We start from the raw sequence: 72,089 nt of genomic DNA on the forward strand, positions 1-72,089 counted from the left end.
TATCTACACAAAAGTAATTGGCATTTTACTTCTTGGTTACTTCTTAACTACTTTATTCTTTTGATACTATTGTAAATTGAATTGTTTTCAGAGTTTTCTTCTCAGATTATTCATGTTACTACATAAAATGCAGTTTGTTTTTGTGTGTTGATTATGTATGCTACTACTCAGCTGAATTTATTAGTTGTAATATTTTTTGTGTGGAATCTTAAAGATTTTCCAAATATAAGAATATATTTTCTGTACACACTTTGATGCAGTTTATTTCATTGTCTTTTTTAATTTCTCTGAATGAAACTTCTAATACAGTGTTGAATAAAAGTGGCTGGCAAGAGCAGATATTCACTCTGTCTTCTGAGCTTAGAGGAAATACTTTTGATCTATTCCTCTGGAATATGTTGTTTGCTGTGGGTTTTTATATGTGAATTTTACAATGCTGGTTTCCTTTTATTCCTAATTTATTGTTTTTATTATAAAATATTTTGAATTTTGTAAATACGTTATCTGTATTAATGAGAGAATACTTTTTAAAAATTTTGACAATGTGGAATATGCATTGATTAATTTTCATATGCTTAAACTTTTGTTAAGAAAGGCTAGCTAAGTGAACCAGTGAGACTGGAAAAAGAATAAAGAAATCTATACTGGTTGTGATCAATTATTTGTAAACACCACTGCACTGAAACCACCCATATGCTGAAACTTCCTTTCATTCCAATAATAAACTCCCCTTGGTCATGGGTTGTAATCTTGCTAGTATGCTGCTGAATGTAGTTAGCTAGGATGTTGCTGACTAGTTTTGCATCCGTGTTCATAAGGGATATTAGTCTATGGGTTTTTGTAGTATCTTTGTCTGGCTTCAGTATGAGCTAATGGTGGCTTCATGGAATAAGTTTGGAACTGCTCTCTTCAGGCTTTTGGTAGACTTTGGAAAGGATTTTTGTTCTATAAATGCTTGATCTAAATCACTAGTGAAGCCAACAAAATAAGGGCTTTTCTTTATGAAGAGGCTTTTAATTACTGATTCCATTTCCTTAGTAGTTTTGTATCTATTCAGATTTTGTATTTCTTTGTAATCAAGTCTTGTATACCTAGGAATCTGCCCACTTTATCTACGTTTTCCAATTTATCATCCTATCATAGTTCACAGTACACTTTTTTAAACATTTTAATTCTTTGAATTAGTAGTAATGTCCCACTTTCATTTCTCATTTTGGTATGTGAATATGCTGTTAATTTTTTTTGTGTGTAGCTGAAAGTTTGCCAATTGTTAATTTTTTGAAGAAGTGAGAATGAACTTTTGGTTTTTTGGAATTCTGTGGTTTGTATAATCTCCATTGCATTTATCTCTGCTAAAAGCTTTAATATTTTCTTCTTTGTCTTTGCTTTGCATCTAATTTGGTGTTATTTTTCTAATTTACTAGGTGATAAAGTTATTATTTATTTGAAATCTTTGTTCTTTTTAAACGTATTTTAGCTGCAAACTTTACATCTTAGCACTCTTTTTGCTGTTTCCCTTAACTTTTGATGTGTTTTGTTTTCATTTTTCTTCCTCTGTAAGTATGTTCCAACTTCCTCTGTGATTTCTTCCTTTACTTATTTGTTGTTTAAGGGTATGTTGTTTAATTTATACAGTTTTGTAAACTTTCTAACGTTTCTTCTGTTATTGATTTAATTTGAGATCTACTATACAGGCCATCGTGGGGAATTCCCCATGTGCATTTGAGAAAAGTGTGTAGTCTCTTTTGTTGGATGGAGTATATTGTATATATCTGTTAGATCAATTTGGTTCATTGAGTTAGTCAAGAACTCTATTTCCTAATTTATCATCTATCTCATTTTTCTATTCATTACTCAGAGTGGAGTATTAACATCTTCAACTATTATTTTAGAACCGCCTTTTTGCCCCTTTAATTCTGTCAACTTATGCTTTCTATATCTAAATGTTTTATTATTAGGTATGGGTTTAAACTATTTCTATCTTCCTGCCAAATGGACAATCTATGACTATATAAGGTCTTATTGTCTCTTTTGAGTTTTTAAGTCTATTTTCTCTGCTATTAATATAGTCATTCCCAGTCTCTTTTTCATACTATTGGTATAAAATAATTATTTTCTTCCTTTTTTTTATAACACTCAAGTCCTGTGGAAGGCTAAGAGCAGCATTACTTAATTAGAAAACAGATAAATCTTAAATCAATAGTTTAATATTTGTAAAAGCATTTAAATGGAAATGAGCTACGCAGTCTACCAGGAACAAAGGATATCAGTTGGGTCTAAGAATAATCATGTCAAAAAGCTCTAGGAGGAAAAGCTGCTGGGAATTAGGACTGTGATAACGATCTTTGGGATCAAGAAGGAAATGGGGAATTGGGGATGCTCAGGGTCAGGTACATGCTTAGCAAAAGACCCAGAAAACCCTAAGCTCTCACCTCTGCATTTTAAACTCTGCACAAGTAGAAAGTAGAGGCACAAGGAGAGTTGTAACTTTATGCTGATTGGTAAAGGCATGCTCCAACACACATACATAGATCTCAGGTGAAAAAATCAGATATTTATGTTTAGTGAGAGTTAAAAAATCTGGAGTCTTACTTTCCAGTTAAGGTTTAGTGAAAGTATTTGGGGAGATTTGCATTGATCAATTCATCCTGAGGTCAAGAAAATCTTGATTTTGGCATTTGGAGCCTCCAGTAAAGGACTAGCCTCCTCCCAGAGGTGTTCTTTGGGCTTTTGGACTCAGTGACACACTACTGGTTACACTGATTTGAAAGTCAGCTAAGAGCTTGCTGCAGAACTCCCGCCAAACTCAGTTTCACCCTTAGAGGGCTAGAGCATCCCCAGCTGCTAGAAATTTTATGCCTCCTTCTATCCTCTGAAGCAAAGCTGCTGTCTCTGTGGGGCCCACAATTTTCTGAGCATTTCCTATATGACTGGTCCTGGTTCATAGATGAGTCAGGGAAGGTGAAACCTCACGATGTCCACTGGGCTGCTGTGGCTGTTTAATCTGTGCCAGCCATACAGAACCTGAAATGAGTGGTTGCTCCTCTCAAAGGTCAGAACTCAGGGTTTGTGGTAATTGCACATATTCTATCTGTTTGGTTATCTACAATGGAAAGTGTAGACTGTCTGAATGTCTTTTGGGCTGCAAACTGGAGACAATGTCAGATGCTGATCTAACTGGATCACTCATCTAGAAGTCCATGGTAAGGGTTTGTTTTCTAGAGAGTGACAACAATCAAGCTGCAGATTGAACCTAAATCTGTGTCTAACGCAGAGTCTAATACTGCAAGCCAGACTTGGGGTTGCTGGTGAAAGTTGACCTATTTGTCTCATGGTTGAAGAATTCCTAGACCATACCTAGCAGAATAACCAGAAGTGGACTTTTGGCCCACTTCTTGAGATATCAGTCACCACTCTTGACATCTTCAGCATAACAGTATGCCGACTCCATCCATACCATGTATCCCTTGAAGCTAATCTGTGCCATCTTTTAGGCTTTTGAGACCAATTGAGCTCTGACTTCGTGGCATTTTTCACCACACGTACTAAAAGGAGCCAACTCTATGATGTTCCCTCCTTTTCCACACATGTTGGTTAGATAATTTGTTGATTAGGTATGGTTTATTTTCTCTTCCTGATTGCCTCCAAGATAAGGATGAAATGTTTGGGGGATCTAGGAATCTACTTCACAAACTTGGAATTTCGTGCTAATAATTCCTGGGTGAAATGTGGCTTTCTTTCCCATAACTGCAATTCTAGGCAAGCCTGGCTTTTGTATCCTCTGAGTTGCATCTAAGCCTAGTAGCAGTTATGGGACTCCAACTTAGTTCCAGCTAAGTTTTATGTAAATATTCTTGTCTCTATTTTACCTGGCTCTGCTAGATAAAGTGTCTAGAAAAAAGTAGAGGGCGACTAGAATAAAGATGAGATTATAGGTATCGGAATGAGACACACTGATTCTGTGGAAGTACTGGGAGAACAACCTGGAACCTGGGGTATGAACAACACAGACCTCGGAAGCTACGGGAAACGGTGGGACATTAACAACTTTTTTTCTTTCTGAACAACCCCTGGTGCAGCCCACAGAAAGGTCTGGAAATACTATTAGTTAGATCAGACGGTAAGGCAGAGGCTGTGGATACATCTCCTTTTGGTCCCCACATTACTCTTAAGAATCCTTTGAGACTATTCTATCTCTCCGTGATGTAGGCATGGATCTCTAGTGGGCAGTGTGCACTCTCGGTGCCCATGGTTCCAGGCCACAGTTTTTCAGATGATGGACAACAATTGCTTTTTCCTGAAGAGACTTAGTACCCTGTGGCTGAGCTTAAGCGGGATTCTTGACAGCATTGATTGCATTTTCTTCTTCCTCTATGAAGTGGGATTTCTCCTTCTGTTTTTCTACTGCCTAGAGGTGAATCTGTATTTGTCAATATTTAGGTAAATCAGAGACATAAATCAGGTAAGGAACCCTAGACACTGCTTCTAGGCTAGCTGGACTCTTGCCTATTTCCCTTCTCACTTTATGAGATGAATTATATTGGCACAGGTTGATACCCTTAGATAGTGTCTCTCAGGAGCAATTAGAGAAGCATACTTCTAGAGAAGCTGGTAGGACAGGGCAGGACGGCCAATGAGGATCAAAGTTTCTGTCCAAATTTTTGAGCCTAGCTGTGTGTGGCCGACGAATCCAGGAAAGATCCCAGATCCCTGGAAGGGATTGTAAAGAGAGGATCCATTAGATTAGAATGCTAGGGTGGGTGTCCATCCGTCGCCTTCTGAGTGGGATTTTCAGGGTTAAGACTGTGGTAGGGCTGCAGAGAAATTCTATCCTGGGAAAGCCTCTGATCGAGTGCAACATAGGTGGCTCCAGCACAAGGAGAAGTCCTCTATTTGAGGAACATTATACGTGTGTGGATGTGTCTGTGTTCTTCCTCAGCAGAGCCCCACTGACTGAATGATTGTTTGAGAATTATGAGTAAAGAGCCCTATATTATTTTGAATTTAGTAAATATTGGAAGAGAAACAAACAATATTATCTACTTTCAAATTGAATAACATCATGAGCAACTTCCAGGAAAATGTCACAGGAGGAAACCCCAGGGCCTTGCTCATCCCTGGAAACCTTGAAAATCCTGATGCAACCTGTAGGGTTAAACTTATCAACACTTAATTTTTTGCCATATAGATTTATCTTTATAAAAAATATTTTCATTGGGCCTTTATTTTGATATATGCCATGAAGAATAAATCATTTATTTCCTTTGTGATAAGAACATCACATTTTTACACCTCATGTATAAATGATGCCATCACCCATGTAGTTTTTATTGCTATGGCCTGAATGTTTCTGTCCCCTTTCAAATTCATATGTGTATAATTTTAGGCATGAGGCCTTGGGGAAAGTGGTGAAGCCAAGAGTTCTTCATCTTCATGAATGGAATCAGTGCTCTTTCAAAGGAAGTTGAAGGGAATGCCCTTGTCCCGTGTGCGAGATTGTACCATTTATGGGGAATAGGGCTCTCACCATATACTAAATTTGCTGCTGCCTTGATCTTGCACTTTCCAGACTCCATAAATGTGAAAAATACGTTTCTCTTATTTATCCTTTACCCAGTCTAAGGTATTTTGTTATATCAGCCAAGATGCACTATGACACTTTCTTAGGCACTTTGGTTTATTTCTGAATTTTTAATTTTAGTGATCCATGAGTTTTTTAACCAATCAAGATTTTACACAGGGCTTGCCAGTGTTTTTTTTTTTTTTCCAGAGTTTTCTTGTCTATTCTTGTTTGCGTTTTCATCTATATAATATTTTATAGTAACATGTACTTGCAATATTTAATGGTACCTGTATAGGAACAAAATTGAATTTATAAATAACTTTAAGGACAATTGATGTTGATAATATTGAGTTTTTCTGCCTAAGAATATGATACAAATTGTCTATTTGCTTATGTCTACATTCATATATTTCATAAACTTTCTATGTTTTTTCCATATTCCGTAGACATTTTTGTAATATTTATTCCTAGTTTATCCTGCTAAAAAGTAATTTGAGACACAATGAAATTGCAAAGTGTTTATTTGAGTAAGAGCAGATGATAAATTATAAAATATCAGACGGAAAGATATTGAGTGCTTCATTGACAGTGTAAGAAGCAAGTATTTATTTGAAAAATGTAGAAACAAAGAAATCATTTGATTGGTGGTAGCACAACTTTTTTTTATTGTTTTTTGTTTGTCTGTTTACCTTGTTGGACAGTTTCTATTTATATAAGGTTGTTGGCTACTTCTGACTGGTTGAGCTTCATTTCTCTTTTTTAAATATGCAGCTACAAGAAATAATTTAAGTTTTGTTTGTATTTGCAAATCAAGCAAGGTTGAGATCACTTATGAGACCTAACTAATTTTGTCTGCTCAGAGATTATTGAGACATGATCTCCATTTTAATTTACTTTAACAAATTTTCTGTACTTTTACTTTCCATCCAAACTGTAACTTATAAATTATTATTGTTGTACATATGTAGGCCCATGTTGTGTATGCTTTGAAGACCTGTCCTGCATTCAAACTCATTTGTATTATGTTATTATTGAATTTGCCCCATTTATTGGAATTATAAACTGCAATCCCCCAACTACAAGAGGTACGAGCTCTGATGAGATAAGAGTAAAGATGAATCAGAAGTGAAAACAGTCCTCCAACCCACACATGCAGTAAAAACAAATTTCACATGAATACAATGAGTAATTATCTAAAATTTAAAGTACCCTGAAAACATTAATATTTATCTCATTATTATGTAATATGGAAATTACAAGACAAAAAAATCCAAAGACTTACTGTTTAAATATAATTGAAGCTTTTTATATGATGAAGTGGTCCATAATCTAAATGTAAAAAGCCAATAGGAAACATATGAAATAAAATAAAATTATATGTAAAAGTGACAATGCCTGTATTAGATTTAACAGTATCTTACAATAAAATAAGTTGAAACCTACAAAATAGAAGAAAGTTTAAAATTAGGCAGATATTATCAGCCCGGTGAAGAATAAATACATATGTCAATAAGCATTTAATGTATTTTGTCTTAGATTTTTATGAAATAATAAAAAGTAAGCAAACCAATAACATGGTAGTTTCACCCTGATTGATTCAAACTGAAAAAATATTAACATTTCTCCATGAGAAGTTGGATTCATGGATTGGCCTCATGCTGCATTCAAGGCACTTTAGCCAGGATCCAACACTCATTGCCAAGAGTCAGCAGGCTAGAAGTTTGCTTTTAAGATGTTCCTCGGCCTGTGACCAAGACACTTTTTCCTGACTACTTCTTCAACTCTGACATAGGTTTTGCTGATATAAATGCAAACCCGGCTCTATACCTACCAAGTATCTACTTGGCTAGAGCTGCAAATGGAGCATTTAGGCACTAGGCAAGAGCTCTTCCCAAGTTTCCAAGCAGACTTTCTAGAATTTCCCAAAAATACTGACATTGTCTTTCAGACCCCATCTCCCAAAGAGAATCAGAGAGGCGGTCTGGAAGCCATTTAGAATCTCCAGCCTCCAACCTAGTAACAACGGACTTGGATACAAAGACGCAACCTACTGACCTCAAGGACACCAGCCCAGATTCTGGGCATTGAATTCCTGCCTCCCCATGAAAGATCTCAACTGAGTCACATCAAAGCCCACACTCTTCTTCAACGTTCACCTTCCAGACACGCTCCAAAACAGCCCCTCAGAATTGTCTTGAGATGAAACAAAAGGTGATGAAGGTCCAGGTTTGGAATGCCTGCCTCATTCCTCACTCCTGAAAAGTCTACACCTGCTGGTTAGAACTCTCATACCTTAGGGAGCCCGGGCTCTGAGTGTATCCTCTAACAGGACCTCCTGGCCTTTTCCTCCTTGGAGGAGAGTGCCCAAGAATAATAGGGAACACAAGGCCTCCACTCTCACATGACTTGATTGAATGATGAACTGATGTCGGAGGAGGAAACATATGTAGGGAAGAGCCTGGGTCTTGTGAATCCCTGTTTCCCCAAGTGTGATGCCTGAGCAAATGGAGGGAGAATCCTCAAGTATTATTGGGTGGTAGACAGACACTGCCTAATAAAATTAAGTAAATGTAAGGTGACTTGAAGGGGAATTTATCATATGTCATATACAAAATTTTAGTTGGTCAACTTTATTTAAAAACAGTCACAATTTGTAAGGGCATTCAAATATAATTTTAATAGGGAGCTATGAAAATTATCTGCACTTGCTATGTAAGTGATTGAGGTAGGGGTAACTATCTGAAGGTCATGAGCTTGATATCTGCTACTTAATTTCATAAGACATTTACTTGCAAATGGTTGCCATTTTTGCTCTCACTATATGAAAATTTTTTCTTTCAAAGAGCATTCCTATGAAAGAAAAACTAGAAATTTTGCCAATTTCGGCTATTAAAACGATAAAACTGGTTTGTTTGTTATTCTTAACCAAATGCTCTTACAGATGACACATAGTACCCATGCTTTGATTGTTTTTTGTTTTTTTTTTTTCACCTTAGGTCAATTGCCTTTCATTTTATTCATCAAACTGTATTTACTGTAGATGGACATTGCAGTTGTCATGTGCCCTATGGATTTGTACTTTGTTAGAAATATGAATTCTCAGGCCGAGTATCTTGGCTTACTCCTGTAATCCCAGCAATTTGGGAAGCCGAAGCAGGTGGATCACCTGAGGACAGGAGTTCAAGACTAGCCTGGTCAACATGGTGAAACCCCATCTCTCTACTATTTGCAGTTCACATTGTACCTTGCAATGAATATACATTTTATCCAAAAAGCCTAAAAAATAATGAAATTGGGGTGGGAATGGCTGGAAGTATAGGTGAAACAAAAATGACACATGACTAGTAGCTGTTAAAGCTGGGTGACTGGTCTGTTATCCTTTTTTTGTATTGTGTATACGTTTTTAATGTTCTGTAATAAAACACTTGTAGAAAATGACAAAGTTTATCTACACTTAGCTCTTAAGGTCTTGGTTACCTTTGGGAAGGAGAAAGTGTCAAGGGCATGAGCAAATCTGATTCTTACATACACAAGTGTATTTATTTAGTAATAATTCATCAAGCATTCCATAAATATTTTGTTCCTATATTGCTGTATGCATGTTATTCATCAATAAATATTTAAATAGTACATATTTGCATAACAATCCTAAATTAATATTTTAGAATAATAGTAATCTTTTGTTTTGTTTTAAAGTGGGGCGTGTTCACTCATGACATCATCAGGTGTATATTAATGTTCCAAGATATTTATTTACGTTTTAACTTTTGGAAGAGTCCCCTAGGTCTCTTAATTTTTACCTCAGTACAGTAAGTAGCATGGTTTTAACTTTTTGGAATGCAGCTTTGTTTTCAGAAAGGTTCTCCCCGAAGAATGATGCTCACCCAGGCCAGCGCACACAGCACAGTGACCCGTGCACAGGATGCACTGAGCACACACGGCACTGGGTGAACCAGGAACAGAAGGAGAAGCCAGCCTGGGTCTGCAAAATATACTTTGCAGGAAAAGCAGGTAAAATTGAAAGGTCACAATTCAGCAGCAAACGTTTTTACATTCATTTGAGAAATCATTTCCAGCAAAGACTGCTCGTTAAAGCCATGGTTTTCTGGCTTGCCTACACATTGTAATCACCTGCACAACTTTCAACCGTATTTTTTTCAGATCCAGCTCCAAGGATTCCTATTTAGTTGTGCGGTTACAACTTGGGTTTAAGGGATTTTGAAAGTTTTCCTCCCCGCAGGTGATTCTCTTGCGCCAGGGGTAAGAAGCGCTGGATAAGGGTGAGGGATGCTTTAGCTGTGAGAGATATCCATGTACTCTTCAGGATTTGCCCCATCACATATGTGGAGTTCGGGGTCTTAGAAAATATTCTTGCCCTGTTAAAAATTAAAGGATGGCTTCAATACAAACTTAGCTAGTTGGCTACGTTGCAGAAAAAGAAAATGCCTTTCCAGAGATCAGTTTTTTGAGTCAGAGTTTTGTTCTGTCAGTGAGGCTGGAGTGCAGTGGTGTGATCATGGCTCACTGCAGCCTTGACCTCCCAGGCTCAGGTGATCCTCCAGCTCCAGCCTTCTGAGTAGCTGGGACTGAAGGCATACACCAGGCATGGCTAATTTTTCAATTTTTTTTTTTTTTTTTTTTGTGGAGATGGCTTTCTCTATGCTGCCTGGGCTAGTCTCAAACTCCTGGCCTCAAATGATCCTCCTACATCAGTCTCCCAAAGAGTTCAACCTACAGGCACAGGCAAGCATGCCTGGGTATTTATTAAAATGTAGCTACTAGAATATTTAAAATTCACATGTGCCTCACATATTATTTCTTAGAGAATTGCCTCATTTTTGAAATCTCAGGCTGCCTGCTCTAAAACCTGGTTGTGCCAGGAAAGTAAAAAATCTGAAATTTTAAAATAATTGTCATTATATTGCTTCCATGTATGAATAACACATATATATTTTTCATAAATACAAATAATCTTACACACAAATGAAAATGCAAGTATTTTACAGGCAGGGCCAGTGTCCAGTGCATGAAGGAAGCCCTGCCAGAAAAGGATCCAGGAAAAACCTATAATTCTTGCTTTATTCAATCCAGTGTCAAATCACATATGTCACTCATGGCCTGAGGTGGCGTGGTGGGGAATTGAACTATATCCAATCATGGGTGCTGGCGTGCAAATTATCTAATCAGGTGCACAGCTGGAGAAGAATGGGCAGCTTTTTGGATCTAGGGATGCCTTTGCCTGTCTCTCTACTCAGAGCTCAGGACACTAGAGCCACCTCAACCCAATAGCCTGTTTTTTAGTTGTTTTAACACTCCAAAAGAGAATTAGTTTTCTCATGCATTTTCCAAATGTGTGGCAAGAAGAGCCTCAAATCTACCACCCTGTTACCACAGCCTAACTCTGGCTTGCAGTCAGAGTTTAAATTTCCAGTTCTTTCCTGACACTTACCAACACTAACTAACCTTGTGTAACTCACAACATTATCAACTGTTCTTTATTGTACATTTTAGACACAGTATTTTAATTCTGCATTTTTTCAAAAAGCAGTGGATGACACTTAAAAAAATATTTTTCATTTGTAAACATTTTACAGGACATGAAAGCAGATAATAATCCCCTGACAATCCACAGTAAAAAAAAAAGAAAAGAAAAGAAAAGAAAATATTTGTGCCCATTTCTTTAATCTTCCCTTGGCACAGACACCCCATCAGAGTGTCTTTGGGTTGAGGTTTTATTTCGGAAACCTCACAGGGCAATACATCCTTAGCCATCCTGTGTTATTTTCTTTGTTTTGGGTTTCAAAACTGCTTGAGAATCCCCAAGATACCAACACTGGCCATGACTCTTGAAGTGTCTAGTAAATAGCATCCCTTGTGTCATCTCCTCTCAGGGAACAGCCCAAGGTATGGGAATGTAGCCTCTTTTTGGAGTGGTTGGATGCACTATACCTGGAAGGAATTTCCAGGTATACCTTTGTGTTAAAACCAAACCCCTTAGGACATTAAGTATTTCTTACCCCAACGCTTAGTTTCCATTCCTTAGAGACACATTGCAGGCCAGGCAACTGGATGCTGATATTGAGGAAAAAATGTCCTCAGATTGGTGAAGGGAGAGAAAATATTTCAAAGGACAAAGAAACCCAACCTAGTGAGGCAGTGCAAAAACCTGCAAAGTAAAATACACCTCACAGACACAGTGGAGCACAGCGTAGCAGCTCCTGGTAGGACGCTCATGACCCACTTCACTGAACCAGATGGGAGCAGGGAAAATATCCCAAGTAATAGAATGGCTTGACTTGACCCTTGGGTCAGATATGTCTGCGTTTCAATCAGCATTGTCACCTTCTAATTTTGTCACCTTGAAAATATGATTGTATTTATTTTAACTTCACTTTTTCATTAACTGTAAATTATGTTTTATCAGTAGAGCTTCAAAGGTATGAGAATATTTATAAAGCACATTAAGTTGGTGAATTTTGAATAAAATTAAGTAGTAATATATTTCATTTGTTAAAAATTGTTACTTACCTATTTCTTCAGCAGAATGAGTGTAGCATGTCTCCCAGGTCTGTTTTTTATTTGTTTGAGAGGTGATTTCAAGCAGAATCTCACAGCTTACTGTTGGAAATGCTATCAGTTGTAAAGATAGGGATAGTCTCTCTTCCACTACGGTGGTAGGAAATGAATACATATCTGCAAGCACATGAGGTAGATTAATTGTCAAATTACATAAATTTATCACATAAGTTATTCTTTTTTTCAAAACAGAGAACTTGTGAAAGTGAATAACTCTATTCCATGCGCTGCCATCTGGGTGTTTGAGGGTAATGTTAAGTTTTAGGAGCTGGGACTTTGCACCTCCTGAAGTGTTCACATATGATTAATTGTTTACTAAATGATTTGTTATGAACATAATTAAATTACATGTTTATTTTCTGAAAGGGATAGATACTTTGGCTTTTCTTGATGAATTATAAGATATAAGCCACTTATAATGTTTTTATTTTATTTTATTCTGTTATTTTTTATATGTAGTTTCACTCTTGTTGCCCAGGCTGGAGTGCAATGGCAAGACATCCGCTCACTGTAAACTCCACCTGCTGGGTTCAAGCGATTCTCCTGCCTCGGCCTCCTGAGTAGCTGGGATTACAGGCATACACCACCACACCTGGCTAATTTTGTATTTTTAGTAGAGACGGGGTTTCTTCATGTTGGTCAGGCTGTTCTCAAACTCCTGATCTCAGGTCATCTGCCCACCTAGGCCTCCCAAAATGCAGGGATTACAGGCATGAGTCACCATGCCCGGCTGTAATTTCCTCTCTTTTATACCTTAGATTTGAATAATTTTTGCTGGATTCTTCAAACATGAAGTATTTTTTGAATTGAAAACTAACTGAATGACTAACTGGTAAGTGGAAGGAGCCTTTGTCACTGCCAGAAGATATAGAGCCTTGGTAAGCTGGAAGCTCACAGGCAGATGCAGTTGAGGTTGAGATAGAAGAAATGTTGGGAGATTCTTTCTAGAATGGAATTGTTATTGTCCTCAGACTGTTTCTAGACTTGGTCTAAGAGGTTACCTAAGAAGTATTGGAACAAAGAAAAAGTACAAATGATTAGATCTTTGAGGATCTCAAAGGTTAGGTGGAAAATGGCCTTATTTCATAGGGAGGAGAAAACAAGTTTACAAAGAAGGTTGGAAAGGAAGCACAGGATGGAGGGTAGCAAAATCAGATCCCAGATAAGATAATGTTTCACCTTGAAGTCAGCCTGTTCTTAGGAGGGGTATGTATAAATAAGGGTTGTAGGTTTGCTGAAGCTGTGGGTGAGTCAAAGTTCAGGGGCTGGTTGGAAGAAGAGAAACAAGCAAAGTTTCTGTAAAGAGTATGTTATTTTGACCACTGAAGACTAAATTACTGAATGGTTGTTCATTTTTAAAAATGGGAATTTGCAATCTGTGTCCATTTTTGTGATAGGTTAAAAAAACAGCGGGGAGCATCCTCAAAGTCATCAGGGGAAGCACGTTTCTCTTCACTAAGCTGTTCTTTGAGAATGCAAAGAATGGGGGAATTTCTTTAAATATAGCTATTTCCAGGATTACCTTCACCTACAACTGTTCCTTGCCCTAGACATCTCTTCCATTTGGCTGTTTCTGAGTTACATTTTTATAATAAAGTAGTGAATATAATTACAGTTATTTGTTGAGGTTTTCTTTTTAGTAATTCTATCAAATTATTTAACTTGAAAAGGGGTTTATGCTAGTCTCAGATTTATAGGAGGTAGCTCAGAAGTGTAGATGGGCTGCAGGGATGTGTAACTCTCCTCTACAGTGAGAGAGGTGATGTGGGACTGAGCCCTGAATTTCTGGGGTCTATGCGAACTCTAAGTTGTGTCAGAATTAAATTTTGGGGCAACAAATGGGTGTTGGAGAATCAGTGGGTTTTCAGGGAACTTTCCACATTTAGGATCAAAAGCATTGTAAAAAGAAAGACAATGTGGGGGCCTCTGCTGGAGAGAGACTCCAGGTGTCTCGGGGAAGGTAGGCTCTGCTCTGCACACAGGCTGCTACACCATGCACTGCCCTGTGTTTCCACACATCCTCCCATGGTAAAAAGGACCGACGACTCTGAGGGAAGAAGTTCTGAGAACAGATGCCTTCTACCCTCCTGCCAACCTGAGGCCACCACAGGTTTTTCACCCACTGAACATATGCACCGCATGTTGATGTGGTCAAGCCCCTCCCAGCACAGGGCTTCAGCATCAAGATTGTTGCCCATGCTACCTATCCTCATAGACTTTCCCACCAAAAACCCACACATGTGCCTAAAAGACCCCTGGCATATGCTCTACCTCAGACACGGAATCTGCAGGGGCAACCTGGTTTTTTCACCATCCCAGATTTCTGTGCCACCTGATCATAATCTCGTCTTCCTGCATGGACATAGAAATAAGTCAGAGCAAAGTTTCACCTGGGTCAGTATCTGCAGCATGAACCAGTCCTTCCACCAACCCTGTACTGCCTCCCAATTGTGGGTTCTTAATAACACCTTCCCCTCTTTTACCTTTTAGTTCACCTCAAACCTTTTTTTTACGTGCACTCAGTGTGTCCAAGCCACCCCTCAGTTGCCTGAATCCAGCACCTACTAAAATCCAGATGTCCAGTAGTTCAAGACCATGGGCCTAGACCATGTTTTTGCAGAAGGAAATACAAATTAGAAATGAGAGGCTCTATTCTCCCATTTGAAAATTTAAAAAGATATTTTTTCTTTTCCCTTTTCTTAAACAATGTAATTTAGAAAACTTTTTTTATTAATTTTTTGAGACGGAATCTTACTCTTTTGCTTAGTCTGAAGTGAAATGGCATAATCATAGCTCACTATAACCTTAACTTCTTGGGTTTGAGCAGTCCTCCTACGTCAACCTCTTAATTACCTAGGACTATAGGCATGCACCTCCAGGCCTGGCTAACTTTATTTATTTATTTATTTTTTCAAGACAGTGTCTTGCTCTGTGGGCCAAGCTAGAGTGTAGTGGCATGATCTTAGCTCAATGCAACCTCCGCCTCCCAGGTTCAAGCAATTCTCTTGCTTCAACCTTTTGAGTAGCTGGCATTACAGGCGCACAGCACCATGCCTGGCTAATTTTTTATTGTTATTATTTTTAGGAGAGAAACGTTTCACCATTTTGGCCAGGCTGGTCTCGAACCCCTGACCTCATTATCCACCTGCCTCCGACTCCCAAAGTGCTGGTATTACAAGCTTGAACCACCATGCCCAGCCATATTTATTTTATTTGTTTTTTTATGGTGACAGAATTTCACCATGTTGCATGTACTGGACTCAAACATTTGGCTTCAAGAGATCCTCCTGCCTTGGCCTCCCCAAATGTTGGGATTACAGGCATGAACCACCGTGCCTGGCCTGGAAAACTTTTATATGTATCTTTTTTTCTCTGCTTCTTTGAAATATAAGCAAATCATTTTAACAGCTAAATAAGCCTTTCGCCACTCTTCATGATACAGAATTGTCTTTGTCTAAGACCTGGAAACTATTGTTTTGTTTTTTAATTTGGCAAAGATTTATTGATTTTTTATTTTCAGTCTTTTGAAGTAGGCACAGCTCAGTACAGTGGCTCATGTTTTTAATCCCAGTGCTTTGGGAGGCTGAGATGAGAGAATTGCTTGGGCCCAGGAGTTTGAGACCAGCCTGGGCAGCATAATGAGTCTCCTTCTTTATAAAAAATTAAAATCAACTAGCAGGGAGGGCATGGTGGCACAGGAGGCTGAGGTGAGAGAATCATTTGAGCCCAAGAGTTTGAAGCTGCAATGAGCCATGATCACAGCACTCTACCACTGTAATCCAGCTTGGGTAACAGACGGAGACCCTGTCTCTAAATAAATAAGTAAATAAAAAAAGTGTTTTTTCATACATAAAAATAAGTAAATAAACAGATAAATAAAATAGACATGGATTTGCTGAGAATAAAGCTAATTACAAGATAACAGAAAAGTGAGCACCAAGGATGGGGTTCACCCTAGCAAATGATTCCAGCCTATTAGGACACTCACAGAATTTTCCCTGCAGCATGACCGACTTGAAAGTAGAATGTCATCATGTCAGGCTGTACCAGCGTTGGAAGACTAAACACTGTGGGGAAGAACCTCCCTTATGGAATATTATCAACAGGTGAGAGCCCAGCTCCTGCCCTGATGGGCTACAGAAATGAGTTCTTGAGATAACACATTGCAGAAACATGCATAGAGTAGTTTAACCTTTTTTGTGTGTAACCCTTTCACCATTTTCCTGTGAAATCCTCCCTAGTAATAGTGTTAGCTTTTAACTTTTGAGGGTCCGATAGGACTGAAGCTGCATGCTGCAGGAGATACCTGGGGCAGGAAACTAACACAAACTGCAGCCACAGGCATAAATACTCATGGTCTAATGTAGAGTGAAAACAATACAAAAGTCTTTACTGTTATTCGCACAAGTGTGTAAAGAGAGACTTTCCACATAACCAACTTGCCACTGAGACTAATGAAGGCCAGATTCCACTGGAACAAGACTATGAGTTACTCATGGGAAGGCCGTAGGACAAAGCCCAGAGATTTTTCATCTTTGAGTCTGCGTCCTGGGTCTGTCCCGGTCTTCTCGGCTTTCTGTCTGTAGAGACCCCTATGTGGCTGCTCTCAGCACAGCCCAGTGCTGGCTGTGTTCGCTGGTTTAGTGCACCTGCTTTTTTTCCAAAAAGAGGGAGGAGTTGGCCACATCAAACTGAATGATGAAGCTCCTCATCAATCTGAATGCAGCTTTGTAAATGTGCCTAGAAACCACACAAAGAAAAGTCTGTGATCTGCCTTGCTTTGACCGTATGTGACACCTCCATTAGAAATTCTGCTTTTCTCTGCACTCCAGCCTGGGTAACAGAGTGAGACTTCATGATAAATAAAAAAGAAAGAGAGAGAGAAGGAAAGAAAGAGAGAGACAGAAAGAAAAAAAGAGAAAGAAAAAAAGAAAGAAAGAAAAAAGAAAGAAAGAAAGAGAAAGAAAGAAAAGAAAAGAGAAGAGAAGAAAGGAAAAAAGAAAAGAAAAAAGGAAAAAAGAAAAGAAAAGAAATTCTGCTCTTCAGATTAGGCACATAAGGAGAATCTGTACAAATCTCCATGAAAGAAGGAAACCAGAGAACAAGTTAAAGTCTTGGAATTCACATCTGAGTACACAGACTCGTTCTCCAACCCTCTTCTTTTTATTCTGCCAGCTATGGCCTAGGTATGAACATGACAGGTACACAAGAGTTCCAACACCTGACAATCTACTTCAGTCCAAGAAGAGTGCCCTCCCTCTTGCTCCCCATCCAACTCATGGTACTAAGAAGTGGTGTGGGACTGCCCAGATGAGTTGACAAGAGAGGCTGGCATGGAGGGGCCTGTCCTGGGCTGCCCTGTGTTATTTGTAGGTGCACCCGGCCAATAGCCAGGGACATCAGTGATGAGGGCTCAGTTGACATCTGTGTTATCAGATAAGACTTTTACATTGAGCCTTTGTAAGGCTGAAACTCAGAAATTTCAGGGCACAATGAAAGAGCATCTCACTCTCTTGAGCAACTCTCACCAACAGAGGTGGATACAGAGCTGTCTCAAGAATGTGGATTCCTGGTTTCTTAACTGCTGTTGGGTTCTGACACCAAGAAAGTGTGTTAAACTCTTCAAGGTTCCATCTACTGGGCCCCATGTTTCTGTAAGACATACTGAAAGACTCCACTATGCTACTGATTGCTCAGTCTCCTCTTCCATGTCAACTCTTTGTTTGTACACAATTATGCAAACACAACTTCCCCTTAATTCCCTGGAAAGAACTAAATGCAACCTGGGTTCCAGGATAGAAGAGACAGCTGGAACATAACCTTGTTTTTCTTACCATCTCTGGGACGCAGTAAAAGTCACTGTATTCAAGGCTTCCCCAGCCTCCTAGCATGCACAGTGGTGATGATGCTAACATCTACTTAATAGGTAATGTATTAGGTGTATATAAGATAAGACATAAAAACAATGATGTAGTGTCACCTGTAGATAATGCACACACTTAGAGATGGAAGCATTAGGAGAATAGGTGGGAGGTAGCATGGGCCACAACTCAAACAAGCCTGGTGTCTGGCAGGGTGATCTTGGGAATATCACTTCTCCACTGGGCCTCATTTTCATTCTGCTCCAGTATGAAGTTGAAATTAAATGTAGATACTGTCCTCTGGCATTCATATATTTTAGCTGTGCGTCCCCACCCAAAACTCATTGTGTATTATAACCCCTAGGTGTTAAGGGAGAAACCTGAGGGGAGATGATTGGATTATGGGGATGGGTTCTCCTCATGCTGTTCTTATGATAGTGAGTTCTCACGAGATTTGATAGTTTCATAAGCATCTGGTACATCCCCTGCTCTCACTCACTTCACTTGTCAGCCACTTGGAAGGTTTCTGAGGTGACCCCCAATTATATGGAACTGTGAGTCAATTAAACTTCTTTTCTTTATAAGTTACCCAGTCTCAGGTACTCCATCATTGCAGTATGAGAATGATCTAATACAGGAATTCAACTTTCTAGTGCTTTCTCTTTATATTTAGAATCATATCCATGTGCCTTATCACGTCTATGACAGAGGAAGTCTTCACAAAGTCTCCCAGTACTAGGTATTGAGTGACTCAGTTTTTTATTGAATAAAATGGAATACTTCCTGATGCCAGTAGTATGGCCCTTCGGTTTTGAGGAAAATATCATCTTGTAGGTTGGCTAACAAGGAGATAGGAGTTCAAATGAAATTTGTTTTGTCATACTGGCTTTAAGGCAGTGATTAGAAAAGGCCTAAGAGGTGGGTTCTGTAGGGGATTGCTGGAAGGAAAGTAGGAATATGGAAAGTCATGAGACATACACAGTCATCTCTTCTTGCTTCCTCACAGGTCACATACAAATTCAGGGAGAGTTAGTATGAAGCACACAATGGAAATTTGGGCTCCAACATCTGCAAACTGATGCTTTATGGACTTCAGTTGGCCATATTGGTTCCAACAATTTCAGCCAATGTTTAAAAAACTTATAGCAGTTAAAATTTTAGTGTTTCAACAAGCCATTTCCTATCTTTCATTGTGAAGATCCATTTTTTTAAGTCTTTTTTTTAACAGTATAGGGGGTACAAATTCAGCTTCTGTCCAATGAAATACAGAAGAGGATATCACTTTTGTTTTAGTTCTGGCTGCTATGCCAAAGAACCATAGATAGGGAGCATATAGACAACAGGACTTAATTTCTCATACCTCCAGAGGTTCAAATTTGAGATCAGGGTGTCAGCATGGTTGAGATCTGGTGATGACTCGCTTCTGAATTTCAGCCTGCACACTTCAGGTTTTACCCTCATTTTGCAGGAGGATGAGAGCCCTCTGCGGTTTCTTGTATAAAGCCAGTAATCTCTATTATGAGGGTCCCACCCTAAGGGGTTAATTACATTCTACCTCCTTATAGCATTACGCCGGGGTTTACAATTTTAACACAAATATAGAAGAAAAATTATAGTAACTCTCAAGTTTTTTTTTTCTTTTTTCTTTCTTTCTTTCTTTTTTTTTTTGAGACACAGTTTCACTCTTGTATCCCAGGCTGGAGTGCAGTGGTGTGATCTCGGCTTATTGGAACCTTCACCTCCCAGGTTCAATTGATTCTCCTGCCTCAGTCTCCCAAGTAGCTGGGATTACAGGCATGCACCACCACATCTGGCTCATTTTGTATTTTTAGAAGAGATGGTGGTTTCACCATGTTATCCAGGTTGGTTTCAAACCCTTGACCTCAGGCGATCCACACATCTCAGCATCCCAAAGTGCTGGGATTACAGGTGTGAGCCACCGCACCCTGACAAGATTTTTTTAAAGCTCTAATTTTTCTCCTACTGGGTTTTTCTTGTATGCGCCCTCGATCTTTCTCTCTGTCTCTTTTTGTGTAAACCTTTTTGTCTAATTCTCTCTGTCTATTGTATTCCTCAAACACAGGAAGCAAGCTCCAATGCTATGAGATGCTCCATGTAGAGACCCACGTAACAAAGGGTGAGGGGGTGCTCAGACGAGTAGAGAGAAAGAAAGTCAGGCTCTCTGTCCACACTAAACCCTGCCAATTTTCACATGAGTCAGCTTAAAGGCTCATGCTTTCCCAGTCTAGCTTCAGTTAAGACCACAGCCCCCGGTCTCATAAAAGACCTGAAGGCAGAGGTAGCCAGCTGAACTGTGTCCAGATTCTGGTCCACACAAATTATGAGATATTATATGTTGTTGAAAAATGCTGAGTTTTAGGTCAATGTTGTCAGAAAGGAGCAGATATCTAAGCTCATCTCCCAGGCCCTAGGATTCTCCATCCCTCTGCTTATCTCTTCCTCAGGCTGTCTGCAGCCAAACTAGTCCCTTTTTACCTCTGGCAAACTCACACCTATGAGTCTTTTCACTAAGGGTGGCTTCTCCCTGACACATGCTTGTGCAGAAGCCTCCCTGCTGTCATCCTCATCATGGATTAAAAGTCACCTCAGTGAGGCCTGAGGTCCTCCCATGCAATAATTTTCCAGCTTTTCTTCTCAATAATCTACTTTATATTATAGTCCTTGCTCTTTTCTTTCACATATACTTGCTTTAGTGCTGTTGTCCAGTGGTCCTCAGACTGTTTGGTCCTGGGTTGGGGGGTGCAGGCATGATGTAATAATTTTCTGTACCACATGTTGGACCCACCAGGGTAGCTGGCAAATGGTGAGTGCAAGGGAAAAAAGACTGGCTAAGTGATTATATGGGGGATCTCTAATATCCCTTCCTCTTTTGACCACATGATAATGTGGAGATCACTGATAACAACATGAGGTGTGTGACTGTTACTTGTTCCAGCTGCTCCAGCAAAGCTCAGTGGGCACCAGAAACACAGCAGGCTGTAACCACCTCCTGGCCATCACTAACCCTACAGCCCCAAGCAGGAGCACTACGGAACAAATCTGATACCTTGATTTTTCTGTCCTCAAGACACTGGTTCTTCAAGGTCCTAGGGGATAAAGTAGCAGGATCTGAAGGCCCCAAGTACAATGAGTGACCTAGGAATCCCGTTTTGCCCTCTCTTTGCCTCCACCTTTTTGGTTGTGCTATTTACTCATGAGGTATCCTCCCCTTATCCAGTGAAATTATTTTCTACCGCTTTCAAATGAGGACCTTAAGAACCCAACAGTAGCTGAGATTTTCCGTGGACGTCAGCCTCAGACTCAAATGCTCTGGCATATTTAACTCTGTCTCATCTTCATCTACCCAAGATGCCTCTGAAGTGGCCATGCCTCCCTCTGATTTGAAGGATCTGCAGAGAGTGGGTGCATTTTTGCAGTCTCAGAGCAAGAATCCAGGCTGGCAGACACTTATGAGTATGTGAAATCATTGAGGTCACCCACTTCAGGCACCCCTATTTATGAGGAAGAAAACAGGCTTTCCTGTAGGCACTGTCTACATTAGGCTGAGGTGGAGCATAGCTCATTTTACTTCCAGTTGCCCTCAGAGCTGGATGCAGAACCCCAGTCCTGTTATCTTGAAACTGACATGGAGAGGTCCCCATGTGAAAAGAACCCTGAATCTGCTCATTTTCTGTGCTCCTGAATGTGTAGCTACAGACTCTAATTTCGAAAACAAACCTGATAGGTGGGACAGAGCCAAGGCCTAGGAAGCTGGAGCCCTCTCTAATGCTCTGGAGCCTGCCCACCTCCTGAGATCTGGACCAGTCTCTGCCTCTTCTGTGGCCTCACTTTCCCAATTGAAATGTAATGAAAAATTAAATGTAAAACTGCATAAGCATATGCTCTGTGAGAATTTGGTGTCAGAATTCTCAATACTGGATGATATTTTGGAATGGGGTGGGTTTGGGACCAATGGGTTCTCAGGCCTCCTGTCACACCCAGTGCAGTAGGTGTAGAGCTCTGGACAGCCAGGTGTTCTTTCCTGAGCCAGCTGATTACAACACAATGGACCAAGGGCTCTGATCTTAAATATGGTTTCACAGGATACCCCACTTTCAGCCACCACCTGCTCCACGCTTCCCATATTCTGGGGAGCTGATGACAAACCTCATTATAGTGAGGAAGACCAAGAAACTAGACTTGTGGGCCTGGGGAAAAGAAAAAAACACTTCTATTTCTCCCAAACTGTAGAATCTCTTGTCAAATATTTAATTTTGATTATATCTGAGCTTGATAATACGTTCATGTGTTAACAGCTGCTTAAATTTATTTTTTCTGTGATGTGTGGGATAATGTCTTTGCCATATTTTAAATCAAATTATAAAAGCTCTCTTTAGAGTGGATAAGTGAGCATCTTTGTAATATAAACTTCACATATTTGTTGCCAGTTTGTTCTTTTTGTTTTTGTTAAAATGTTTTGTTTTATTCTGATTTGGATGTCTTTTGCGGTTTTGCTATGTGGCTATTTATTACTGCAGTGTAACTTCTCCTCTAATTGACTGACAGGTTTGTACATTCGCAATAAAATATTTTCATAAAATCTTTGTAAAAACTGTGTAGTCAATTTTACATTACATAAACATAAAACAGTCAAAACTATCATGATGAAAAAGAAAGATTGAGGGCTTAAAAAGTAAAATACAACACAGCTAAAGTAGTCTGTAAAGGGAAATTTACAGCACTAAATCCCCACAAGAGAAAGCAGAAAAATGTCTAAAATCGACAGCATAACATCACAATTAAAAAAACTAGGGAAGCAAGACCAAACAAATTCAAAAACTAGCAGAAGACAAGATTTAAGATCAGAGCAGAACTGAAGGAGATAGAGACACAAAAAGCCCGTCAAAAAAATCAATGAATCCAGGAGCTGGTTTTCTGAAAAGATCAAGAAAATAAATAAACTTCTAGCCAGACTAATAAGGAAGAAGAGAAGAATCAAATACATGCAATAGGAAATGATAAAGGGGATATAACTATTGATCCCACAGAAATAAAAAGTATCATTAGAGAATATTATAAATACCTCTTTGCAAATTAACTGTAAAATCTAGATGAAATGGATAAATTCCTGGACACATATACCCTCCCAAGTGCAAACCAGTAAGAAGTCGAATCCCTGAATAGGCCAATAACAAGCTCTAAAACTGAGGCAGTAATTAGTAGCCTACCAACAAAAAGAAGTCCAGGACCAGACGGATTTACAGCCGAATTCTACCAAAGGTATAAAGAGGAGCTGGTACCATTCCTTCTGAAACTATTTCAAACAATAGAAAAGAATTACTCCTCCCTAATTCATTTTATGTGGCCAGCATCATCCTGAAACCAAAACCTGGCAAAGGCACAACAAAAAAAGAAAATTTCAGGCCCGTATCCCTGATGAACATTTATGTGAAAATCCTCAATAAAATACTGGCAAACTGAATCCAGCAGCACATCAAAGAGCTTATCCACCACGATCTAGTCAGCTTAATCCCTGGGATACAAAGCTGGTTCAACATATGCAAATCAATAAATAAAATCCATCACATAAACAGAACTAATGACAAAAACCACATGATTATCCCAATAGATGCAAAAAAGGCCTTCAATAAAATTCCACACCTCTTCATGGTAAAAACTCTCAATGAATTATGTATTGATGGAACCTATCTCAATATAATAAGAGTTATTTATGACAAATGCACAGCTAATATCATACTGAATGGGCAAAAACTGGAAGCATTCCCTTTGAAAACCTGCACAAGACAAGAACACCCTTTCTCCCCACTCCTATTCATTATAGTATTGGAAGTTCTGGCAATCAGCCAAAGAAAGAAAGAAAGAAAGCGTATTCAGATAGGAAGAGAGGAAGTCAAATTGTCTCTGTTTGCAGTTGACATGATTGTATATCTAGAAAACCCTACCATCTCAGCCCAAAATTTCCTTAAACTGATAAGCAACTTCAGCAAAGTCTCAGGATACAAAATCAATGTTCAAAAATCACAAGCATTCCTATACGCAATAATAGGCAAACAGAGAGCCAAATCATGTGTTAACTCTCATTCACAATTGCTACAAAGGGAATAATATACCTAGGAATCCAACTTAAAAATGATGTAAAGGACCTCTTCAAGGAGAACTACAAATCACTGCTCAAGGAAATGAAAGAGGACACAAACAAACAGAAAACAATCCATGCTCATGGATAGGAAGAATCAATATTGTGAAAATGGCCATACTGCCCAAAGTAATTTATAAGTTCATCGCTATCCCCATCAAGCTCCCATTGACTTTCTTCACAGAATTAGAAAAAAAACTACTTCAAATTTCATATGGAATCAGAAAAGATCTTGCATAGACAAGACAATACTAAGCAAAAAGAACAAAGGTGGAGGCATCATGCTAGCTGTCTTCAAACTATACTAAAAGGCCACAGTAACCAAGACAGGATGGTACTCGTACCAAAACAGGTACATTGACAAATGGAACAGAACAGAGGCCTCAGAAATAACACTGAACATCTAGAATCATCTGATCTTTGATGAACCTGACAAAAACAAGTAATGGGGAAAGAATTCCCTATTTAATAAATGGTGTTGGAAAACTAGCTGGCCATATGCAAAAAACTGAAACTGGACTTCTTCCTTAATCGTTATACAAAACATAACTGAAGATGGATTAAAGACTTAAACATAAGACTTAAAACCATAAAAACCCCAGAAGAAAACCAAGGCAGTACCATTCAGGACATAGATATGGGCAAAGACTTCATGACTAAAACACCAAAAACAATGGCAACAAAAGCCAAAATTGACAAATGAGATATAATTAAACTAAAGAGCTTCTGCACAACAAAAGAAACTATATCAGAGTGAACAGGCAACCTATAGAATGGGAGAAAATTTGTGCAATCTATCCATCTGACAATAGGCTGATATGTAGAATCTACAAAGAACTTAAACAAATTTACAAGAAAAAAAGAAACAACAACATCGAAAATGGGCAAAGGATTTGAACAGACACTTCTCAAAAGGAGACATTTATGCAGCCAATAAACATATGAAAAAAAGCACATCATCACTGGTTATTAGACACTTGCAAATCAAAAACGCAATGAGAAACCATCCCACACCAGTTAGAATGGTGATCATTAAAAAAATCAGGAAACAACAAAGGATGTGGAAAAATAGGAAGACTTATACACTGTTGGTGAGAGTGTAAATTAGTTCAACCATTGTGGAAGACAGCGTGGTGATTCCTCAAGGATCCACAATGAGAAATACCATTTGACCCAGCAATCCCATTACTGGGTATATACCCAAAGGATTATAAATTATTCTATTATAAAGATACATGCATACGTATGTTTATTATGGCACTGTTCACAAGAGCAGAAACTTTGAAACAAACCAAATGACCATCAATATAGACTGAATAAAGAAAACTTGGCATGTACACATCATGGAATACGATGCAGTCACAAAAAGGATGAGTTCATGTCCTTTGCAGAGACATGGATGAAGCTGGAAACCACCATTCTCAGCAAACAAACACAAGAGTAGAAAAGCTAACATCGCATGTTCTCACTCATAATAGGGAGTTAAACAAAGAGAACACAGGGACACAGGAAGGGGAACACCACACACTGGAGCCTGTCGGGAAGTGGGGGACTATGGGAGGGATAGCATTAGAAGAAATATTCTTGGCCTAGGCCACTATTTTGATTTTCCAAATTTTGTTTCAAAAACATGATATGTTTCAAAAATTGTTATTGGTATGTAATTATATAAATATATAGTTCAGAAAAAAGAATCAACATTAATTATGCTTTTTCCAAAATACTTTATGGTTTTGAGCTCTTCTAGCAGTGACATTTTTGCTGTAGGTAATTGCTGTATACCTGGTATATTCATCATAGCATCCTTTGTGCCGTTTACACTTATCCTTCAATTTCCCACTCTCCTTAAGTGTAAAAGTTCAAGGCCAGAGCTCCCATATCTTCCCAATATTACTTTTTGAAAAGAAGCTTCTATGTACTGTTTTCTCTGGGTCTTGATTGGATATATTGCTAAAAGAGCTGAAAAATAATAATTTTTTTAAAAATTCGGTGATGAGATTAAAGTAAATATATTTTATAAATCTAATGTACAAAATGAGGTCAGCTGAGAAGACAATGACAGTTGAAGCAGAACCTGAGGTCCTGTTTCTCTCAATTGACATATGAACTTAACTACAATTGGGCGAGCAAAGCCAGTTGAGTTTGTAGCACCCCACATGAGAAAAAAGCCAACCATAACCAATTTAGAAGAAAATTTGGTCACATTTGTGCACTACAGAACAGCGAAGTTAGATAAAAATCTGTCCATTCCATGATTCTCCTTCGGGAAAGAAAAAAGAGTGAAATGCGTACGCAAACTTCTGACTTACTGAGTTGTACCGGGGTTATCCAAAGACTGGAAATTGCTTCCTTTAACATTTAGTGTTGACAAGAATAGAGACAGAGTTTAAATGACAGCTTGGGTCAACCGAGAATAAAGATAAATGCTTCTTACAACAACAGAGACTGTAGTGCCTACAACAGTGACGAAGGGAAGAGACTAAAGGCTCCTAAGAGGAAACAGAGGTAAACCTTATTAACAAGAAAATACATACAGTAGTCCAAAGAAGACACATTTTGACAACAGATTGGAGAAGCTCCCAGTATGACTACTGTGGCTGAATGTTGTCAATTTTCCCATGTATAAAGCTCTTTCATAAAGGATAAAATAGGTAGTGGTTTCTTAATTGATCAAAACCTTAACAAAACTACAGTATGTAAAAGCAACCAGGAAATATAACCTAATCAAAGGAGAAAAATATATATTCAAGTGAACCTAAAGAAGTGGAGATCTAGGAATTATTTTTTTAACTTAAAATCATTTTATTTTTCTTTACTTTTTCATTTTATGCACAGGATCTTACTTTATCTCCTGAGACAGAGTACACTGGTGGAATCACAGCTCACTGTAACCTCAAATTTCGGAAGTCAAGCAGTCATGCCACCTATGTCTCCTGAGTAAATATGACCACAGTTGTGCACATTACCCCTCCTGTATAGTTTCTTTCAAAAAATTTGTACAAACAGCATGTTGCTGTGTTGCCTCAGCTGGTCTCAAACTCCTGGTCTCAGGCAATCTGACTGCTTCAGTCTGAAAGTGCTGGCACAAGCCGTCATACCTGGAATTGTTTCTCTTTTAAGAAAAAAGAGCTTTAAATCATTAATAGTAAAATAAAACAAAGAAAGGTATTGAGTAACGATAAAGGGTTCAATTCAACAAGAAGACTTCACTATCCTAAATGTAGGTGCACCCAACTTTGGGGAACATAGAGTTATACAACAAGTACTGCTAGACCTACAATAAGACTCAAGTAGACACACAATAATAGTAGGGGAATGCAACTCCCCACTAAGTGTTCGACAGATTATCTAGGCAGAAACTTAACAAAGAAATTCTGGAGTTTGATTCGACACTTGATCAATTGAAACTAATAGACATTTATAGTATATGTGACACATCATCTAAAGAAAGTAAATTCTTCTCATCTGCTCACAGAATATGACAGGCCACAATGGAACAAAGACAAAAATCAATACCAAGAAAATATCACAAAATCACAGAATGATATTGAAATTAAACAACTTGCTCCTGAATGAATTTTGGATAAACAAAAAAATTAAGGCAGAAAATTAAAAAGATTTTGAAATAGAAGAGACACAATATAACAAAATGTCTGGGTTGTAGGAAGAGCTCTGTTAAGAGGAAAGTTGAGAGTGCTAAATACCTGCATCAAGAAGTTAGAATGATCTCAAACTAACAATTTAACTTCACACTTAGAGAAACTAGAAAAATAAAAACTAACTTACCCCAAAGCTAGCAGAATGGGAAAAATATTCATAACCTATGAACCTGACAAAATCTAATACTCAGAATCTATAAGAAACTTAAAGAATTCACAAGGAAAAAATTACCCCATGAAAAAGTGGGCAATAACAGACACTGTTCAAAAGAACACATACAAGTGGCCAAATAACATGAAAAAAGCTTATCATCACTAACCATCAAGGAAATGTAAATAAAAACCACAATAAGACACCATCGTACACCAGTTAGAATGGCTTTTGTTAAAAAGTAAAATGATAATAGATGTTGATGAGGTTTTAGAGGGAAAAAACCACTTATACACTGTTAATAGGAATGTAAATTAGTTCAGCCACTGTGGAGAGCAGCTTGGAGATTTTCCAAATAACTGAGAGTTAAACTGTGATTCAACCCAGCAATTTCACCGCTGGGTATATACCCAAAAGAGAATAAACTATTCTACCAAAATAGCACATGCACTTGTTGGTTCATCACTACACTATTCATAAGAGGAAGGACGTGAATCAACCTACGTGCCTACTAAAGGTAATTTTTTATTTTTTTGAGATGATGTCTCACTCTGTTGCCCAGGCTGGAGTGCAGTGGCACTATCTCAGCTCACTACAACCTCCACCTCCCAGGTTCAAGCAATTCTCCTGCCTCAGCCACCCGAGTAGCTGGGACTACAGGCGCATGTCAACAAGCCTGGCTAACTTTTGTATTTCCAGTAGAGACGGGGTTTCATTACGTTGTCCAGGATGGTCTCGATCTCCTGACCTCATGATCCACCCGCCTTGGCCTCCCACAGCACTGGGATTACAGGCATCAGCCACCGTGTCCAGCCTATTGATGGTAAATTGAATTTAAAAAGTGTCACATGTACAGCAATACTACTTAGCAAAAACAAACAAAAAAAACCTCCTTTGCAGCAACGTTAACACAACTAAAGGCCATTATACAAAGCAAATTAATGCAGAAATGGAAAATGAAAATACTGCATATTCTCATTTATAAATGGAAATTAACACTGGGTACACATGGACAGAAAAACAAAAATAATAGACAACTCTTAGAGGGTGGAGAGAGGGAGGGATCAAGAACTGAAAAACTGTCTACTTAGTACTATGCTCACTACCTGAGTGATGGAATTACTCATACTTCAAACCTCAGGATTATACAAAATATCCATGTAAAAAACCTGTGTAGGTACCTCCTAAATCTAAAATAAATTTGAAATTCTAAAAAGAGGTCTTACTCTCTCACCCAGACAGGAATACAATACCATTATAGCTCAATGCAGCCTCAAGTTCCTGGGGAACTCAAGGAATAATCTTATATCAGCCTCCAACTTCCTGAGACTACAGGAACATTCCACAATGCCTGACTAATCTGTGAAAATATTTTTTACCAATAGCTTCTCACAATATTGCCCAGGGTAGTCTCAAACTCCTGGCTTTAAGTAATTGATAGGGTTTGGCTCTGTGTCCCCAGTCAAATCTCATCTTAAATTGTAATAATCCCCATATGTCCTGGGAGGGACCCTGTGGGAGGTAATTGAATCATGGGGGTGAGACTTTCCCGTGCTGTTCTCATGATAACAAATAAGTCTCATGTGATCTGATGGTTTTATAAGTGGAGGTTCCCCTGAACAAAGTCTCTTGCTTGTTCCAATAATGGTGAGACCTCCCTAACCATGTGAAACTGTGAGGCCATTAAACCTTTTTTCATGATAAATTACATAGTCTTTTTTATGTCCTTATTATCAGCATGAGAATGGATTAATACAGTAGGCCTCTTGCCTTAGCTTTCAAAGTAGCTGGAGTTACATGCACATGTCACTGTGCCTGGCTAAAACACCTAGCTTAAAGATGCTCAGTCAGCTAAAGAAGAATATAGAAAACTAAACAGAAAAAGAAAACAGTGCATGAAGATAATGAGATTATCAAAGAAGTGATTAAAAGTGCAAAATAGAAACAACATGTAGAGCTGAAAAGTAAAATACCTGAGTTTAGAGATTCACTAGAAGGTCCAACAACAGGTTTGATCTAGCAGGAAAAAATTCAGCAAGCCTCATAAGAAGTCATTTGAAATTATAGGGTGAGGAGGCTAAAAATAATTTAAAAAATTAAGAGAGCCTAAGGGACTTACAGGATACCATTAAGATGGCCAATATACTCATAATGGGAATTCTAAAATAAAAAGAGAAAAGAGAGCAGCAAAGTTATTTCAAGAAACAAACAGTGACAGAGAACTCAGAATTTGAGGGAGAAAATGACCTAAAATTTAATGAAACTTTACCAACTCTAACTAGTAACAACACAGGGAGACCCATGGCAAGACACATTATAATCAGAGATTCAAAAGTTAAAACACCGAGAATCTTGAAGTCAGCAAGAAAAAAGTGACTTAGCATGTACAAGTTTACCCCTGCAGGATGACCAGCAGATGTCTCAGCAAAAAAACTTGCAGGTAAGAGGTTGTAGGATGACATAGTCAAAGTGCTGAAAAAATGGCAAGTACCATCCAAGAACACTATGTCTACCAAAACTATCATTTCAAATGAATTAAAAAATAAAAATAAAGAATATTCAAGATCATCAAAAACTGTATAAATTTATACCCACTAGGCCTGTCTTAAAAATGCTAAATAGTCATTCACATTAAAAAATGAAATAATGATGAGAGCAACATAAAATTATGTAAAATATGACGTTTTCTAATAGAGAAAATTATGTACACAATCATAATATTCTTTGTAATTATAATGAAGATGCACAGAATACTTTAATTCTGCTATATATTTGAGAAAACAAAGACTTAAAAATGACTATAAATCTGTGCCAATAGATTCACAACACAAAATGATATAATTTGTGACATCAATAAAACACATAGGGAGCCATAAAGAGGCAGGGTTTTATATGCAATAGTAGTTATTCTTGGTAATATCTATAGTAACAACAAAGAAAATACCTACAGTTCTTAGGATTTTGAGACTAGTCTGGGCAACATGGCAAAACCCTGTCTCCATGCAAAATAACAACTGTTAGCCAGGAGTAGTGGTGCACATCTGTGGTCCCAGGTACTCAGAAGGCTGTGGTAGGAGGATTGTTTGAGTTGAGCCTGAGAGGCAGAGCTTGAGTAAGCAGAGATTGTGCCACTGCACTCCAGCCTGGGTGACAGAGCAAGACCCTGTCAAAAAAAAAAAAAAAAAGGAAATACCTATAGTACACACACACAAAGACATACACACACAGAGAGTAGTGAGAAAAGAATTAAAACATGTCACTACAAAAATCAATAGTACACTAAGAAAGAGAACAAGAGAGAAAAATAGGAAAGAAATAGCTACAGGACCGGCCAGGGGCGGTGGCTCACGCTTGTAATCCGAGCAATTTGGGAGGCCGAGGTGGGTGGATCAACGAGGTCAGGAGATTGAGCCCATCCTGGCTAACACGGTGAAACCACGTCTCTACCAAAAAAAAAAAAAAAAAAAAAAATAGCCGGGCGTGGTGGCAGGCTCCTGCAATCCCAGCTGCTGGGGAATCTGAGACAGGAGAATGGCATGAACCGGGAGGCAGAGCTTACATTGAGCCAAGATCTCACCACTGCACTCCAACCTGGGCGACAGAGAGAGACTCCGTCTCAAAAAAAAAAAAAAAAAAAAAAGCTACAGGACCTAAAACAAAAAAGAAACAAAATGCAATACGAAATCATTCCCTTTTAGTAATGTTTTAATATAAATCAATTATGTCAATCAAAACCATACTTTCACTAAATAAATTCATGAAACAAGATTCAACTCTCTGCTTCCTACAAATAACCAAATTATGATCTGGAACACATATAACCTGTACATGAAAGAATAATAAAAAATATTAAATGCAAAATCAAATACTGTCATGGTAGACAAAATACATATTATATCAAAAACTTCCTCAAGAGACAAGAGGAAAAGGACAATAAAAACAACAACAATAAAAGCAACAACAATAAAGCAACATACAACAATAAAAGCAACAACATTAAAACAACATACAACAATAAAACAACAACAGTAACGTATGTGCCTTACATCACAGTTCCCAAACATATGAAGCAACATTTTACAGAATTGAAACATGAAGTAGCCAGCACCTGATAACAGTAAATGACTTTTATATCTGACTTTTAGTAATGTAAATTAAAAAACAAACATAAGATGGACAAGTAAACAGAGGATTTCAACAACACGATAGAACAATTAGACCTAACAGTCACATTTACAACTCTCCACTCAACAGTAGAATCTACAATACTTTCAATCACACATGCCACAATATTCCAGATAGACCACCTGTTAAGTTAAAAAATGAATCTTAGCAAATTTAAGCAGATGGAATTACAAAATTATTGCTAACTATGATACAATAAAACAAGAAGTTAAAAACACTAGCATGTCAAAGAATAAGTAAAAATTAAACAACAAATTCTCAAACACACTCTTGTTCAAGAGGTTATAGACTTAATATTGTTAACATGTCACTACTACCAAAAGTGGTTCACTGATTCAATGCTCTTTCTTTTCTTTTCTTTCTTTTTATCTTGAGATGGGTTTTTGCTCTTGTTGCCCAGGGTGGAGTGCAATGGTGTGATCTCAGTTCACTGCAACCTCCACCTCCTGGGTTCAAGCCATTCTCCTGCCTCAGCCTCCTGAGTAGCTGGGATTACAGGCAAGTGCCACCAAACCTGGCTAATTTTGTATTTTTAGTAGAGATGGGGTTTCTCCATGGCTGGTCTCGAACTCCTGACCTCAGGTGATCCACCTTCCTCAGCCTCCCAAAGTGCTGGGATTACAGGCATGAGCCACCACCCCTAGCTGATTCAATATACTTTCTATCAAAATACCAATGAAACTTTTTGTAGAAGTTTTAAAATATTCTATAATTTTTATGGAATTTCAAGTGATTGCAAACAGCCAAATAATACTGGCAAAAAAATATAAAGATAGAGGCATCATACTTTCTAATTTCAAAACATACTATAAAGGTATAGTAATCAAAACAGTTTGGTACTGACATAAAGACAAATGAATGATGAAACAGATGAGAGAGTTCGGACATAAGACCTCATGGGTTTAGTAAACGTATTTTTAAAAACTGTTCCAAGAACTCACAATAAGGAAAGAACAGTCTCTTCAATAAACAGTATTGGGAATAATAAAAATTTACAAGGAAAAAATAACAAAGTTAGACCTTACCTTGCACCAATAAAAACATAAACTTAAGGCTGGGTGTGGTGGCTCACACCTGTAATCCCAGCACTTTGGGAGGCTGAGGCAAGTGAATCACAAGGTCAGGAGATCAAGACCATCCTAGCCAACATGGGGAAACAAAGTCTCTACTAAAAATACAAAGAAAAATTAGTTGGCGGTGGTGGCACATGCCTATAGTTCCAGCCACTCAGGAGGCTGAGGCAGGAGAGTCTCTGGAACCCAGGAGGCAAGAATTTCAGTGAGTGGAGATCACACCACTGTGCTTCAGCCTGGCGACAGAGAAAGACTCCACCTCATATAAAGAAATAAACTCAAAATAACTAATTTTGGTTAGTTATTAAAATGGAATTTTAAACTTTATTTTTCAGATATTTTGCTATCAGCATACAGAAAGCTGCTACTCTGTTGATTTTCTGCAATGTTACAGAATTTGTTTAGTAGTTCTATTAGGTTTTGGTGTAGTGTTTAGAGTTTTTCACATATAAGATTATTTTGTCCACAATCAGAGACCATTTGACTTCGTCCTTTCCTATTAGTATGAGTTTATTTCTACCTCTTGCATAATGTCCTTGGCTAGGACTTCCAGTACTATGTTGAATAAGAGGTCTGAAAGTGGGGATGATTACTCTTGTTCCAGATCTCAGAGAGAAAGCTTTCAGCTTTTCCTTATTCAGTATAATGTTAGCATTGCTTTGTCATAAATGGCCTTTATTGTGTTGAGGAACATAACTTCTATTCCTAATTTGTTGAGAGTTTTCATCATAATGAATGTTGCATTTCATCCAACGTTTCTTCTGCATAAGCAAAAGGTACGAAAATTAAAATACTTAATGTGATGGTTAATACTGGCTGTCAAATTGATTGGATTGGAGGATAGAAAGCATTGATCCTGGGTGTGTCTGTGAGGGTGTTGACAAACGAGATTAACATTTGAGTCAGTGGGCTGGGAAAGGGAGGCCCACTCTTAATTGGGTGAGCACCATCTAATCAGCTGCCAGTGAATATAAAGCAGGCAGAGACTGGCCTAAGCTCCCAGTCTACATCTTTCTCCTGTGCTGGACGCTTCCAGCCCTCAAACACCAGACTCCAAGTTCTTCAGCTTTGGGACGTGGACTGCCTCTCCTTGCTCCCAAAACTTGCAGACAACCTATTGTGAGATCTTGTGATCTCTCTAGGGAGCCCGACTAATACACCTAGCAACAAACTTAACTTAAAAGGTACAAGATCTCTACTCTGAAAACGACAAAACATGGATAAAAAATATAAAATACAAATGAATAAATGAAAAAATCTTGTGTTTATACACTGGAAGAATACTGTTAATATAGCTACCCAAAGTGATCTACAGACGTAAAGTGATTTTTATCAAAATATCAATGACATTTTTTCACAGAAATAGAAAAAATATTTTAAATTTATGTGGATCCACAAAAAACTCTGAATCGACAAATAACTTTGAGCAAAGTAAGCAAAGCTAAAGGCATCACTTTATCAAACTTCAAAACTTGCTACAAAGCTATAGTAACCAAAACAGCACTGTACTGGCATAAAAACAAACACATAGACTAATGTGCCCAATAAGCCCAGAAGTTAGTTTATGCACCTAAAGCCAACTGATTGTCAACAAAATTGCCAAGAACACACTTTAGGGAAAAGCTAATCTCTTCAATAAACGGTGCAGGGCCATTTAAATATTTAAATTCAGAAAAATTATACTAGACCCCAGTGCCTTGCCATATGTGATAATCAACTCAAACTAAAGACTTAAATGTAATGCTATCAATTATGAAGCTATTAGAGAAAAACTAAAAAATGCTTTATAACATTGGACGGGGAAAGGATTATTAAAATAACATGTCAAAACATAGGCAACAAAATCAAAAATAAGCAAACAACATTATGTCAAACTAAAATGCTTTTCCATATTAAAAAAAACTAAAAGATTGAAGAGACAGCTTAGGCAATAAAAGAAAATGCTTTCAGGCTATACATATGACAAAAGGCTAATATTCAGAATAAATAAGAAACTTTAAAATCTCAAAATGAAATACACTTATAATCTAATTTAAAAAATGCAAAAGATCTTAATAGATGTTTGTCAAAAAGTGATACAAAAATGGCTAACTGGAACATAAGAACATGTTCTACATTACTAATCACCAAGGAAATGAAAATCCAAACCACAACGAGGTACTGCCTCACTCCCATTTAGAATGGCTATAATAAAAAAAAATAAAACAAGTACTAATGAGGATATAAAATGAGTGAATGTATACATTGTTGGTGGAATTGTAAATTAGTATGGCCACTATAGAAAATACTATGGAGGTTTCTGAAAGAAATTAAAAATAGATGTATTACATGATCCAGCGATTTTACTCCTGCATGTATATACAAAAGAAAGGATATCACTGTGTCAAAAAGATATTTGCATTTCCATGTTAGTTACAGAACTAGTTATAATAGCTTATATATGGAATCAATTCAAATGTACAGCAACAGATAAATGGATAAGGAAAATGTACTATATATGCCCAGTGAAATACTATTCAGCCATAAGAAAGGATAAAATTCTGTCAGTTAAAAAAGCATGGATGAACCTTGAGCATACCATGTTAAGTAAAATAAGCCATATAGAGAAACACAAATACTTTATGATCTTATTATCTCACTCATTTGAGGAACCTGAAAAAAAGGGTTGATATAAGCAAAGAGTACAACAGGGGTTACCAGAGACTGAAGCAGGGAGATGGTAAAAGGCAGCTTCAAAAGTATTGTGTTACAATTAGATAGGAGAAATAAGTTTTTGTTCTTTGTTACACAGCAGAATAATAATAATTAATGAAAAGGTATCGCATATTACAAAATAGCTAAAAGAGACCAGTTGTGGTGGCACATTCCTGCCATCCATACATTTTGGGAGAATGAGGTAGGAGAATCACTTGAAGACAGAAGTTCAAGATGAGCCTGGACAACATAGTGTGACCCCGTCTCTATGAAAAATTAAAACATTATCCAGGCATGGAGGCAGCTTCCTGTAGTCTCAGCTAATTGGGAAGCTGAGGTTAGAAGATTGTTTGAGGTTACAGTGAGCTAGGATTGCACCACTGCACTCCAATCTGTGTGTTAGAGCAAGATCCTGTCTCTAAAAAAAGTTAATACATAAAGATATAAAAAATAGCTAGAGAAGAAGCTTTTGAATGTTCTCACCACAAAAATAACAAATGTATGAGGCAATAATTACACTAAGTACTCTGATTTTTATTGCTATACAACATATATACATAATTGTTTCCCCAAAATTTGTACAATTACATGTGTCAATTTTAAAAAATTAAGACTATAATGTAAAATCTATAGCTGTAAAATTCCTAGCACAATACAGAAGGGTGAAGCTTCATGACAATTGGTCTTGGCAATAATTTGGGGGATGTAACATCAACGGATCAGACAACAAAAGCAAGGGAATACACATGGTACTAAATCAGTGTGTGAAAAATATCCCAAACAGGCAAAGCAGAACATGGAATAGATATATGCACAATTATGTACACTGTAGCATTACTCACACACATACTACCTGGAAGCAAATGTACCTTTAAGGATGAGTAGATTCAACAAACAGGGCATGTATATTCACTGGGATAGCATTCAGCCTTAAAAATAAGGAAATCTTGAGAAGTACTACAATAAGGACAAATCTCGAAAACATTCTGTTAAGTAAAACAAGACAGTCAAAAAGGAAAACTGTATAATTACACCTATGTAAAATATTTAGTCAAACTCAAAGAAACCAAGTGTTGTAGTCTCAGCAGTGCACCAAGATGTAACAGTCTCTCATAGTCTGAGATAGCATTGAAAGTTCTTTGTTCTACTTCTAAGGAGATTAAGGAGCGTGAACACAAAGGTGAGGTTAGAGTGAAAGTTTGATAAGCAAGAGAAGAAAGCTCTTTGCCAGCAGAGATAGTTTCTCAATGGGGTGACCTCTGTGAGGCTGGGGTCCAAGGTTTTTATGGACTGGGAAAGGAAGAGAAGGAAATGTGCCTAGTTCACAGGCTGTCTTGAAAAAAGTGTGGCTCAGCTTGGCCCAGGACTTTGGCCCGGGACCAATCAGGAGCTGAAGGGATGATTCATAGATGCTATTTAGATTGGCCCAAGACTTATCAGAAGCTAAAGTGAAAGCTTGGTGCAGGAGCTTGTCCCGGGAGCAATCAGGGGCTGAAGTAATTATTCAGAGGTCAGACTTACAGTTCAAGTAAAGGAGAGTGTCGACCGGAATGCACCAGGGCCCACTGCGCTTATGACCACAAAAGGAGAAGAAACATTTTCCTGGGAGCCCACTGACTGCACAAAGTACAAAGGCGTTTCTTTTTTTCTTTTTCTTTTCTTTAATTCTTTCATTTTTTTTTTTGAGATGTACTTTCTTATTATTTATTTATTTATTTATTTATTTATTTATTTTGAGATGTAGTTTTGCTCTTGTTGCCCAGGCTGGAGTGCAATGGTGTGATCTCGGCCCACAGCAAACTCCGCCACCTGGGTTTAAGTGATTCTCCTGCCTCAGCCACCCAAGTAGCTGGGATTACAGGCATGAGGCACCACGCTCGGCTAATTTTGGATTTTTAGTAGAGACGGGGTTTCTCCATGTTGGTCATGCTGGTCTCGAACTCCCGACCTCAGGTGATCCGCCCACTTCTGCCTCCCAAATTGCTGGAATTACGGGCATAAGCCACCGTGCCTGGCCAAACAAAGGCATTTCTATGCCAGGTCGGTCTTGTTCCCTTATCTCAGTGAGCTGGAGGTTTGTACAAGTTTTTACCCAAATGGGCCAGAGGTTTTTCTGTCTGTGCAGCCATGGGCAGGTCTCCAAGCACAACACCATGTGCTAGTTACCTTGTTAGTGTCTGCAGCTTGATTTTTTCCAGGATTCCTTTTATGTTATGCAGGGATGAGACACTGACCCAAGGGCCAGGGACTTTCCAGGGACCCTTCTCTTGCTATCTAACTAAAGCAAGCTAACTAACTTGTTTCACAATTAATTGAGTATTCACTTTTACTTTTGTAAGACAAAAATTATCTAAAACATATTGCAAAAAAAAATAGAGCTATACTTACCACTTCTAAACCATATACTTAAAATGTTAGAAATGAAAATGGCATGTTTTTAACTACAATTAGAAATTTAGGACTACCTAGAAGGCACGGTTACAAAATCTTCAAACATCCCCTTCAAATAACAAAGGGTTCTTCTCACATAATTATTTAGATTTAAACTATAAGTTGATTGTAAATTTAAGATTATTTCCCTGACTACTCACCAAGATAGAATAAAATAATCACTAGAAATGAAGAAAAGAGGGAAATTTATAGCACTAATGTCCACATCAAAAAGCTAGAAAGGGCCGGTCATGGTGGCTCATGCCTGTAATTCCAGCACTTTGGGAGGCTGGGGTAGGCAGATCACTTGAGACCAGGTGTTCAGGACCAGCCTGGCCAACAGCAAAACCATATCTCTACAAAAAAATACAAAAATTAGCTAGGTGTGGTGATTCACAACTGTAATCCCAGCTACTCAGGAGGCTGAGACAGCAGAAGTGACTTAAAACCGAGAAGTGGAGGTTGCAGTGAGCCGAGATTATGCCACTGTACTCCAGCCTGTGTGACAGAGTGAAACTGTCCCACAAGAAAAAAAAAAAAAATTAGAAAGATCTAAAGTTAACAGCCTAACATCTTGATTAAAAGAACAAGAAAACCAAGTGAAAACAAACCTGAAAGCTAGCAGAAAACAAGAAATAGCCAAGATCAGAGTAGAGCTGAAGGAGATAGAGACACTGAAAACTCTTCCAAAAAAAAAAAAAAAAACTCAACCAATCCAGGAGCTGTTTTTATGAAAAAAAAAATTAATAAACTAGATGGAACACTAGCTAGGCAAATAAATAAGAAAAGAAAGAACAAAACACAAATAGAAATAATAAGGAAGATATCGTCACTGATCCCATGGAAATAAGAACAACGATCAGAGAATACTATAAACACCTCTATGCTCATAAACCAGAAAATCTAGAAGAAATGGACAATTTCCTTGCAAAATAAACTCTCCACAAGACTGAACCCTGAATAGATCAATAATGTGTTCTGAAATTGAGGCAGTAAGAACTAGCTTACCAAGCAAGCTGAATTTGACTTGAGGTAAAGAGGAGATAGTACATTTTCTCCTAAAACTATCCAAAAAAAATTGAAGACAAAGAAGTTCTCTCTAACTCATTCTGTCAGGCCAGCATCATCCTGATACCAAAACCTAACATAGATACAACAACAACAACAACAACAACACATCATGCCAATGTCTTTGATGAACACTGTGCAAAAATCCTCAATAAAATACTGGCAAACCAAACCCAGCAGCACATTAAAAAGTGCATCCACCACAATGGAATTGGCTTTGTCCCCAGGATGCAAGATTGATTCAACATATGCAAATCAACAAATGTGACTCATCACATAAAGAAAACTAAATAAAAAAACCACATGATTACCTCAATAGATGCAGAAAAAGCACCCAATAAAATTCAACATTCCTTCACGTTTAAAATTCTCAATAAACTAGGAACTGAAGAAACATACCTCAAAATAATAAGAGCCATATACAACAAACCCACAGCCAATATCATACTGAATGTGCAAAGGCTGGAAACATTCCCCCTGAAAACCGGCACAAGAAAAGTATGCTCTCTCTCACCACTCCCATTACAACTCCCGTTCGGAAACCTTGTCCAGGAAAATCAGGCCAGAGGAAGAAATAAAGAGTATTCAAATAGAAAGAGAGGAAGTCAAATTATCTTTGTTTACAGATGACCTGACCCTATATCTAGAAAGCCTCTTCGTCTCAGCCCCAAAGCTTCTTAAGGTGATAAGCAACAGTAGCAAAATCTCAGGATATAAAATCAATGTGCAAAAGTAGCTAGCATTCCCATACACAAGCAACAGGCAAGCAGGGAGACAAATCATGAATGAACTTTCATTCACATTTGCTATAAAGAGAAAAAAATACCAAGGAATACAGCTCTGAAGGAAAGTGAAGGATATCTTCAAGGAGAACTACAAACAACTACTCAGAGGAATCAGAGTGGACACAAAAGAAATGGAGAAACATTCCATGCTCATGGAGAGGAAGAATCAGTACCACGAATATGAGCACATTGCCCTAAGTAATTTATAGATTCAATGCTGTTCCCATTGAACTACTGACATTCTTCAGATAATTAGAAAAAAAAAACTTTTTAAAATTCATATGGAACCAAAAAAGAGCCCAAATGGCCAAGCCAAACTTAAGAAAAAAAAAAAAAAGCTGAAAGGGTCATTGCCTAACTTCAAACTGTACTAGAAGAGTACAGTAACAAAAACAGCATGGTACTGGTATAGAAACAGACACATAGACAAATGAAACAAAATAGAGAGCATAGAAATAAAGCCAAAAACCTACAACAACCTGATCTTTGACAAAGTCAACAAAAACAAGGAATTAGGGAAAAGTCTCCCTATTCAATAAATGGTGCTAGGATAACTGGCTAGTCATGTGCAGAGAATTAAAACTGGAACCCTTCCTAACACCATAGACAAAAATTGACTCAAGATGGATTAAAGACTTGAATGTAAAACCCAAAACTATAAAAACCTTAGAAGAAAAAATCTAGATAATACCATTCAGGATATAGGCATGAGGAAAGATTTGATGACAAAAAGACCAAAAGAAATAACAACAAAAGCAAAAATTGACTAATGGGGTCTAATTAAACTAAAGAGCTTCTGCGGAGCCAAAGAAGCTATCATCAGAGCAGAGAAGCTAGAGAATGGGAGAAAAATTTTGCAACCTATTCATCTGACAAATGTCTAATACCCAGAATCTATGAGGGATTTAAAATTTACAAGAGAAAAACAAACAAACCCATTAAAAAGTGGTCAAAGGACATGAACAGACATATCTCAAAAGAAGACATACATGTGCCCAACAAACAGGGAAAGCTCAACATCACTGATAACTGGATAAATACACATCAAAACAACAATGAGATACCATCTCACACAAATTATAATGTCTATTAATAAAAAGTAAAAAAGAAATAAAAACAGATGCTGGTGAGGTTGTGGAGAAAAGGGAACACTTTTACACTGTTGGTGGGATTGTAAATTATTTCAAGCATTGTGGAAGAGAGTGTGGAGATTCCTCAAAGACCTAGAAGCAGAAATACCATTTGACCCAGCAATACTATTACTGGGCATACACCCAAAGGAATATAAATCTATTTTAAATATACATGTATACATATGTTCATTGCAGCAATATTTACAATAGCAACGTCATGTAATCAATCTACATGCCCATCAATGATACACTGGATAAAGAAAATGTGGTACACATACACCATGGAACACTATGAAGCCATAAAATGTAATGAGATGATGTCGTTTGCAGGGACATGGTTGGAATTTGAAGCCATTACTCCCAGCAAACTAATGCAGGAACAGAAAACCAAACACCACCTATTATTATTCTAACTTATTAGCAGAAGCAGATCAATGAGAACACATGGATACATCAGGAAGAACAACACACACTGGACACCTGTTTCATGGCATGGGGGAGGGGAAGGAGAGCAACAGGAAGAATAGCTGTGGATGCTGGGCTTAGTACCTGGGTGATGAGATGATCTGTGCAGTAAAGCACAATGGCACACTTTTATCTATGTAAGAGACCTGCATATCCTGCACATGGACCCCTAAACTTAAAATAAAAGTTGAAAAAAAAGCTTATTACATATGGACCACTGAACTTAAAATAAAACTTGAAAAAACACTGAGTATGAGGTGGATTCCCTATGTTAGACCCAAACTGAGGATCCTGAAGCTCCTGCTAGGGAATTGGGGCTGGGTGCACCCTGGGGAGCTGCTGCCAAGGCCGTCCACTGTCCCTACAGGCCGCCTCCCTTCCCGGCCTGTGATGGAAAGGAGAAGGGGTATGTGAACAGCTGTGGAAGTCAGACTCTCGGGAACTGAATCAGGCCCCAGCCCATGCCCCCCAGCCCAATCCAGCCAACGTGCCCGCTGTCTTCCCACCCAGCCAGCCTAGCCCTCAGGACTGTTAGATGGAACCAGGCTCCATCATCACCCAGGCATGGAAGGAAGATGCCCTGGTCCTCAGCAAGCAAGGCCTGGTTTCCAAAGTGCTCTCCGAAGAGGCCTCATTTTTGTCACATCTTAGAAGGTACCTTTCTGCTGCTCTTGCACCCAGCATGTTGGCAACTCAAGTTCCCCCACTGACTTCTCCACACATAAGGAGGGAGTCAACACCATTGCTAAGTCGGATCAGCTCCAGGGTCTCCAGTATCAGTTTTATCAGATCCCAGGGACCTGCCTGCTCCCAGAGGTGACAGAGAAAAATCAAGGAACGATCTGTATGGTCACTGACATGGATGAAACCCTTGTGCATAGCTCCATTAAGCCAATCAGCAATGCTGACTGCCTAGTGACTGTAAAGATTGAGGGGACCATGAAGCCTTATATGGATGAGTTCCTGAGATGACTGGAGGAACTGTTTAAATGTGTTTTCTTCTTTGCTCTCTTCATTCCAGCCTGAACAAGTATGCAGATCCTGTTGAGAGGTGACAGCGTGCTGGCAGTCCTCACAACCCTTGCTCGCTCTCGGGGCCTCCTCTGCCTGGGCTCCCACTTTGGCAGCACTTTAGGAGCCCTTCAGCCTGTCGCTGCACTGTGGGAGCCCCTTTCTGGGCTGGCCAAGGTCGGAGCCAGCTCCCTCAGCTTGCGACGAGGTGTGGAGGGAGAGGTGCGTGTGGGAACCAGGGCGGCGTGCAGTGCTTGCAGGCCAGCCCGAGCCCGGCAGACCCTGCACACGGAGCTGCCGGCTGGCCCCACTGGCCCCAGGCAGTGAGGGGCTTAACACCTCGGCCAGCAGCTGCTGTGCTCAATTTCTCGCTGGGCCTTAGCTGCCTTCCCACAGGGCAGGGCTTGGGTCCTGCAGCCTGCCATGCCTGAGCCTCCCCACCATCCGTGGGCTCCTGTGTGCCCAAGCCTCCTGGATGAGTGCCACCCCCTGCTCCACGGCACCCAGTCCCATCAACCACCCAAGGGCTGAGAAGTGCGGGTGCACAGCACCAGACTGGCAGGCAGCTACACCTGCAGACCCTGTGGGGGATCCACTGGGTGAAGCCAGCTGGGCTCCTGAGTCTGGTGGGGACATGGAGAAACTTTGTGTCTAGCTCAGGGATTGTAAATACACCAATCGGCACTCTGTATCTAGCTCAAGGTTTGTAAACACACCAACAAGCACCCTGTGTCTACCTCAGGGTTTGTGAATGCACCAATCAACACTCTGTATCTAGCTACACAGGTGGGGATGTGGAGAACCTTTGTGTCTAGCTCAGGGATTGTAAACACACCAATCAGCGCCCTGTGAAAAAAGACCACTCGGCTCTAACAATCAGCAAGATGTGCGTGGGGCCAGATAAGAGAATAAAAGTAGGCTGCCCCAGCCAGCAGTGGCGACCCACTCGGGTCCCCTTCCACACTGTGGAAGCTTTGTTCTTTTGCTCTTTGCAATAAATCTTGCTGCTGCTCACTCTTTGGGTCCACAATGCCTTTATGAGCTGTAACACTCACTGTGAAGGTCCACAACTTCACTCCTGAAGCCAGAGAGAACACGAACCCACCTGGAGGAATGAACAACTCCAGATGCGCCACCTTAAGAGCTGTAACACTCACCGCGAACGTATGCAGCTTCACTCCTGAGCCAGCGAGACCACGAGCCCACCAGAAGAAAGAAACTCTCAACACATCCGAATGTCAGAACGAATAAACTCCAGACATGCCACCTTTAAGAACTGTAACACTCACCGTGAGGGTCTGTGGCTTCATTCTTGAAGTCAGTGAGAACAAGAACCCACCAATTCCAGACACATTGTGATGGGTGTGATGGACCAGTGGGAGGTGTTCTGGAGTTGCCTAGCCCATGAGTCACGTTTGTTCCACCAAGGCTGCTATGTCAATGACCTCAGCCATCTGGGGAGGGACCTGAGGAAAACTCTCATCCTGGACAACTCGCCTGCTTCTTACGTCTTCCACACAGAGAATGCAGTGCCTGTGCAGTCCTGGTTTGATAACATTCCAGACAGCAGCTGCTGCACCTGATATCAATCTTTGAGGAGATGAGTGGAGCAGAGGGTGTCTACACTAGCCTTGGGCAGCAGTGGGCCCTTAGCCTTTCCTGCTTCCCAGCAATGGCCATCACAGTAGGGGATTTTCCCGCACTGTGCCTTTATGATCAGCCTGAAAGAATGAAGCCTGGAACACCTACCCACATGGGCCTGGAAACAGTGAGAAGTGATTCAAAAGAGCTTTAGGACAGCTTAGGTGCCCAGTGGGTGAATGCCAGACCAAGGATACCCAGAGCTACCTGCCATCAAGTTTTTGGGTTCCCGAGATGTGGGTGTGAGGGAAAGAAAGAGAGCATGTGTGTTTTGCGATGAACTGTGGGCCAAATATATAGTGTTTCAGTAGGGGAGAAGCTGAAGGACAAAGACTCTTCCCAAGTTAGCTTTGTCTCCTCTCCTGTCACCCTATGAGACCCTGAGTTCCATAGGGATGAAGACTGTTGAAGGCTCCATTGCAAACCTGGTCTTTCTTCAGTGCTGCAAGGCCTATGCCAAGGAGAAAGGAAAAGTATGCCTTTGGGTGTTCCAGACACACATCTTTCTGAAATATTTCTCCAGCCAGTTGTTGCAGATAAAAGACGATATTTCTGGGAAGATGGGGACTTACGTCCAGACCAGTACCCAAGCCATCAGGTCTTGTGGCCCAAAGGCTATGCTTACTTAAGTCCAGCCAAGTGTCTGGGATGGATCCTTTCTGCATCTCCCCAAGACTCACCACTTAGGCATAGCCTTAAACCTGTGGGGAAGGAAGTTGTCTCCCCACCCTGCTAGAGGACAAATAACTGATTTCTGTTCTTTCGACTCTGTTTTAAAATTCTCTTAAAAAAAATTAAAAGCCTATCTGAAACTGAAAAGAAAAAAACAAAAAAACAAGGAAAAAGATGTCATACTTACATAAGTGAAAAACATACAGATATACCTATAAGCAACAAACACAGCTAATTCACACATATATTAAACATCACATTGAGATAAAGTGTACCGAGCTAAAAATTATCTTTCTACTGATGATATCAAGCTTTAAAACAAAAATACAGTTAACTGATCTGAGAAAACATAACTCCCAAGAAAAGAAACACAATAACACGGAATTGAAAACAAGAAGAGAGATTTTCGAGCATAAAATCCTGAATACAACATAGATTTACAATGGAAAATAACCGTTTTTAAAAAAATTTTTTTTTGAGACAGAGTCTTGCCCTGTCGCCTAGGCTGGAGTGCAGTGGTGCAATCTCGGCTCAGTGCAAACTCTGCCCACTGAGTTCACGCCATTCTCCTGCCTCAGCCTCCTGAGTAGCTGGGAATACAGGTGCCTGCCACTATGCGCGGCTAATTTTTTGTATATTTAGTAGAGACGGGGTTTCACCATGTTAGTCAGGGTTGTCTCGATCTCCTGACCTCGTGATCCACCCGCCTTGGCCTCCCAAAGTGCTGGGAATACAGGCATGAGCCACCACAACCGGCCAAAAAACAATTCTTTAGATATCTACAGCATTCAACTGTGTGCACTCATGAAAAGCAGACAATTTAAGTCATTAGAATTTAATAAATTGCAGTAAAATTATACCAAAAATACATTACAATAATTAATAACAGGCTCTAATGAGAAGAATTTAATAAATAATCATTAAAAAGACAGGATAATTTTATTATGTTCTCAATATGTTGCTGCACTTCTTACCACAAAATATAATAAAATTATATGCCTATAATATAGATTTCAGGAGCTAAAAAAGCCTTATATTTCCAAATAAAAGAACAACATAAATTTTGCAAAATATGATGAGCATTACTGCAGTATAAAGTAAATATCTGGAATTAAAATATACCATCATTTAGATACAGACTAAAAAAAAGAATATAAATGTTAATGATTCCTTTCTGCCTGCAGTGAGCTTAAAATTACAACCAAAAATTTTAATAAATATGTAGCACCTACAAGACATTTTATTAATAGCTTACATAATGTGGAAATTTGACCAATTTATTTTAGAATTTTTGAATCTAAAAATCACCAGCTTGACATTCATTTGCGAAAGTGAAACATAAAGGAGAGTAACATAAGCAAGACGACAGAATGGGAGGTTCTGCATGCACATCCCCCACAACATAATGCAACTGCCACAGGAAACATAAGTGCATTCATGAAAGCCTTAGAATCCAGTTCAGAATTTGTGACACCCAGCTGGAGGCAAAGAGCAAGGAAGACATCTTTAGAGGGTAAGCACTTGACCAAATGGCAAGCTTGCCAATCATGGTCCTCACTTCAAAACAGAATACTACCACATCTTACTGTAGACTTGGCTACGACTCATTTGACCTTGGTCCTGCCACTGCAAAAATCTGTGAAAAACACAAGAGAATTCATACTCACCTGAGACTTAGGTGACAGGCCTGCAGAACTTGGTTGTCTCTATAGTCGCTGAATCAGGCAAAACACACCTTCTTTCCTTCTCCAGCCATGGTCTGGAAGAAATCTTCACATTGATATGATGAAATGCTAACTAAAAATATGAAAAGTACTAAAGTATAAATGTCACTAAAAATGGTAAATACATACTGAAATTCAGAATACTCTAAATTGTTATCATCTTAAACTAGACTATTAAAATACAAGACGTTTTACATAACTCTCATGATAACCACTAGGAAAAAAAAAACATAGTAAAGAAAAAGAGAAAGTAATTAAAGCATACACAAACAACAAAAATTACACATTGGATATGGTGGCTCCTGCTTATAATTCCAACACTTTTGGAGGCCAAGGTGGAAGAATCATAAGCTCCTTGGGTGTTGTGGTACATGTCCAAGTAGTCCAAGCTATTTGGGTGGCTAAGGTGGGAGGATTGCTTGAGCCCAGGAGATTGAGGCTACAGTGAGCTGTGATATGCCACTGAACTTCAGTCTGAGCAAGAAAGCATAACTTTGTCTCAACAAAAATGAACAATACCACAGGAAAGACAGAACCAGAAAAAAAAGAAGCAAACTTAAAATGGACAGAAAACTACAAATGTACAATAGTAACTGCTTACCTATCACTACCTTACAAATAAGAAGATTAAATTATCTACTAAACAGATACTTCTGTAGACTGAATGTCATCTCCAAAATTTAGGATAAAATAGCCAATGTGACAGAATTAAGAGGCGGAACCTTTAAAAATTAATTAAGCTATAAGCACTCTGCCCTCATGAATGGATTAATGTTCTTATTATGGGAATGGGCTAATTTTAACAAGAATGGATCTGTTATATATTTTAAAAAAAAAGCTCTCTCTCCCTCACATCTTTGGCCATGTTATTATCCAGCAACTAGATCTTCAACAGATACCAGTAACATGGTGTTTTACCTTCCCAGCTTCCAGAATCATAAGTCAAATAAAATTCTGTTCTTTACTAATTACCAGTCTGTGATATTCTGTTATAACAGCCAAAAGAGACTAAAGCAGACAGAGTGGATAAATGAAACTTTTAAACCTCGTAATATGCTGCTTACAGGAGACTCAATTATGAATAAAGAGCATAGGCTAAAAGTGAAAGGATAGAAAATGATATTCCATGCAAATAATAGCCATAGGAGTTCAATGGTAGTTATGCTTAAATTAGACAAAATAGAGTTTCTAGCAATGTCTCTCACAAGCATGAAATGAGTTTACCATACAATAATAATAGAGGTTAATTTGTCAAGCAAATACAGCTATATATATTTATGCACCCAAAAGGGAGGCTTCTAAATATAAAAAGCAAATATGGGCAGAACTGTAGGGAGAAGTAGAAATAAATCCAATAATAGAAAACTTTAATGAAATGTATAATAAAGGACAAATAGTTAACAACATTGTAAATTTGCAAGGGAAAGCTGTTCTCCTGTGTTGCATTTGAGAATGCAGCAAAGAAAGTGGGAACTGATAATTTTACCGCAAGTCTGAGTTAGGCTGAAAAACAGGGTGGTCGATTAGAGGTTCCACTTGCCATATATTAAAAAAACACAGGAGAAAACCAGTCCTCCTCTGGAGTGTTAAAATAATTAAAGAGCAGAAAATTAGTCTAAAGTGGCTCTAGTGCCCTGTGTTCATAGGTAAAAAAAAAAAAAAAAACTAAAACCTAACTCAAATACATTTCCTATAAACCATTATCTTAGCCTGAAACAAAATGCACGTTTAACCAATGGCAAACATGCAATTAACCTCTGAATATGTAACCAGGACATTTCCATCTGGATAGTTCAAATAAGGTGACTACATAACTGGAACCAATTATTGAATTTGGGTTGCTTTCTCATGCATCTTATGAAAGCCTTTCCTTTATGCCCCTCTGGTGGACCACAAATCATGGCTGGGTGCTTTCAATTTCACCAATCACTGTTTGTTCAGATAAACTGGTTAACGTTTTAACATAGACTCCCCTTAATTTTTAACAAGAGAGACTGTGGACCCCACGGGCCGCAGCTCCTCCCACGCAAACACCCAGTGGCAGTTTTTCCCTGATGACCCACCAGGCCTCCCTGAACAATCTGGTTAATACTCATGGCTGTGGGCGCAGAGCAGGGCGCTGCCCAGGGACAGGACCGGATGGGCCGGGCGGGACGTGGGTGCCTCGGGGCTGGCCCAGCGGCCATCTTGCAGCCACAGGGGACTGAGGGCCAAGCTGCGGGAGACTCGGAGCTAACCGTGGGGAGGCCGGTCCTGCCGGTTTCACAGCCTGCTCTCCCCTCTCGGGATGCTTAACCCCGTATACTCACCATTTCCCAGCTTCCAGGATGTCCTGGCATCTTAACTGTGCGTCCCCAAGGACCTACAGATCACAGGGCAACAGGGGCTGTGAGAGAGTAGCCCAGGGCTCCCAAGGTGGAGGAGGCGAAAGAGGAGACGGATCCCAAGTTCCTGTGCCAACGCCAGGAAGAGACAAAGATCCCGCCAAACGCCGGAAGCCACGCCCTCCTCTCCTGTCCTCTCCAACTGAGCGCCTGATTGGGCGGTTCCCACATCAGTGTCAATGACTGGATAAAACTCCAGGACTCACCCACCCCCGCCTGACTCCTGCCCCTACCCCCACTCCCCTTCAGCCTTAGTGCATTTTTGTTAGTTTGTTTTACTTGAAGTTCTGGAATACATGTGCAGAACGTGCAGGTTTGTTACATAGTTTTACATGTGCCATGGTGGTTTGCTGCTTCTATCAACCTGACGTCTAGGATTTAAGCCCCATATGCATTAGGTATTTGTCCTAATTTTCTCCCTCCCCTTGACCTCAACACCCTAACAGGCCCCAGTGTGTGATGTTTTGTTCCCGGTGTCCATGTGTTCTCATTGTTCAACTCCCACATATGAGTGAGAACATATGGTGTTTTGTTTCCTGTTCCCGTTTTAGTTTGCTGAGGAGAATGGTTTCCAGCGTCATTCACGTCCCTGCAAAGGACATGAACTCATTCTTTTTATGGCTGAATATTATTTCATGGTGTATATGTGCCACATTTTCTTTTTCCAGTCTATCAATGATGGGCATTAGGTTGGTTCCAAGTCTTTGTTTTTGTAAACAGTGCTGCAATAGATATATGAGTGCATGTGTCTTTATGCTAGAATGATTTATATTCCTTTGGGTATATACCCAGTAATGAGATTGCTGGGTCAAATGGTATTTCTGGTTCTAGATACTTGGGGAATCACCACACTGTCTTCCATAATGGTTGAACTTATTTACACCCCCTCCAGCAGTGTAAAAGCGTTTCTATTTCTCCACAGCCTCACCAGCATCTGTTGTTCCTGACATTTTAATAACTGCCATTCCAAATGGTATGAGATGGTATCCCATTGTGGTTTTGATTTGCATTTCTCTAATCATCAGTGATGATGAGCTTTTTTCTTTTTCCTTTTGTGTGTTTGTTGACCACATAAATGTCCTCTTCTTCTTCTTCTTCTTCTTCTTCCTCTTCTTCTTCTTCTCCTTCTTCCTTTTCTTCTCATTTATTTTATTTATTATTATTTTTAAGACGGAGTCTTGCTCTGTCACCCAGGCTGGAGTGCAGTGGCAGGACCTCAGCTCACTGCAACATCTGCCACCCAGGTTAAAGTGATTCTCCTGCCTTATCCCCCCAAGAAGCTGGAATCGCAGCCACCCGCCAAAACACCATGCTAATTTTTTGTGTTTTTAGTAGAGACATGGTTTCACCATGTTGCCCAGGCTAGTCTTGAACACCTGACCTCATGATCCACCTGCCTCCACGGCTGAAAGTGCTGGGATTACAGGCTTGATCAACCACGCTCAGCCAAATGTCTTCTTTTGAGAATAGTCTGTTCATATTCTTTACTCACTTTTTGATGTTTTTTTCTTGTGTGTGTGTGTGAATTTAAGTTCCTTGTAGATTCTGGATATTAGACTTCTGACACATGGATAGATTGCAAAAATTTTCTGTCATTCTGTACTTTGCCTGGTCACTCTGATGATAGATTCTTTTGCTGTGCAGAAGCTTGTTAGTTTAATTAGATCTCATTTGTCAATTTTAGCTTTTGTTGTGATTGCTTTTGGTATTTTATTTCTGAAGTCTTTGCTCATGCCTATGTCCTGAATGGTATTGCCTAGGTTTTCTTCTAGGGTTTTTATGGTTTGGCGTTTTATATTTAAGACTTTAATCCATCTTGAGAAAATGTATAAAGTGTAAGGAAGGGGTCCAGTTTCTGTTTTCTGAATGTGGCTAGCCAGTTCTTTCAGCACCATTTGTTAAGTAGGAAATCTTTCTCCATTGCTTGTTTTTGTCAGGTTTGTCGGAGATCAGATGGTTGTAGATGTGTGATGTTATTACTGAGGCCTCTGTTCTGTTCCATTGGTCTATATATCTGTTTTGGTATCAGTACTGTGCTGTTTTGGTTACTGCATCCTTGTAGTATAGTTTGAAGTCGGTTAGCAGGATGCCTCAAGCTTTGGTGTTTTTGCTTAGGATTGTTTTGGGTTGACAGGCAAACAGGCTCATATAGTTGGGGTCACATGCCCAGAGTATCACAGCTAATTAAGACGTGAGCTGAGACTTGAAATGCACATGCTCCTTCCCTTACCTGGGTCTGTTGTATAATGCATCTTAGCAGCTATTTAAGAGTAGGAATTAGAACATTTGGACATCTTTTTAACAACTTTTTAACCTGCATTTTGATAATGCAGGAAAGACCTTCATCCCATCCCTGAGCCCCTCTCTCACCATGCTACATCCCACTGCTGACCACATTGTAGGGTGGCCATTAGGAATCAGGCAGGCAGCGGGGGCCGGGAATAAATAAGCAAGGATTACGCTGCCCAAATTTGCTCATCTTAGAAAGTCTCCTCAATCATTCTCTGTGAAGTGATTATTCCAGGGTAATTGTGGCCTGACTGCACTGCATGTCAGTCTGACTTGTCTTTTTGAAAATCCCTGGATTACTGTCATGAACGGGGGTATTTCTCTTTCTATTTAAAAACGGCCAACTGTCCTCTGCAGGTGTCCTGATTTGCTAGTTGATACCGTGAAGGTAGCGGTGAGAATATATTTGGGCCACATCAGAATACCTATTCTCAGCTGGAGGATATATAGAAATTTCTTAATAATATCTAACCATTTTCTCAATAACCATTATATTTAACAGTGATAGCTTGGAGGGCAGGGAAGGACACAGATGACATAATCTTAAAATTTAATTTGTTTATGAGGTTTTTTTTTTTGCTCTTGTTTAGTTTTGCGTAGTTTTTGGATACAAGGTCTTGCTCTGGTGCCCAGGCTGGAGGGCAGTGGCATAATGATAACTCATAATTTGGTTGTAACGGTTCTTTAAAATATATTTTTGCTGAGAGTGGTAGCTCACACCTGTAATCTAAACACTTTGGGCGGCCAAGGTGGGATGATCGCTTGATCCCAGGAATTCAAGACGTGTCTGGGCAACATAAGTAGGCTCAGTCTCTAGAAAAATATTTAAAAATTGTCTGGGCATAGCTTTGCATGCCTGTAGTCCCAGCTACTTGACAGGCTGAGGTGAAAGCATCACTGGAGCCTAAGAGTTTGAGGCTGCAGTGAACCAAGATTCAGCCCCTGCACTGACAGAGTGTGACGTGTGTGTGTGTGTGTATAAACAATTTGTATGTGAAAAAAATTCAAGCACAGGAGAAAAGTGAAAGCCCATGGTGGGGGATGTGGAGAAAGGTGACTATGGCTGCAGCAACTCAGTGAGACTTGGTTTTCCATCTTGAAGAATTGCCCATCCACATTGAAACCATAGCCTAACAAATGCCCGTTCTCACATTCCACCTGCTGGGATACCAGTATGTAGCCTTTTGAAAAAAATAAAATCTTTCACCTAAGAGAAGGACAAGAGAAAACGAGGGTTTCACATCTAAAGCCTTCATTTTCTTTATGAATCAACAGCCACTTGTCATTTGAATTGTCCAAAGGCGACTGACAGCACTAATACACTTAATGAATCAACCAGGAAAAATGGGCCTCTCAGGTGAGGAGGAGGCACAATGGTCACAAAACCCAATCCCTTCTCAGCTTTGCATGGTGCTCGCATCTCAAGAAGTGGTGTTAGCCATGTGAACCGTGTTCACTGGACAAGGCCAGAGGAAAGAATATTTAGTACAACACAACTATGGGGCTGCAAATCAAACTGGTAGTGGGAGCATGCATGAGGCTTCAGTGGCCTAGACACTGGTGGCTACCCTTCGGTGTCACTTAAACCTTTGAGGTGAAGGACGTTTTTTTTCCCCAATTGGCTCAGAGAAACTAATCAGCATTAAAATTGAGATTTGTTTTTCTTTTCAAAATTTCTAAGACATAGAGGACTCTAACACTCCAAAAGACATTCAGATATTCGTGCAGCTGAGGACCTGCCTGCTCTGTAGAGGGATGGCAGAGCAGCAGCCACCAGCTTTAAGACCTTTAAGCTCCTCCTCTTATAGGGACAGGCCACCCCCACACAACCCCCCTAACTTCATAGGCTCTGGCTGTCAGGTGCACCTGGGGGACTGTCTTCCTCCCATCTCATTAGCTCTCCAAGACAGTCCAGCTCAATCTAAAACCTACCGTAAGCTGGTGGGACGTAGACTCTCCTCCATTCTCCCAGCTCAGTGTGACTTCTGGAGAGTGCTCCCCCATCGTCTTACCTCAAATGATGTGAAAAGAGCTGGTTCCCGGGTAGTTAGATGTTCAGTGATCTAACAGGCCCAGCATGCGCAGGGCCTGGTGCCGCAGCGTGGCACCTCTCCCCTACCTGGCCTTCACATCGGCCTTTTCTCTTCTGTCACCAATGTCAGGTGATGGTCACCAGTGCCACACTCTCATGAGCTTGGTAAGTAGCAGGGGTGTAAACCCCAAAAGATTTCCTGTGACTCTACCCTCTTACCTCCCACTCAAGTGACATTATAAGCATAATTTTATATTTGATCTAATTTATGCATAACTTTTTTATAACATTTCTGACAACAGCCCCCACAACCACATGAGTCTGGGTTACAGAACACATGGCCGAGGCTCGGGTAGCAGGTTTCAATTACTTTATTCCAATGTGAAATGAAGATTGATGATTTAAAAACAAGACAAAGTTGTTTATCAGCTGTGGGGTGGCTACATTTGCTAGCTCTTGCTCACTTCCTTTGAAACAAGGTATCTGGACAGACCATATTCATAAGTAGGTCTTCGCAAAACCCCAGACAGAAGTTCCAGTCAGACACAGCTCCCTCAGGCTCACAGGGTGGCAACCGCCTCCATGTTAGGCTCTGACAGCAGGCAAGGAAACGAGCACAGGCAGCAGGGGACAAGGAGGGCCCGGGACTGTAGGGATCCCCAAATGCACCAGAGCTATTCTCTGTAGAAGGGCGCACGCAGGTCTCACTGTGTCAGTGCAGTGGCTGAATCATGGGTCACTGCAGCCTCAAACTCTTAGGCTCCAGTGATGCTTTCACCTAAGCCTCTTTTGTAGCTGTGTGGCAAAAAGCCTCCTACTTTTTTCTTAAAACCTGAACTTTAAGCCAGGTTGGGCCGGGAATAGTGGCAGCAAAAGCCGCAGCCAAATGTATACACTCCAGATGTCTACACTCATGGGCACAGGCATATTCCACACTTGCTGGAGCATGAGAGGCCTGAGAGGCACCTGTTTCCCAGTTGCTAACTGATGTCCACACACCCCATTCACGTGTCTTCATTTAGGTCTCTGCATCGTATATTTGCTCAGCCAGGGCAAACACATCTTCTGGGGGGCATCATTAATTGCAGCACCTGCCCCACTTGTTCTGGGAGGGAGTCAAGAGGAATCTGGTCAGCTCCTAATCCCCCAGGACAAAGGTGATGCCCTCTTTTCAGGACTTACATCCAGCAGCGTCATCTCGGGATGGGTTTTTCAAACACAAGCAGCATGAGGTAGCAAGCATGGTGTGACAGGCTCAGGGCCATGGGCAGCCGGCTGCTGGAGAAACAGCACAGGGCAGGCACATCTGTGGGTGGCACCATGACAAGCCAAGACAGCCACAGCCCCTAATCCCAACAGCTCCAGCCCAGATGGCATTCAAATCTTCCCGGAGAGTACTGGGGTACTCGATGCCCATCACTCGCCCTCTCATTAGCACGGCCTTGTTGGTTACTCAGGGACTAAGGAGAGGGGGTGGGGGATGTAGATCCAGGGTGGGCACCGCCTCACAGCCAGAGTCCACCTGACTGCAGGCCAGCAAGCAAGCCCAAGCAGCTCAGCTGTAGTCACCTCTGGCTGCACTTTTTATGTGTACTTTACACAAAGGCAGCAAAAGGAGGTCAACGTTAGCTGTTGTGACATGAAAGTCTATGCCCCATTAAGACCTTAAAATGCTATTGTCTTAAGCTCTCTTTATTCTAAGAAAATTTATACAAATAAACACATACAAGCTGAACTACTATAAAGGAAATACTAGGATTTTTTAAACCCATAAACAGACATGAAAACAGTCACTGTTTGATTGCAGAGAAAGTGAGATTCTAAAGCAGCTGACCACAAAACAGCTTCACCAAACCCCAGGCAGGCCAGGCAGTCTGAACACTATGAGGCCACGTGATGGTCACAGAGGATGACAGCTCCCATGAGTATTGCAAGGCACTGTGTTAGCTTCTCACTCACAGTCTCAGAATACCCTGTGAGGGGAGGCCCCGCCTCACTAGAGCACAGGAGGTTCCTGAGCTCTTCCCAAAAAATGGTCATCAAACGATGGAGCAGGGGGAAGCCCAGACAGAACAAGTGAGTCCCTAGGGTCTCCTTAACCTCCCTCAGCTCCTCCACATGGGTCCCTGAGGGAAAGTGAGCAGCCTCCTAACCCCTTTGTTAGGGTTCCAGTCCTGCAGGTCTGGACTCTCTCATTTTATGCTACCATAGGGGGTGACAATGCAACCCCAGGCTCCTTTTTTGCCATCCCTCAATGCCAGGCCAGACCCAGAGCCCTTTGCTAACACAGCCCAGGGGATGCTCAAGGCCCACCTTGACACAGTCACCTGTAGTGTACTGAGATGAGCAAGGAGGTGCAAGTAGACACAAATCCCCCATGGGCTTGGCCTCAGGCATGTTCCACAGGCTCAGGGCCTCGCTGATGAGCTCACAGCCCTCCTTCAGGAATCCTGCAGATCACACCCTCAGGGAGCAGTGCTCAGATGAGCAGGCAGGCCCCACATCCCCCACCCCATGACGCTCTGATCTACTTTGCAGGCTTCTGCATTGGTCAGTCCCCACTGCTTTCTGGTGAGATGTCCGAGTTGAAGTGAATGTTGAATGCCACACAGCTGATGGGGCTCACTGCCTTGCACATGTCGTAAAACACCTCCTGGCTCCAAGGGTCAGCTGTGGAGACACAGCTTGATGGGAGGTAGGCCCACTCCACCGTCAGTGGTGCTGGGTTGCCCTGATCTGCACCTTCCAGGTCCTTGCTGAGGTATCTGCATGCTTCTCTAAGGGACTGGGTCATCAGACACCCCTGGCAAGGACCAGCTGGCAGAACAGGCTGGACACTCTCCTTCAGCCTCCCCAGCAGCCCTGCCTGTGCTGTCATCTGTGCTGATGATCTCCGTGGTAAGATTACGGGAAACTTTTACAGCAAGTTTTCCTTTCTCACTTCCCTATCTTAATAACAGCACTGATAACTTTTAAGCCCTAGCAAGCTGAAACTGTAAGACACATGATCTTCTGCCTTAGAAGGGCCATGTTTGGGCAGTGTGTGCCCAGGTGAGAGCCCCATGGTTGTTAGTGGCAGCGGGGAGTTGGATGGGCCTGGCCCCATAGCCTAGTGAAAAGTGGGACCCTCTTCTTCCAGAGCATGGAAGTCTCAGAGGCTGGAAAAAGGTGCCTGAGTGGCCTGCCAAAAAGCATAAGGCTAGAAGGCCTGGAAGGAGCCCCAACAGTCTTCAAGGTGCCTGAGAGGGCTGGGCTCATTCCAGCTTTCTTTGCTTTCATCCTGTTAGCAAGAAAACCTGCTCACAGATGGCAGGCGGGTCTGAGGCTGCCATTCCCTCATCAGGGGCTATAGGCACCTTTAATGTGGCTCTTTCTTGAAGCAGCTGCTCAGGCAGGTTCTCGAAGAGAAGTTCCCTCATTATCCACAGGTCCTTGTTCCAGCCCCATGTCTGCAGAGGGACTAGGGAGGGAGAAAATCGCTCAGCCTGTGCCCCACAACCTGCTCTGAGATATCTCTTTTGTTACTTCCTCACGGACAGCATCAAACTTCCAAATCAACAGACCAGCATGGAGCCTCCAGAAAAGTGCACAGAATTCTGTCTAGTACCCAGATGGAAGGGGGTTCCCAGTGAGGGCAGGGCCAGGCTGCATGCACCTCTTCAGGAATGTTCTCTTCATGGTCCAACTTCAAGGTGTGCATCCTCTGTGTGCGTGCAGTCCATGGCAGGCTTTGCCTGGGGAACCGTCCAGCTGCACACCTGCAGTGTGGTGGTGACCCTCTTGAATGATTGGTTGTGGGCCCCATGGCAGTCATCAGAGAGGGAGATGCTTATCCCACCAAGCCCAGAGCCCTGACACAGGCTTCTGTGAGGCCTCCATCTGCTCTGGGTTCTTGCCCGGAAAGGCTGTCCTGAAGTCAAACAGAAGAAGGTGGGCCTCTCTTCCAGGGCTGCTCTCTATCCCACTGACAGCTCCCTAGAGGGCGACTCAGACAGCGGGGACAGATTCCTCAGGCAGAAGGACTGGAGTTTAGGCTGACCGGTTAATTCCATGCCCCCACATGACATGACACAAGGCAGGGGCTGTGTGACAAAGGCATTGCCTTTCCTTCTGGGATGAGGAATGGCTTAGGAAACAGGGTATGGTGGGGCTGGGGTTGAGCGATGGGCTTCACTGAGTAAGTGTCCTGGTTATCTGTCCACAGACCCAGAACAAGTGGCATCCCAGGAGCCTGGGAGGGGCTGGCAGAGACTTACTGGTTCCAGCAAAAGCCCATGTGGATGCAGTAATGCTGCTTGCTGGTCCTTGGCTGTAATTACAAACAGGTACTTGAGGTCCCCATGCATCTTGCAGCTCTCAGGGAGTGGGTTCCAGCTGCTCATGGTAGGCACTTTTAGTCACTGAACGTGCTTCAGGAATGGCCAAGCTTGATTAAGCCAGGCGTCTTGCTGTGAGACCCTCCACCCAACTGAGGACACTCTTCCTTGTTCCCCCTGGCAGTTTCACCTTCCAGTTCTGGTTCTAGAGACACGATGGCCCCTCTTGGGCCCCTGGGAGAATGTACTCAGGTGACACACTGTCGACAGTGCCCATTTCCAAGCCATTCTTCCATTTCCCACTGTTTGAGGGGCCGAGGCCGGTGATCAGCACAGCGCCACCCAGGGCCAGGTGTCTGCACCTAAATGTCATGCTGGTCTGGATGTCTCAGGGCCAGAACTCTCCTGGTGAGATGGCCTGGTCCTCAGCACCTGGCCTCCATGCTCCTTTTTCCTCTGTTCAATCCTGGCCCCAATGCCTCCCGCAACTCTCAGGTCACCATTGGAGAAGATGCTCAGGAAGAACAAGCAGCTGCAGTCAACCCTGCTGAAGGTGACAGATGGGTCCAGGCTCTTGAGCTGGTCTTCGACATGGTACATGTGGATGCAGGCTTTGAGCAGTGTGAGTAGCTCTTTCCGGAAGGAGTGGAAAAGGGTGTTTCCAGTGTCCTACACCCTAGAACGACCCATCTAGCACAGAAAATAGTTTGCAAGGTGCTATCATGTGTTATTTTAATTTTCAGCTTTAGGCTTTCATTTTCAATTTCCACAATAAACACATAAGGTGGGGTTCTGATTTCACACACACACATTCTCTCTCTCTCCCTCTCTCTTAGAATCTTCCAGTGCATTCACACTGAAAGCCAAAGTCCTCCCAGTATCTTGTGAGAACCTAAATGATCTGAATAGTTTGTCATTGCTTTTGGGGATCTGGGAAAATCTCTGCACATTTTTGGAGACCGCTGTTATGCCATTTTTAATAAATCTGTTGTGCTTCAATTCAGAAGTGTGTGAGGGGAGTTGTGGAGGAATTGGCATTTGGGTTAGAAATTCCAGGAACACCAGAGACAGATGACACCTGTTTTCTGCTTCATAATGTCAAGTTTTACGACGGCTAAAACCTAATTCTACAAGAAAATTAGACTGAAAAACTTTATAGGCAAAAATTATCTTATTAAATAGGAAAATCTAATTATTTTATTTTAAAATTTCCTTTTTCTTAGTAGGACCTAATCATAGAAATGTAAACTCTATATGCCAACAGTCTCTACTGTAGGATGGTTTATTGTATGTACTCATTTTACTGATTTCTCACAAAAACTTTTTCTGTAAGGGAAATTAGAATATTGTTCAACATATATTGAATTCACAATTATTACTTTATTTCTCACTTAGTATTTTATGATTCTGTCTTCTTTAATATGAAGATTACTATGACTGTGTTTTCACTTTCTGAGTTATCATGTGTCACACTTGTCTGTAATTTCCTTTCAGAAGTTGTAAAATAGCATGCTCAAATGTATACATTATGTATAAATTATATAATTTATAATTTATTAAAATATTTGGCTTGTATGTTTAATTGACTCTAGGCACAATGTTATTATTAGCATCTTCTTCCAGTTTTCCCAACTTTTATTTGACTAATAGTACAATTTGTTTCCAATTTTTATTTTATATGTCAATGTTTTATACTGTATTTACAATATTTATATTGTTACCATATTTAGAAATGTAAGACTTTTCACTTAAAAGCTAGATTACAGCCTTACCGTTTTGTGTAAGAAAAGCAGCAATGCATCATTAGCATAATTTAAAACTTTCTCTAGTATTATTTAAATGCTTATTCCTTAAAACTTTCTCATCACAGCTCTTTGTAATAATTATAATGTGTTTTCTCTGAAATGTTGTTGCCCTAACTGTATCCAAATAATTCAAAATTTATACTTTTCATGGATTCATAGGAAGAGTTAAAAATTGTAGTTACCTAGGATTCTTTTTCATTTGGACACTATGTTTATTCAGGATTTTATGGATTAAAGTTTCTCTTAATTATGTTTTATAATTTTATGTTTCTGTATTTTTTAGAGTAGGCTGTCTCACATCAGTTAATTGTGTTTTTACTTTCTACCTATTTATTATGATTTTGAATTTCATTATTCAAATAAGAATTTGGGGGTTAATGTTTCTTTCAACTTTGTTTTGCAATTTTACATTTCTGTGTTTCATGTTTTAGGGTAGGGCACCTTATATTAGTTTATTGTTTTAAGTTTTAATTTATATAATATAATATTGTATAACAATATTCAACTCTGTATGCCTTAAGACAGTGTGGGGCAAAAGTCAAATATGAACCATCCCTATGTCTTTTGTTAATATAATGATTTAACTGTTTGCCCCTATTTTGTTTAAATATTGCCCCTATTTGTGAAAGAAAGATTTATGCGATTTGAAGATAATTTTTCAGAGACTTTGTAACTCTGTCTCTTCGGGTGTCTTTTTTTTTTTTTTTTGACAGACTCTCACCCTGTCGCCAAAGTGCAGTGGCACAATCTTGGATCACTGCAACCTCCACCTCCCAGGTTAAAGCAATTCTCCAGCTGCTGCCTCTTGAGTAGCTGGCATTAAAGATGTGCACCACCGCGCATGGCTAATTTTTGTATTTTTCATGAAGCTGGGGTTTCACTATGTTGGCCAGGCTGGTCTTGAACTCATGGCCTCAAGTAACCTGCATGCCTCAGCCTCCCAAAGTGCTGGGATTACAGGCATGAGTGATCACTCTTGGCCCTTGGGTGTCATTTTTAATTTCGATTGTGGTAAAAATACATAACATAAAATTTAGAATCTTTAATATTTTTTCTTATACGGTTCAGTCATGTTAAGTGTATTTACATTGTTATGCAACATATTTGTAAAATTTTTTCTTTTGCAAAACTAAAACTCAGTACACATGAAATGACAACTACCCATTGTCCTTACCACCTGGCTCCTGATAAAAATCATTCTATTTTCTGGTTCTAAGTTTCAATACTTTAGATATTACATATAAGTAGAATCATAGAGTATCTGTTTTATTGTGACTAATTTTACTTAGCATTATGTTCTCAAGATTCCTGTTTATTGTGGATGGTACAAGATTTTCTGCCTTTAAAAGCTAAGTAATACTCCATTACTTTTATATTACAAATTGTATTTATTTATTCATTCTATGAGGAAAGTTTGTGTTGCTTTCACCTATTGGCCTTTGTGAATAATGCTGCAATGAATATGGGTATGCAAATAGCTATTTGCTCATATGTGTGAGGTTTACATGTGTGCTACCTTCTGTTTTATTGGAAAAATTGTCTGTCTTTATGCCAGAAACAAACTGTTTTCATTGCTGTTGCTTTGTAATGTGCTTTGAAATCATAAAAGGTGAGGTCACTAACATTGTTTTTTTTAAACATTTTTGGGCTCTTTATGGTCGCTTGAGATTCCATATAATTTGTTGGTTCCTTTTTCTATTTCAAAAAAAAAAGTTCTTAATTTAAAAGGGATTGCACTGAATCTGTAACTCGCTTTAGACATCATAAGCATTATTCATAATATTAAGTCTTACAACCCTTAAACATGAGCATGCTCATAAGTGAGTTATTTAATTTCCATATATATGTTGCTATTTTTGTTTTGTTCTGTTATTCATTTCTAGTTTTATTCCATTTTGATCAGAAATAATAGCCATTGAAAGGCTAAACCACTCTGGAAAGTGACCTCCATTATAGAACATTACAAAGATATGTGAGGGCACCACTTCTGCCCTGATGGGCTACTGGGATGAGTTCTCTTAGATGACACATTGCAGACAAATGCAGGAAACAATATAACCCCTTTTTCATGTAAACTCTTCCCTATTTTTGTAGAGTATCAGTGATAGTGGTGGCTTTCAAGTCTTTGAGAAAGTCTGGCAGTACGGTGAACCTGCCTGCTACAGATGATATCAGAGGGAATAATTAAAACTATACAAACTGTAGTAACATGAATAAATACAGCCTAGTGTAAAGTAAAAACAACACAAAGGTCTTCTCTGATATTTCTACAAGAATGTAAAAATGGACTTTACACTTAACCAAGTTGCCACTGGGACCAGTTAAGGCTAGATTTTTGGGGGGTAGATCTGAGGGTCACTCATGGAAATCCCCTAGGAGAAAGTGCAGAGAAATTCCATATTTGGGTCTGGATCCTGGGCCCATCCTGGTTTTGTCAGGTCCCTCTCTGTAGAGACCCCCATGTGCCTGCTCTCACCATAACTCATTGTATGCCATGCTTGGGGGTGTGGTGAACCTGCCAGTTGTCCAAAGAGATGGGGGACTTGAACCCATCAAATATCTGCTCACTGATTTTAATACAGCTCTACAAAGAGTGTTCCCAGCAGCGAAAAAAGTTAATTGTCTTCTTTGTTTTTACCATCAGGTGACATCTCCATTAGAAATTCTGTTTCCTAGATCAGGCACATAGGAGTATCTGCATAGACCCCCAGCCAATGAGGAAACCCGAGGACAGCTTAAGGCATTGTGATTCACATCTGAGTAGACGTACTTGGTCCGCAACTCACAACTTTTTATTCCACCAACCGTGACCTGGGTATGAACATGACAGACCCACCAGGGTTCCTGTGTCTTAAAACCTGCCCCTGTGAGGAAAAGCCCCCTCCTTTCCTGCTCCCCTTGCAACCCATGGTAATGGTAGGCAGGGTTGGGTTGCCTAGATTAGATGACACGGGTGGCCTGGCATGGACGGACCTGCCCTGGGCTACACTGTGTTACCTGTGGGTGCCTCTTGTCGAATGGCCAGTGGTATCAAAGATGTAGGCTGAGCCAGTATGTATACTGTCAGAAAATGCTCTCACTTTGAGCCTTTCTCAGGCAACAGCTTGGGAATATGGCATACAATGAGAACACAGTGCCCTCTCAAGCATCTCCCATGAAGTTAGCTAGATACAGGGCTGTCTCTAGAATGTGGGTTTCTGGTTCCCAAAGTTCTAAATTCTGTTAGGTTTTGTCACAAGGGAAGTCTGTTAACTTCTTCAAGGTTTTATCCCCTGAGCCCTTTTCCTCCATAAATCTATGCAAAGTCCCTGCTGGGCTGCTGATTGCTCACCCTCCTCTCCCATCTCAACTCTTTACCTATAAACAGTTATGCAAACACAATTATGTCCCTTACTTCCCAAAAAGATCTAAATGCAGCCAGGGCCCCAGGTTTGAGAGAACAGAGTTGGATTAAAATCTGCTTTTCCTTTTCATTTCTGTGACCATATAAAAATCACTGTGTGCTTCAGGTCTCCCCAGCCCTGAAGTATGCATAATGGAATTCTGCTAACATCAACTTCCAAAAACAGTCATTGGTGATTTAAGAGATAGAATGAATCAAAATCAGTTGGATGCAGTGGCTCTTGCCTGTAATCTTAGCAGATTGGTAGACCAAGATGATGGGTGGAACACTTAAGGCCAGGGGTTTGAAACCAGCCATGGCCAGCATGGCAAAAACCCTTCTCTACTAAAAATCCAAAAATTAATCAGATGTGTTGATGCATGCCTGTAATCCCAGCCACTCAGGAGGCTGAGGTGTAAGAATCACTTGAGCCCAGGAAGCAGAGATTACATTGAGCCATGATCCTGCCACTGCACTCCAGCCTGGGTGACAGAGCGAGACTGTGTCTCAAAATATATATATATATATAATGTATATAAATATTTTTATTTATATATTAGATATAACTATATATATCAATTATATATAAGTATATATAATATATAAACTTATACATATATATCTTTATATATAAAAGATACATAGTTCATGTATCTTTATACATAAAAGATATATATTATATATATATGGCCTTAATTTTCCATTCCACAGCAGAAGAGGTTGAAATTAAAAGAAAATCAGATACTGTCTTCTGGCATTAAATATTCCAGTGCTGTGCATTATATTTAGAATCATATGTATATGCCTCATCTCAGCCTATGTGGTGGGAGCACCCAACAAAGTCTCACAACAACACTAAGTTGTGAGGGACTCCGTTATTTAAAAATGCAGCTCACCTCTCAGTGCCTCAGAAGCAGGTACTATAACACCGGGTTTCTAACAAAGAGATGGGATTCCAGCTCAAGTCTGTTTCCCTGTGCTTACTTAAAGGTAGTAATATTCTCAGAAAGGTTTAGGAGGTGGGTTCTGGATTAGTACGGAATTGCTGAAAGGAAAAATGTATGGAAAGTCATTGGGCATGAACAAATATTTTTTCTTGCTACACACAGATCACATGTGCAAATTTGGGGACAGTTAGTACAAAACATGTGATGGAAATTTGGGCTCTGACATCAGTGAGCTTATTTCACACAAACTCCAGTTGACCATATTGGTTCCGACCAATTTTAGCCACTTTTTAGAAGTCTCATAAGTGGAATAAATTTCATTCTTTCAACAAGTTGTATCTTTTCTTACCTGTCATTCTGCAAACTGAAGAATTTCTGCTCGTCATTGGTTGAACTCTTTGGGGACCTGGTTCTAGTTTCTGTCAAAGGGAATACAACAAATGTGATAGGTTATCACTTCTGACTTAGTTCAGACTTCTATACCAAAAAACATAGACTAGGCAACGGATAAATAAAAGACATTAGTTCTGGAGGCCAGAAATTTGAGATTGGGCTTCCAGCATGGTTGGGGTATGGTAAGGACTCTCTTCTGAGTTTCAAACCCCAGACTTCAGGTTGTTTTCTCATTTAGCAGAGAGAGGGAGAGACAGCCTTCTGCGGTTTCTTTTACAAAGCCAGTAATCGCTATCATGAGGTCCTCATGCTTTGGACTTAATTACCTCTGACCTGCTAAGGCCATTACAGTGGGGATTAAGGTTCTGGAATGTGAATATGGAGGGGAATCACATAGTCTACTGCAACTTCCAAAGTTATATTTCTAAAACAGCTATTATTTTCCTCTTACTTGCTCTGTCCTGTGCGTCCTCTCTCAATCTCTCTGTCTCCCGTTCTCTCTTTTTCTCTGCATATGTCTGTCTATCTCTTTCATTTTCCATCTCTGTATTGTAATCCTCAAAATGAGGAAGTGATCTGCAGTGTCCTAAGATGCTCTAGGCACAGACCCATATGATAGAGAACTGAGGAGATGCCCAGGCCAATCGAGAGGAAGGAACTCGGGCTCTCAGTTCACACTGAATCGTGCCAGTTTCCATGAGGCAGATAGAAGGCTGATCTCTCTTCAAATCCAGCTTCAGTTGAAATCACAGCCCCAGCCTCATAAGAGACCTTGAGGCAGAGGCACCCTACTAAGCTATATTGAGATTCTGGTTCACAAAAGTTGTGAGATAGTATTTGTTGTCAACATGTGCTAAAATTCAGGGAAATTTTGTCAGAGAGGGGCAAATGACTAATCTCCTCTTTCAGTCCCCAGGATCCTCCCTCCCCTCTTTTCCTTTCTTTCTCAGGCTGCCTGCAGCCACAATTGTCCCGTTATAAACTCCTCTGCTGAACTCACCTGTGCCTGTGAGTCTCTTCACAAAGAGTGGCTTTTCCCTGGCACACTTTCCACACCTGTGCAGGACTGGCTCTGTGTTGTCATTCTGGTGACAACATAATGTCACCTCAGGGAGGCATTCATGTCCCCTCCAGGCAACCTCTCCCCAGCCCTCCCTCCCAACATTCTACTTTATTTCCATTATAAAATGCTCTTTTCTTTCACATGTACTTGCTTTAGTGTTTTTGTCCTGCCGTCCTCAGACTGTGGGCTCCCGCCGGGAGGCAGGGATAACATAATCATTTTTGGTACCACATGGTGAACCTACAAAGGTAGCTGCCACAGGGTGAGTGCAAGGGGAAGAGTCGCTGAGTAAAATAACATGGAAAATCACAAAGCCCTTCTTCCCGCTTTTGGCCACCCAATAATGTGGAGATCATAAATGATAACAGGAGGTGCAGGACCTCAGGCTGACTCTCCACCTAGCTCCAGCTGCTCCAGTAAAGCCCAGCTGGCATAAGAAACACGGGGTCTGCCGCCACCTAGAGGCCTCCACTAGCACTGAAGTCCCAGGTGGAAGCATCACAAAACAGGCGCCTGCATTGGGGAATTCGCAAGGCAGTGGCTATTCAGGGACCCCTGGGAAAGGGAGCAGTATCTGAAGACTCCAAGGGCCATAAAAGTAACCTCGGAAACCTCCCTTGATTCCTATTTTCCTCAGCCTCTTTGAGTGTGCTGTGCACTCATTAAACACTTTAACAGCATTCAGAGACATTATTTTCTTCCACTTCTGAATGAGGACCTCAAGGACAGCCCAAAAAACTAGTATTTTTTCTGGGCCCCACACTCCAGAGCCCAGTGCATTGTCACATTCTGCTTTATTCCAAGTCCTCATCTGCCCAAGTCTCTAGGCCTCTCTCTTCTCTGAAGGACCTCTAGAACCTGAAAAGCCTCTTCCCAGAGTCTCAAAGCACAGTGAGTTACCAATGAAGAACCAAGGGGAGCAGACACTTATGAGTATCTAGAATTCTTGGTATTATTCCTTTTGAGTACCCCTATTTATGAGAGAGAAAACGAAGGTTTTCTTTCCCATAGCCCCACTTTATATCACACGGGGTGGTTGGGGGAGGGCATAGCTCATTTTAGTTCCAGGTGCCCACAGAGGTGGGAGTCACAACCCCTGTCCTGTCCTCTTGAAACAGCTGAGAAGGTCCCCAGGCCTGGAAGAACCCAGGGAACCTGGAGGATCCTTCATCCCATGCTGTCAGCTCCTGGACATGTAGCTGGGGCAGTGGATGCCTCTGCATCATGGCAAAGCTGCCTCTTCTATTTCTTCCCGTTTTGTCACTTCTCTGGTTTCCTCCTCTCTAACCTCACCTCCATGATCTCCACCTTAGAAGCCTGTGTGTGGTGTGCTTGTGTGTGCATGCCAGCACACATATGTGAGAATAAGGAAGGGTAGAAAGCCCAGGTAGAAAGTAGAGCACAGGGTTTTCCAGGACTTAGGAGCACTCATTTCCAAAGCAAACCTGATGGGTGGGGTGCATGCAAGGCCTTGGAAGCTGGCTACCTTCCTTATACTCTGTGCTCTTCCCAATTTCTGGGATATGGACCAGTCTTTGCCTTTTTTGGGGGCATCAGTCTTCCTGTTGTAAAATGGATAGGTGGTCACAAAACTGCATAAACACATGCTCAGTAAAGACAGGGTGTCATGCTCAATACCAGATAGAATATTGGGATGGGGAGAGTTTGGGCAGACTTATGTGTCCACGGTAGCTCAGGCCTCTGAACAGGGCCAATGCAGGCGAACATAAAGCACGGCACAACCAGGTTTTCTTACCAGGGCTACGGGGTGAAACAATGCACCACAGGCTCTGTTCTGGAGGCTGGTCCCACAAGATTTTCCCTCCTTCAACCAGCAACTGTTTGATGAATTTCATGTCCTGTGAAGCCCATATCCACCCCGATTACAGTGAGGGGCACAGGGCACTAGACCTGTAAAATAATGTCTTCTGCCTTTTTTTTTTTTCTTTTCTTTTTCTTTTTCTTTTTTTTTTTTTTAACTGAGTGGCTGTTTCTTCTTTCTCTTTTTCTGTTTTGTTTGTTTTTTAACTAATTTTTAAGAGGTCTTTACACATCAGCTGTGGTGCCTCACATCTGTAATTTCAACACTTTGAGAGGCCGAGGCGGGTGGATCATTTGAGGTCAGGAGTTAAAAACCAGCCTGACCAACTTGGTGAAACCCTGTCTCTACTAAAATTACAAAAAATTAGCCGGGAATGGTGGCACAAGCCTGTAGCCCCAGCTACTCAGGAGGCTGAGACAGAAGAATTGCTGAAACTTGGGAGGCAGAGGTTGCAGTGAGCCGAGATTGCACGACTGCACTCAAGACAGGGTGACAGAGTGAGTCTCTGTGGAAAAAAAAAAAAGAGAGACAGAGGGAGAGAGAGAGTGCCCTTTATGGAAATGCGAGCACCTTTGTAATTTCATGAGTTGTAAATATTTATTCCAATTTTGGAATTTCTTTTCTTATTGTGGTGTTCTCTTTAAGTTTGGTTTGGATGTTATTAGTGTTTTGTTTTGCTTTGTTTCTATGTAACTTCTCCCTAAATTGATTTATAGATTTCCATTTTCACAATACAATATTTTGGCAGAAATCTTGTGGAAACTGTCTAATCAGTTTAAAAAATTTAAATATATATAAAAAATCGAAGAACTGTAAAAACTGTCCTGAAGAATAACAAAGTTTGTGAGCTTAAAATGACATATATTCAGACTTAGATTAAAGCTACAGTAATAAAAGCTATCTATGGTAGTAATGCAAAAATAGGCACAAAGAAAACTAGAAAAACTCGAGGGTCCAACTCAGACTCACACATTTGGACATTTTGTATATTACAAAAAAGGCACAGAAGAGGAGTGAAGACAGTCTTCTCAGTAAATAGCCTTGGGTCAACCGGTTATTTATGTGAGTAAAAACACTCCTATCTTATATTATTAACAAATTCCAATGAAAAGTGGATTTTAAATTTTAAGGTCAAAGTTGAAAACAATATTTCTAGTAAATAACATAGATAAATATGTCCATGACTGGCACAGGCCCAGATTTCTCGGGACACAAAATGCATTAATTCTCAAGACAAAAATATGACAAATTGGACTTTATTAGAATTAAAACCTTGTCTTCATAAAAAAAAGCTTCAGGAGAGCTGAAAGGCAAGAACAAAGTGGAAATCAACATTTGTCATATATTTATGTGGCAAAAACCTTTTATCTAGTTTATTTAACTAAATCCCATCAATTAATAAACAAAGATGCAATACATTGAACAAAATTGGCAAACATGTGACTAGGAGTTCCACATACAGAACCGAAGGGCCAACAAGTAGATGAACATATCCACATCCTTATGCATCAGAACAATGCATATTAAAACTACAATTGAATACCACTATGCAATCATTAACATTTTTGAAAACTGACAAAATTAAGTACTAGTGATGATGTCAAGCAACTGGAACTTTCTTATACCATTCTGTGTGCAAAGTGTTATAACGGCATTCAAAACCTCTTGAGTAGTAACTCCTTACATACACGATGTACATAAGCACACTCTAGGACCCAGCAACTCTGCTACTACGTATATACACCCAATAGAAATGCCAGCATATTTTCCAATGCAGAAAAATGCTCTAAGCAGCATTATTTGGTACTTTTCCAAACTGAAAAAAACTCAAATGTGCATCAATAATAAAATAAATAAATAAAACAGCTACATATTCCTTTATAAGGGGACATTATACAGATATAAAATTAATTGGAGACATATTAAAATATACAAAAATCTAACAAATACAATTTAATTAGATTTAAAAGTCCTATTCACAGCAATCAGCCAATAGAAAAGAAAAAGGCATACAAATAGAAAAAAAAATTGAATTCTCTTTCTCCATTTTCAATATGAGTCACTACGTAGAGAATGCTAAAGTCTTTCCAAAACTCCTTTTGGAGAAAACTTGAAAAGCCTCCTGAAATGGATAAGCGAGTAAAGTTTTAGGACACAAAACCAATGTACAAAAACCAGTAGCATTTCTATGCATCAACAACTTTGAATTTCTGAACATCTTCTGGTTTTATTGCATTTTCAATTTCTTCTCTCCGTTAACTATACATTTTTTCTTTTTTCAGCTAAACTAATTTATTCTTCTGTATAATTTCACCTTGTTAATAAACCCCAGGCCAAAAAGTGAGAATAAAGTATTTGTCTGCATCCTGTTTCCTCATTTTGAAAACTAGTCTAGATGAAACCTATACTTGTTCTAGGGTGTTGGCATAGACAGCATTTATTTCCATTCTCAGCAGTGATGCCAGCCAGAAAGAGGGAGTTCCGCATTTTCACTTTGGTTAGACAGGACTCTGGATGGTTGTAGGGGAAAAGATCCAAACTCTAAGGGAGCCAAATCGGACATTGCAAAGATTTATGCATTTACTCCGGGAGCAATTATTGTGTTAATTTTGTGCAAAACAGTGCGCAAAGAGCAATTAAAGTGAAAATTATTAAGGCATTACCTGTACCTTGCGAAACTCACACTAGTCAGATTCTCCGAACCCCAGAACTTAACAACAACCTAGTAAAATCTTGTTCAGAGTGAAGAGAGGGTGGGAGCAGGAAGGTAAGTTTAAAAATTAGGCTGGTTGAATGAGATAATTACCCCTAGTCAAGCTGTGGAAGTATGGATGGCTTTGGGATGGGTGAAGACAAAAGAATCTCAGCAGAGGGTGCAGATAAAAAAGGGCAGAAACACAGGAGGCTCATGCAGGAAGAGGAATGAGTTTGCTGGACTGGGGAGAGTGACAGTAAAAAGCAGAGGATAATAGGCATCTCTCGTCATCTAGGGACTATAGGATGGATTAGTTGGGGGTTACAGAATCAGTGAGGTACTTTTTAACAGTAAGATGGGTAAATAAGTGCTATAATTTGGAATAATTATGTAGCAATGGTGGTTAGGAGCAATAGAAACTCAAAGTATTAAATAAATTTTTTTTTCTTATTCTCCCACACAAGCGTTTTGCCTTTCCTCTTAAACTGAGAAAGGAGTGGTTTGCTATGATGTTTTCAAGTTCTCACAGACAAGCATTATTCTTTGCTGCCTTTTAGTAATGGTTAGTTTTAACCAAATTAAAGAAGATTGAATGGATTTTCTTGCTCATAATGGTTGAGTGCAACATCTCATACCTTCTACTAGTTTTCAGTATAACTGAAATAACAGAGTGTCAATACTCTATGGAGGGGTGCTCCGCTTGCTAAGTCTCCCTCCTCTGGGCTAGGCCTTCTACACCATGGGTGTCCTGCTGTGGCTGGAGCTGGAATTTGGATTGACCTCTGTGTGTCTTCCTAGCACACAATAGGTGTCCAATTAGCATGGGCAGAATCAAGCTCCTCCCTCTCACCATTTATTTCTCCACTTGTCCCTTGTTGGGAATGGAGAGTCCTGCAACTGAGTTCAGCCCAGGGTTGAAGTTCAAATCTCAGCTGATACTTGGTGGATGTTGACTTTTTTGAGAAGAACTTGGGAGAATAAAACATCATAAAGGCGCTGGCCAGGCACGGTGTCTCATGCCTGTATTCCTGGCATATTGATGGGCTGAGGAGATAGAATTGCTTGAGGCCAGGAATTTGATACCAGCCTTGTCAACATAGTGAGACCCCATTTATACAAAAAACTTGAAGCATTAAAAAAATTTAGCCAGCTGTGATAGTTCCAAACTGTTGTCTCAGCTATGCTGGACATTGAGGCAGAGGATCACTTGAGCCAGGAGTTCTAGGCTGCAGTGAGCTATGATCACGCTACTGCACTCCAACCAGGCAACCATGCAAGATGATTCAAAAATAAAATCTTTTATTATTCTTCACCCCTATAGTCTCTCTAGAACTTGTGCACTATGTAGCAGAAAGAATCAAACTCCCCAAGAGTTTGGTTCTTGCTTATGATTTGGTTTTCTGCTGCTTGGCTGCCCCGTCATGTCCCCATTTTGTATAAAATAAGAACCCCCCGGTGAAGTGGAGTTTCTCCCCAGCAGAGGGTCTCACCAAGGCCCCAGGACTGGCACTTTAGGTGGAGGCTTGCCTTTCAGCCTCTGAATAATAATTGATATTAAAATTGAGAAGTTTTCCAGACTCCAGCTTCCTGAAAGGAGCATCCAGTCAGAAGACAAGATGAGGTCAGTAGCAAAGGTGACTCAGGCTGAGTGGGGAAGTCCACCAGCATATCTGAAGACTGAGCTAGGGGAGGGTTTCCCTGATGTTCACTCCTTCTGCCCTCCATATATTCCTCTACTTTTCCCAAACTTCCCTCTGACATCCTCCAAACTTTCTATCTTCCCAGGGCTTTCTTGCCAGGGAGTCTAATGAAGTAAAAGCTTTAAAATTGCTTTGATTTTAAAAATAATTTTATTGATTCTTAAAATGTACCGACACAAAATTAGAATACCAGTTCCTAAAATGCTTAAAAAGTAAATTAAGTGTAAGTTTACATTTAATTATCTTAATTGATTCCTAATTAAAATACAAAAAAATTTTTTTTGAAACAAGGTCTTGCTCTGTCACCCAGACTGGAGTGCAGTGGTGAGATCTTGGGTTATTGCAACCTCCACCCCCTAGGTTCAAGAGATTCTCATGCGTCAGCCTCCCAAATAGCTGGGACTACCAGCACA

General features: G+C 40.2%; 1 long non-coding RNA gene across 4 annotated transcripts; it reads right to left on the reverse strand.

The window, feature by feature from the left end:
• Positions 1-6,066: 6,066 nt before the first annotated feature.
• LOC134729240 (uncharacterized) lies at positions 6,067-49,373 on the reverse strand. Of its 4 annotated transcripts, none has more exons than XR_010110128.1 (5): positions 49,158-49,373; positions 46,792-46,883; positions 12,092-12,256; positions 6,846-9,939; positions 6,067-6,334 (listed from the first exon to the last, which is right to left on the reverse strand). It is a non-coding gene; the product is annotated as an uncharacterized LOC134729240 (long non-coding RNA). The 4 variants fall into 4 exon arrangements; XR_010110127.1 differs by having other exon boundaries at positions 46,792-46,894; XR_010110126.1 differs by having other exon boundaries at positions 46,792-46,921; positions 49,158-49,333.
• Positions 49,374-72,089: the final 22,716 nt, after the last annotated feature.

The sequence above is a fragment of the Pan paniscus genome, chromosome 17, assembly GCF_029289425.2.
Source record: "Pan paniscus chromosome 17, NHGRI_mPanPan1-v2.0_pri, whole genome shotgun sequence".
Taxonomy (NCBI): Eukaryota; Metazoa; Chordata; class Mammalia; order Primates; family Hominidae; genus Pan; species Pan paniscus.